The following is a 72089-nucleotide window of genomic DNA, read 5'->3' as shown; positions in this document are numbered from 1 at the left end:
AACACCAGGACTATTATAAAAAAAAAAAACCTGAATATGATGGGAAACTACTTGGGTGGAATTAATAAAATGTGTAGATGTGTGTCTACTTAAGGCTTCTGAAATTAATAATAAAATCAGGATTTGCTAAGGCTCAGTGAGAAGAAATAAAGAAGCATGGTTTTTAGTAGTTAATGCCGCATTTTGTATAAGAGTCAATGACAGAAAAGGCTTCATTTATTTATCTTTACTTGAAAAGGATCTATAAACCATTTCACTTATCCATAGAGGCAGGTTAAAAGGTCTAGAATAAAGGTAGGAAGGCCATTAAGAGCTTCAAAAGTTATCAGTAAATCTTAAAATTAATACTAAAAAAAGCTGGGAGCCAGTGTAAAGAAGGCAAAATAGGAGCGATATGCTCAGATCTCCTAGTCTGAGTTAACAGCCTGGCTGCTGAGTTTTAAACCGACTGCTGACTGTCAATATCTTTTCAGCCAATCTTTTGGTTACGATAATCTTGGCATGAGGATATAAAAGCGTGTGAAACTGTTTCTGTGTTTGTAAATCTTAAAATCAATCTTACTTTTCAAATATTTCTTAGATGATGAAAACAGGATTTCACACATTTTGTGGTATGTTTTTATCAAATGTTAAATTGCTAACAAACCACACTCCTAGATTTCTTACAACAGGCTTCATCAAAAAGGGAACCAGCAGATGGCAGCACTTTCTTTGCGACGTGCTGGGACCCAATGACAAGGACAGCTTTTTTTTCATCATTTAATACCAGAAAGTTACATGTAGGGTTGGGTATCGTTTGTTTTGTTTTTTTGTTGTTTTTTCTTCTGATACCAGTGCTAAATAGAAACTCTTTATACAGTGCTGATGCCTAAACGGTGCCTGAATCAATACTTCTGAGAGAAAAAAATGTGTGTTGACAATCAGAGAACAAAACCTGTCTGGGTGTCATAAATGATTTGTAGAAATAAGAAAAGGAAACCGATGTAACTTAAAACACATATCACACAAATTCCACAATGTATCGAAGTTCCAGTTCTTCCCAAAGGTGCTTGATGGGATTAAGGTCAAGGCTCCATTCTGTGTGAGCCAGTCATGTTGTTCCACACCAAAATCATCAAACTATGTCTTTATAGTCTCTTCTTGGTGCACTGGGGCACAGTCATGTAGGAATAGGAAAGAGCCTTCCCCAAACCGCTGCCACAAAGTTGGAAGCATAGCATTGTCCAAAATTTCTTGACATGCTGAATTATTGAGAGAACCCTTCACTGGAGATAAGGGGGCTAGCCCAAACCCTGAAAAATAGCTCCATACCATTATCCCTCCTCCACCAAACATGTAACGTTCTCCTAGCATCTGTCAAATCCAGACTCTGCCATCTGACAGCCAAACAGAGATGCATGATTCATCACTCCACAGAACACGTTTCCCCTGCTCCATAGTCCAGTGCTGGTTTGCTTTGCACCACTCCATCCAATGCTTGGCATTGGACTTGGTGATGTGAGGCTTGCATGCAGCTGCTTGGCCATGGAAACCCATTTCATGCAGCTCTCGCTGCACATTTTTTGTGCTTACATTAATGCCAGTGGAACTTCAGAACTCAGATCCCACAAGAGCCTTAGCTGTCATTGAACCCGGTCTGTGATTTCACATGGTCTTACAGTTTGTGGCTGTTGTTCCTAAATGCTTCCACTTTGTTATAATATCACTTACAGCTGACATGTCCATATAGTGCATGTAACAGGTAGTGAAGTTCAATATCTCCCTGAAAATATCGTCCTGTAAAAGTCAAACAGTTGATTTTAAAAAAGCTCAGAAAAGCACAAGTACTCAAAACACGATACATGCAAGTAGCTACTTGAGTTCGACTTTAACCCATACAATTATACATTGGCTGTTATGCATTTAAAAAGGAGACCGTGCCCAGTAGCTCTTGCTCCGTCCACCAGAGGGCACTCTAAGCTTTAAAATAAAAATCCCCCATAGCAGAGGACAGTGCACTGAGTGGGTATGAAAGGCCACTGGCAGAGCCACAGTCTCAGTGCCAGGCATTACCAGCCGGCCCTCACGACAACGAAGCTGTTGTTACAAGTAAAGAGACCCTGAAACCTTCAGTCTGTTCACGTTTAAGCCTGTTGTTCAGTGTGTTTAGCCCAGACAGGCAAAGAGATAAATGATAACTTCACTCATGTTTGATCCAGAGTTGCACAGCTTATGTGGTGATGTTTGATTTCATGTGTCCTTAAATAATCTTTCTCTTCTAAGCCGTTTCTCTGATTTATGCCTACTGCAGACCATGAAATGGAATAAAAAGCATTATCTAGATGGATGAAAGAGGAGAAAGCCTCAGAGTGTCTTCAGGGGCTTCATTTGAAATCTGCTGGATGTTTTTCTTTGCCCTGGGATCAGTGTAGTGTTCATCTGAAAGGGTTCAAAGAGTCATGAGTTTCTGAGCTGAAATGTATGAAGTCTCACTAAAAGTCATTTTCATTTCTCAAGTAAACCAGTAACAACATTATGGGTGGTGTCTCTTTGTGTCTTATCCAGTTAAGCAGTGCCGTTTCCTGTGCAGCAGTGATTTCTTTATGGTTTGTTTTCTTTTGTGCTTCGGTGCATGGTGTTTGCGTGCGACTTTGCTTTCTTCTTCTAACTGCATTTATGAGTTTTGCTCATTGAGGAGCAGATAATGCCTCAGCTAACTCCTTGCTGGGCTCCACCCAAACCAAACCTCCGGTGGGAACCAGAATAATTGCATGGCATAGAAAACGGAGCATGAAACAGCAGCTGGGAGCCTGAACATGCCCTGTGTGAGGCCGAGGAATCTGAATGCTGCTCACATTAATCCTCCAGATTCTCTGCATACAAGAATACAGACTAAATCACAGGTTTCAGGCTAAATGCTGTTTTGGGAAATGTGCTTGGTGACATAAACCAGTTATCACATTAGATGATCCATGATTTCATCTGAAGAAACAACTATTTTGTATTTTTAAGGGCTTAGATGGTGACTGTGAAAGGAATAATTAATATGTTTATTGACACACAGAGCTGGATGGCAACATGGAGACCACAAATACTAAACTAGAGTGAGCTAGACAATGGATTAAATATGCCTCTTTACTTTGTTGCAGAGACTGATATTTAACATATTTCTTTGATCCCTTCATATGCAGCCCTCACTGAAATACTTGGAAACTCACATCTACAACCCAGAGCATTATTAATGGACATTATGAGACTATTTTTATACTTTTGTCATTAAAAAAACATTTTAATCTTGCAAATCAAAGTCATTGAAGTGACCGTATATGCTTCCTTATGCGTTTATGGTTAAAAAGAAATCATAGAGTACGCATTAGCAGGTCCCACCTACCCCTTCATACCATTTACACACTGATGGCAGAGGTTGCTATGCAGAATTAGCCATCAGTATTAGGCTAATACTGCTAGCTAATACTATTACCTAATCTATGGATTTGAACATTTACACACCTCCAACAAAGCAGTGGCTTAAGTGTCTTGCTCAAGGGCACATCAACATGTGACTGCAGGAGCTGGGGACTGAACCCACAACCATCCTACTGCAAGAAAACCAACTCTACCAGCTGAGCCACAGTCGCCCAGAGGCAGACTCTTCCATGAGGCAAAAGTAGGAAATCACCTGGACTACTAGGTCCCCCATGAAGACATGACTGACTTAACCCTTTCTCCTGCACCAGCTGCTATTCAAGCCATTTAGAATTCTAAGATCTTAACACACTCATTAAATGTGTGAAATACGCCATAAACATGCTTTTTCTATTATTAAATAAAGAAGTGATATTAATATTCATACTAAAATATCAAACTGTCCTGTTTATCTCTCTATCTTTGTATTATCGCTACATCCTGCTCCTCCATACTACACACATAACATCCCATTCTTATAGGACCATTTCTGCACTAACTGCCACTTTGAAATCGTATTTCACCACCATTTATGCCCATTTGTGCAGTTTTAACCAAAATGACTAATTTTTATGCTTTTTGCCACTCTTAACTAAATTTTGCAACTCACTGTTAGACCTTTTTTTTTTGCCTCTTTTAACGCATTTTTAACCCACCACCTGTAACGCCTTCTTTTGCCACTTAAACATTTCATTTTACCACCTCTACTGCCAATCTTTGCCTTGTTTAACTAATTTTGCCACTTTTGAGCCTATTTCACTGCCTTTACAGCTGCTTCTTGCTTCATTTAATCCCTTTTGCCACTTTTAACTTATTTTACCTTTGATAGTCCCAATATTTTCTTCATTGAAGCCAATTTTGACACTTTTTAATCTATTTTAACACCTTTACTGCCCATTTTTGCCCTGCTTAACCCATATTTGCCACTTTTGAATTTTATTCTACCACCTTTACAGCTGCTTTTTGCCACTTTTAACCTATTTCACCTTTGTAAGTCCTAATATTTTCCTAATATTTTCCTCCATTAACCCTATTTTGACACTTTCTAACCTATTTTACTACCTTTACTGCCCTGTTTAAATCGTATTTGCCACTTTTGGATTTCATTTCATCACCTTTATAGCTGCTTCTTTCTTTCTTCATTTAATCCCTTTTGCCACTTTTTTTTTTTTTTACCTATTTCATCTTTGTATGTCCCAATGTTTTCTTCATTTAACCCCATTTGACACTTTCCAACATATTTTACCACCTTTACTGCCCTTTTATGCCTTGTTTAAATCGTATTTGGCACTTTAAGATTTCATTTCACCATCTTTACAGCTGCTTCTTGCTTCATTTAATCCCTTTTGCCACTTTTTAACCTATTTCCCCTCTGTATGTCCCAATATTTTCTTCATTTAACCCCATTTTGACACTTTTCAACCTATTCTAACACCTTTACTGCCCATTTTTGCCCTGCTTAACCCATATTTGCCACTTTTAGATTTCATTTCACCACTTTTACAGTTGCTTTTTGCCACTTTTTAGCCCATTTTTTCCCACCTTTGAGCCTATTTCACCAACTTTCCTGCCAATTCTTGCTTCATTTGACCTATTTTGCCACCTATCTCACCTTTGTTACCGCTAATGTTTTCCTCTTTTAACTCAATTTTGAAACTTTTTAGCCTATTTCACAGCATTTACTGCCCATTGTTGCCTTGTTTAACCCATACTAGCCACTTGTAACCTGTTTCACCACCTTTACAGCTGCTTTTTGCCTAATTTAACATTTTTTTCCACTTTTAACCTATTTCATCACCTTTCTGACCATTCCTGCCACTTTTTAATGCATTTTAATTATGTTTTTAGAAAAGCGGTTATGGTTTAGAAGGCTTTGTTAATAAAACAATATTTGTCGCTTTGATAAGAGCGAAATATTTAGGTAAAAAATAAAATATGTTTATCACAGCTTAACTTTACATTGGATCATGATTTTCCTGACCTTCATGGGCCCCCAGGAAGCTGGGCCCCAGGAAGGTCTTCCCTTTAACACCCCCCCATGGGCAGCCTTGCTGTATGTACAGGACTATTAGTTATAGGACTTTTCTTCTTAACAAATCTGATTGTGATCGGCAGCAGCAGTGAAGACAAACTTTGAGAGTGCAGCCTCAGCACATCTCACAGTCTAGTTATGTACTAGCTTTAACAGCTGTGCCTCAAGCACTGCCTTGTTTCATATCAACTTTTAAAGTAATAAAGGAAAGTAGAGCCAAGTTAGCACTCACTCTGAGAGCTCAACACTTGGCTGTGCTGGGTTTGGCAGAAATTAGTCATCAAACATCACATAGTGTCTGTTTCCTGTGCCAGACTCTCACCATCTCATTATGTCCTCTGCTGTCTGGCACAAGTGCTTTCTAAAATCAGCCCTGCTCCTCCAGGAAACCCGCCGTGTTTGGACAAGTTTACCTCTACGTCACAGGCAGGTTTAACACTGACTTTGTTCACTTCAGTTTCAAACCCACATCCCATTCTGATTATGGGCCAAAGAGCCTGAAAAGACCTCTCTGTGCATCTGTCTGTTTCCATTTCTGTTTGGTTTCACGGTTTGGCCTCCTGGCTCCACAGGAAGCAGTGGAAACAAAATAAGAAGAAAGAAGAAATTTGTTTCAGCTTGGTTCTTTTTCAGGGAAAAACCCAGCTGCTCCAGGCAAACGTGCTCCATACAGGAGCCACAAAGGTGCAGAGACTTCACGGACATGTAGACACACGTTAAGGTGTGGGTCCTGTACAGTAGGAGACATGAATGCTACATGTCTGCACCTTGCCTGCAATTCTTCACACAAAGCGATTAACGGAGGGTGACGGGGGCGCGTATGAACAGGCGATTCTGAGGCATTAAATCACTGACTTCATATTCATGTGTCCGCAGGGGCGCTCTGATAGATGTTTGTAATTCTGTTGGTCAAGTCTGACGACAATCTGACGTCACATGTGCTCTTCAGAGTCCAAACAATGTTTGAACACGTGACTGAGAAATTCAATAAGTTAAGTGTTTGCTACAATGAGCTGAGTGAATCTGTCAGGTGTGATGAGTCTGCCGTTAACAAGCGATCGAAGGGCTGCAAACATCATCATGAAATTCTCAATTAATTCTCATAAAACAATAAAGGTTAAAGCTATGGACAAGTCTATTAAAATAATAAAAGCTGTGCAATAAAAGAGGATACCTTTAAGATTTTTATACCAAAGTGTGCCAAGAAAACAACGCAGCTCAGTGGCTGGAAGGTATGTCAGCCAATCTCATCCCGGCCTCAATTCAATTAAAGAGAGTACAAAGACATATGGCTGACGGCGGGTGATATGATTAGAGTCCTGTGCAGGACAACGCTGCTGCTGCTGCTTTGATTCATACTGGCTCTTATCTGGTCGCTCATAGTGACGAGTCTGAGTCACAGAGGGCTCCCTAAGGCGAGCTGCAGTTTCCTCAAAGGCCTCCTGCATCTATCCACCAATGCACAGATCACATAGGTGTCGTCTCTCCTACTGTGAAGCCAGGCTTGAATTGTTTCCACAGAAGACTTAATTTGTTTTATTTTAAAGAATGTATTGAGAGACTTTCTGGCTTTCGGACAAGTTGATCTAAAGCAGCGGTTCTCAGCCTTTTTTATGAAAAACAACATTTTCATGGTCCATCAATGAGTGAGGGATAAATGCGCCACAATAAAATTACAAATGGAATAAAAACAAAGTGCAGAAAAAATACAACTCATCATAATGCTGAATCAGTGGGTACCTGTAACACCTGAAATTCAAGTAGGACTCCTGACATCGTCTTTTGAATGCAGCTCCCTTGGTCCTTGGCAGTTGTAGTCTCTACTTCTGTCTCCTCATTGAGCCAAAGATGCTCTCAAACAACACATTTTTGCTCATTTGAGCTAGCTTAGAGGATGGGCATCATGTGACCAAGACGTGTCAAGAAGTCAAAAGGCACAGACGGATGACAAAATGGAAGAGAATCTGATCATTTTCAAAACTGAACATCTTTCAGACTCTGATAGTTGATAAAATGGAAATAAAATATGTATTCTTTCTGTGTGGCCCAGTACCAGATGATTCACAGACCAGTACCAGTCCATTGCAAGGTGGTTGAGGACCACTGGTCAAAAGCATTAGCTCAATCAGAGCAACAGAAATGACTGAGGCAAAGTCATGCTGGGTTCAATGTGCCGTTTGCTTCCCTCACAGATTTACGAAAGTTGAAAAATCTGAACTTAAGTGAATCATCCACACTGCAATGGAAACTGAACATTAAGATCCTCCTATGACGTATTTCACATCGGAGGATCTCTGAAGGGCCAGCTTGGGGGTTCATTTAACTGGAAAATGGAGGAGAAACTTGTGGAGTCTGTCTGTGGCTACCCCAAGCTATACGACACAACGTTCCTGTTCTACCGGCACAGGAATTAAAAAGAGCTCACTTGCAGGTAGTGAGTGAGGACACTGGATTGCCTGGTGAGTTGTGAAAACAGTCAAGTCAATTCCCTATATTTGCACTTTCAGGTGTGCATGAATAGCTATTATTCGTGTCTGGTGTGGACATAAGACTGTAGCAGTCATTCTGTTTTCACATTTGTATTAAATATGACTTTGCTGAGACAAAAATTACAACACTGCTGTTCCCTAAGAGATGGTGTGGAGGCTTCTCTGACGTCTTCCAAGTAGATTCCTGAGTGAGGCAGGGGTGCATCTGAGCCATGACGCTCTTCGGTACTTTTTCGGACTGGATATTGGAGGTGGTAAAAGGTGCAGCAAGCTGTGTTGTTATTTTGTGATGTCCAAATCACTAATGATGCTGTGATCCTTGCAGAGATTGCAGATGTCCTAACAGGGATTCTTACATTGCTGAGTGAAGACGCTGAACTGTTGAGATTGCATGTCTTCTGGGTCAAAACAAAGATCCAGGTATTCAGGGACACCTTAGATGCTAATATCAAGGTGAGTCTTACCTTGGCAGCGTCATCCATCAAACACTAACAGCAAGGCTAAGAATTACTGCTGCCTCGGCCTTGCACATGGAGTGAAGGGTTCACTAGGCAAGGCGTTGACTTTGCTCATAATATCTGTGCATGCAGAGAAAAAGGTCAGTCTTTCGGTCCTTGAATCTCCCAGTCCTACTATACTGCTGTGAGTCCAGAGACACCAGCTGGACTCCTTAATGATGTCTTCCCTTCAGCGCATTTTTGGGTATTGTTGGCAAGACCATGTGTCTAATACTGGTGTGCTCAGGAGAGCGGGGATGGGAAGGATCAGCCACTGGATACTGGAGCAGCAGCTGTGCTTCTAAAGGCTTTCCCAGACCTGATCCAACTCACCGCATACTGGGTGTGCAGGACCCACTAGGTTGGACTTGGCCTCACATGCGGCATGGTGGGGTCGGCTGAGAGGATACCTGGGGAGATGGGATATGGGTCTTGTGCAGGCCTGGACGATGGGAGAAGGCCGGAGCAGTACAAGGCCAAGGTTGATGTGGCCAAATTAACAAACTAAAGCTATTCATTTTACATTTTAGTTCTATAGTTGTATTTAAAGACTGCCAATGATACAATATGTGTAGTGAAATGCTTATAGAGACATCACTTCCTGTGGAAGTCGGTAGCCTGACCCCTGTGGCTTCTGTCCTGTAAGTCATTTCCCACTCTCTCCGTCCCTGAGTTTCCAACTCTTTCCATTGTTCTATCTACAATTAAGGCATAAAAGCCAAAAATAAATCTTTACAAAGAAAAGGAAATGAAATCATCACTATTGGCAGGAAACAAGACAAAGACAAAAATCATCTTTTTCAGCATTCTGACATTTGGAGACTCATGGGATTGAGAAAATCCTCCAAACCGAAGGCCATGCTGCTATCTTAGTTTTCAATCAGAACAATGCAGAGGAGCAACTGTATCCATCCCCTCCCCCCTCATCCTTAAAGCGAGCTGCCATAAAAGACAGGTGATACGCCTCCTGGGACAGGGATGTGTCGGAGGAATGCGAGTGCAGGTATCCCGCTGCCTGTGGGGACTGTGGAGAAAGGCCCAGCGCACCAGTTGATCCTGTTTGATAAAGGCCCTGACAGGCCCAGATTATATGTCCCAGCCTGGAGGAGGTGTCTGCGTCTCATTCCTCCACTGAAGAAAGTCGATCTGGTGGGAAAGAGGCGGGGTCGTGCCTGCAGGCGTCAGGTTTTGTGTGGTCGCCAATGCACACCTTGTCGGGCAGACACCTCGACCCCCACCTCCTGCTAGCTCTACACCAACAAACACCCTCACCCATCTCATTTACCTGACCACACCCGGGTCTCCAGACGCCATAAATACTCTCCACAAATCAGGGCACTCGTATACTCAGCTGACATTGAGCAAAGTTTGTCTTCTACATGTCCCATTTTCAGCCTGTCTGTGCTATTTTTCAGACTTTAATTGGTAATGCTAAACATTACAGACCACTAATTACAGCGTTGTTTCAAACATACAGGTAAAAATACACTCTGGGTACCTCTCTGTGGTTCAAAGTAGAAAGAAGAGGAATAAAAGGGATTATGAAGCGCTGTTTAAGAGGAACTTTAAGTCTACAGCATAAACTTTCAGTTAAAAGTCAAAGCTCGCACATCATCTTTTTATACTAAAACAGAGTGAACAGTTGCTGTCTTTGTTGATTAAGTTAAAGCTTTCTTTCATAGTTTCAAGCCTTTTTTATATCTGCAGCTTAAGCCAAGATCTTAAACCCCTGCAGCTGTTACAACGTTACATTTTCATTCAGCAGTCTCTTTTTTTCAGTTACTGCAACACAACAGAGGATCTAAACAAGAGGGAGCACCACTGGTAAATGCCACAAACTGCTTCAAGTCCAATCAGACACAAGTGCTGCCATAAAATGCAACAGGAAATTCTTGAGGTATAAAGTAAAACAATAAAACAAGAGACCATCAACCATCATGAGACTGTGGTATCATCATCTTCATCATCATCAGCTTTAAGTTAGTAGGAGGAGGTTGCCAACTAGCCATGAACTGTGGGAAAGCAGTGTTGTGTATTTTACACATCCATCTAGAAAACCTCTCATACACAGCGTTTGGGAAAGGGCAGAGGCTTTGAAAAAAAGGACTCGGAGGGTGACTGGATGAACATCCTGTCACATCTTTGTGGGCCAATCAGAGCAACAAAACGTGACATAGCTGCGACCGAGGAGTAAATCCATAGAGAACTGTATAACACGAATTATGGCGACTGTAGACATGTCAGCACACGACGTTTGTCGTTTTGTCTTCTTTTAACGAAGAAATGTCGGCAAGTTCTGATGAAACTGGCACTTTAGCAGCATCCACGCTGTCTTCCACCATAACTGCACCGGCCTCTTCTTGCTGCTTGCGTACGTCACGACTCCGCAGCACCCAAAAGCACTGCCCCTAGTCACTGATTGGTCCTGTCACTTTCTAACCGGGTCCAAACTGTTCAGACAGGAGCTTTGCAAGATGGATTCTCCAGTGAGAAACACAGAAACAGGCATATCCATCTGTTTTGCAAGGTTAGTGGGTCTTATGGAAACCATGGAGCAAAGAGAAGGATGCATAATGTCTGTACTCTGTCCTCTATTGTAGACTCTACCCCACCACAGTCAGGGAGTGACAAACTTAGAGGATATCTTCACTCATGGTGCAAGTGTTCAACATCAAAAACAAAAATAGTTCACCTGAAACATGAGCAAAGGAAACCTAGCAGTGATTACTGTACAACAACAACTTCTAAACATGTATAAACATATCTAAATACATATAAATACACTTAATAATTTCACACTGTCAAATAAATCCAAAACTGAAGAAGATTTAACACTGGTTATGCTGTGTAGTGATAAGTGAAAAACCAAAGCAGGAAAATAGCACTCCCAAAACGCCTGAAGCTGAAAGTTTCCACAGAAAATGTGAATTTTTACCAAGAATGGACTGATAATTATGTGTCTAACACTAATTATAAATCCTACTAACAGCTGACAGGGGGGGTCCCTGAAAAATGGATGAATCATAAAGTCATTCCTGATGAAGCTGTTTCAGTTGTTTTTGGAGTTGTTTAATTGCTGTAGAGAGTTTATTTTTAAAAAGTATACAAGAAATCCCACGACATCATGTTTTCCTCTGCACTTCTTCTGCATTTGATCATGGTTCTGGGGGCCAGATGGGAAGATGTGGGGGGCCTGGTACAGCCCCTGGGCCACCAATTGATGATAACAGCTTTAGGGGTTAAAATCAACCCTAATATGTTCCACACTGAGATTCAACATTCCAGGTTTTGCCGTGCAGACTTTGCACTGATATCTAAGTTAAATTGATACCAAATAATCAATAAGATGCTGATGGATGTAGAAAAGAGCACACTCAGCTCCACATGTGCAGCTCACGTGAAGTAAGATGGTTAGTGGTTAATTAGCAGGAGAGTGCTGTATTTCAGGGAAAACATTACAGTTCAGTTAAAAAAAAAAAAACGGTCAAAGGTGTGGAATTTAACAGACTAGGTTTTATATTAACAGTTGAGTTCTGTATTCAAATAATGGGTTAATGCTGTAGAAATTCTGCTGTAAATTTACAGCATTTTTTTTTACAGTACTCCTCAGCCTGGGCCCAAATTATAGAATATACATACAGTAGAAATCTGGGTGCACGGTCATTTCCACCCACAGATCAGCAACAATCTGGACATGAACAGAAGATGGACTCAAATCCCACGTCAGCTCTCCACTAACGTACGTGTGTTTTCAAGTCAGTGTGGACTTGCTGTGCAGCATAAATCAGGTGGTTAGATTTGAAATGACATTTAAAATGTGTTTAACATTAAACCCAACCTCCAACATTCCCTGTTAGCAATTTTACTTTATTTGGTGTCTTTGTTGTTTGTTATATTTGATGAATGAGTCGATTTGCTTTAAAAAAAAAAAAAAAAAAAAAAAAGAGTCTGCTTTCAGTCATTATAATATTCCAGTGTTAACAGCATGTAGTGTAAGGAAGCAGAACTCTGATTTAACAAGAACCTTAGCCCTGCTGTATGTAAAATATCCTGCACTGTCTCTTTACTGTATCTCAGATACTGCAAGAAAGCCCTCTGCATCTGCACATTTGCACTCAATCTATTAACTGTAACTTAAATCACTGCTGTAAAATGCCTCATTTTAAGTATTTACACCAATTAATCTATTTACCAAACTAATTTATTCTATTCGTGTGTAACTCAAATGCAGTAAGAGGGCTCTCCGTGGTAAAATGCCTCACCTCGTATGCACATTTGCACTAATCAACTATCTTAAACTTTCTTATCTATCCCATGTAAATCTGCCCACATTATTTCTGTTTACATACATATTTATATCATATTTAGTCAGCATTCTTGCACCCAATACTATCAATCGACTTGTATATAAGAAAAAATACCTAACAAGCTTGAACATACATATTTTTAATACTTTTCAGTTTTATTAATTTTTTGTAATTAAAGTTTAATTACTGTACATTGAGACCAACGCTGACCCGAGTCAAATTCCTTTTTGCACAAGCATACTTGGCCTATAAAGCTGACTGTGATTCTGACTGCACTTTGGTAATATTGTGAGGTACTTACACAGAAAAGAGCTGTAGTTAAAAAAAAAATGGAGGAAAAAGCGTAGCTCAAGTACCTCAGCCTTACCTTATAATTTCAAAATCATCAACAGAGCTGATAAATTGTGTGCTGTCCTCACTAGTGTTAACACTGAGAGCTAACTTGGCTCAAGCACATGTTGAGACTCCTCAAACTGTAAAATTTCTTCCTCCTTTTCTGCTTGAGTGCTGCTTTGACCAACCTGACACGCCAGATGGATTGGTTTCACTCATGCATCTGGAAAAAATACACAGCGTTTGGAAAAGGACAGAGGATCTGAAAAAAAACTCTGAGTGTGATTGGATGAATGTTCTGTCTGTCACATCTTTACAGGCCAATCAGAGCAACAAAACACGTGATATAGTGGCGACCGAGGTGCGCGTGTGCTGCTACCAAGGAATAACGCGAACCACTGCGACTGTAGACATGTCAGTTTGTCATTTTTAAAAAGAAAACAAGTCACTGCTGTTCTTTGTTCTTCTTTTAACAAAGACATGTCGTCAAGTTCTGATAAAACTGATGCTTTAGCAGCAGCCACGCTAATCTCTTCCGCCATAATTGCACCGGCTTCTTGTTGCTGCTTGCACACATCACAACTCGGCCATGCCCGAAAGCACTGCCCTTCGACGCTGATTGGTCCTGTCACTTTCTAACTGGGCCCAAACTGTTCATACGGGAGCTTTGCAAGTTGGATTCACCAGTGAGAAACACGGAAACGGCCGTATCTATCGACTTTGCAGGATTAATAGAGAGCCACAGCAGAGAAGTTAGCATAGGAGTAAATTCATTGCTTTCTGTAGTTTTAGTCAGTTCATATGCTGCAGCATTTTTTAAAAAGAGAATCACAGTAATCTAACCGAGAGGAAACAAGGAAACAAAGCTCTTGTACTGAATGAAGAGATTCTTCTGCAAAAATCTGCATTCTTTCTGTATTTTTGTGATGTGGAGGAAAGAAGGAAAAGGGTAGTGAATCCAAAACAACAGTGAGACTCACAGTGAGTGATGGGCCGTGCCCCACACTCACCCCTTCTCTCATGTCTGTCCCAGAGAGCAGCAGGGGCACGGGGGACCTGTCACACAGACAGCCGTCTCACAAACAGGGCCCCCGGACCCTATGTGGAGACCGGCATCAACAACCAAAGAGCACATCAATAGATTTTTTTTCTGTCATATCTTCGCACAAGGCCAACAAAGCTTCAGCAGCGAACAGTCATAAATAAGCATTAAAAGAATTAGATATTTTGTTTCTGCTGAATACATCCTCCAGAGTGGACTACACCCTCAACCACAGTGGCCACAGTTTGAACAACACAGCCGTTCATCATCTTAGCCATTGTTAATGAGGGTGTGATGTCTGTCACAGCGAGAAGAAAACAAAATTAAAATTCCTCATCTGTTTTGAAATCAACAATGTTTGCTGCAGCAGAGCTCGGCCTGTCTGCTGCGGTTTCCACGCATAAATACGCAATACTGAAGCGTCTGAGCTCTGATTTTATGTACTCTGCTGACGGGAGCAATGCTAGGACAGAAGACATGTCTCCTTCACCTTTGAGATGGACGCTGGCCAGAATGAGATTCATGGCTTCCAGGATTACTCTCCTCTCTGCTCCCTCATGAGCATCGACAGCTCCCATCCGCTATACTCTCCTCTTTCTGTATCATAAATAATCAGCTCAGACAGGTTCCTTAAAAACAGGCTGATGTCACCACTCCTTGTTTACTGAAAAACCCACACCATCACAAGTAGCACCATCACCATCGGCGTCACCTTCAGGACCCCCTCTCCTCGTCACTGAGGCTAAGAAATGATCTCTGATTGACGATGTGTCCCCCGCTCATGTGTCCAGAGTTGAAGGGCAGGTCGTCTGTCAACGCTGACGGGAAATGCATGTGGTGGAGATTAATGCTGTGAGGCTCGGGGCTTTTCTTCAGACTTGGAGATGATAATCCTAAACTGGAATAAATCAAACCATCCCTGGTAAACAAGCAGGCACAGCAATTCATCTAACAGGCCACAGAGGAGATGAGACCGGGTCTCATCTTGCTTGTATTAGTGACTCTGAGAAAGGATGTGCAGACACTAGCTGACATGCTAGTTTGAAAGATGCATCCATGCCAGAAGAATGCAAAAAGGGAAATATTCCAAGACTTTTTTGTTTTAACCTTGATGATTACAGCTGACAGCTCACAGAAGTGCACTATCTCAAAATATTAGGATATTGTGGAAAAGTCCAATTTGCAAAGGTTTCCTGAGCTTTCATTCTCTCTCTGCTTCAGTTCACACAGCCACAATCATGAGAAAGACTGTTGGCTTAACTTCTGTCCTGAGGACAATCACTGACAGCTTTTACAAGGAGGGTAAGCCACAGAAGGTCACTGCTGAAAGGCCAGGCTGTTCTCAGAGGCTGTATTCAAGTATTTTCATGGGAAGTTGACTGGAAGACAAAAGTTTGGTAAGAAAAAGTGCACAAGCAAAGGGATGAGCTCAGCCTTCTGAGGATTTTCCCACAAAGCAGAGTCAAGTACTTAGGGCAGCTTCACAAGGAGTGGACTGAGGCTGGAGATAGTGGATCAAGAGCCACCACACACAGACAGGTCCAGGAACTGGGCTGCAAGTGTTGTGTCCCATGTGTCAAGCCAATAATGAACTACAGATACCGTCATCAGCTTCCCTTTGGACTAAGAAGAAAAAGAATTGCACTGTAGCTCAGTGGTCCAAAGTCCTGGAGTCTGAAGGACAGAATCCAAGGTTCTTAAGGTCCAGTGTTTTCAGTTTCCACAGTCAGTGATGGTTTGGGGTTCCATGTCATCTGCAGCTGTTGATCCACTGTGCTTTATCAAGTCATGAGTCAACGCTGTCAGCTTCATTTCTCAGCTATATCCTTTATCTGATTTCCTTTTCCAGCAGGACTTGGCACCTGTCCACAGTGAAGCCAAAACTACCAGAAACTGGTTTGCTGACCATGGTGTTACTGTGTTTGATAAACATCCTGCTAAAAACAGCATCCGCAGTTGAATTGCTCCACTTCCCTTGGAAACTACATGACAGAACCCCAGACCAGACGGCAAAGTGAGGCAGCGTTTGCTTAATTGTACACAAACGTTTAACCCTTTAAAGCCTGATACCTCAACTAATAGCCAGAAAATTCTATTTTTTTTTTTTTATGTGGAAATGAGATGTTCATTTAACTGATATCCAGAAAAAGAAATAAGGCCATACAATTTTACACACACATTTTTTGTACCACATTTGATACATTAGGAATTGTTTAAAACTGATAATCCACTGGAGGGCATTTTCATCATTTATATGATTGTATACAAAAGTTTTTTTTAGGAAATTGTCGATCATTTTGATTAGATAGAGGTATCAAAAAGTGCGTATTAAATATACAGTTGGCTTTAAAGGGTTGAGCACACTGTGACTTGTGCGTACGAACGTTTTGGGGGCAGGAGGAAACTTGCTACACACACAGTAACATGATGACTTAGAGGCAGTTCGTATATTGATGCATCTAAAACAGTTTCACTAAAGACAAAACTTTTTAGTCAATCCCTGTCATCATAAGCAGAGAGGTTTGTTTTTACACATGCCTAGAGAAGCCAAACTCGACTTTCTTATGATGTTAATATTTATCTTGAAAAGCACTGCATTGTGTCTGCAGTATGTAAATGTCTCATCTTCATTCACCCTGAGTGTAGCCAAACCATAACTTCATGGTTTAATATGAAAATAAAAACACCAAAAAAAAGGAAACAGAAATGGCCAATTAAGGCGACTAAAAGAATAAATGAATAAAATTAAGAGGATATACTCTTTTGTGAGGAAGAACCCCAAAATTTTAAGTTTAAAAAGCCATACTTTCACAAGGAGAAAGTAAAAATTCCTTTTTTGCTTTCAAAATAAAAGCAGGCTTGTATGCAAATAAGAAGTGATTTAGCCTCAGGTTAAGAAGTCTAAAATGCAAAATAGTGGAGTTTCAAAATGAGGAGATTGGTCATAATTAACCAAAAATACTTCAAGTGATCACAGTTTAAATTTGTTTTCATTTGATAACCATTAAATCAACACATACCAGGAATAAAACTTATCATGGGACTACTTCTGATTTCAATGTAGATTATTTGTGAGGTTTTCCTCATGTTTCTATGTTTTTTTTAGATCTCTAAATAATTTGAGGTCCACTGCTGCTTTATTATTCTGCATGTCAAACCCCTTGTTTTAAAAGTGCTATACAAATACAGTTGTTATTATTACTTTGAATGAAGAAAGGGGCCTCATGTGGCCCATGGGCTGCCAGTTGCCCAGCCCTTACTTAACCTGTTACCTGCCAACACAAAGCAAAAAGGGGGGTTTGACAGGGTTTATTTACACAATAACATTCTGTTTAGATGTTGATTGTTAAATAATGAATTGGTATAATTTAACTGATGATGTTTAAAATAATCTGACAGTTCAGACCTAAAACTTTAAATGACAGAAATGTTTGTATGTACCGATACCCATGACTGACTTTTTAAGCCAGTATCTGCTGATGCCAGTAATGTTGTGCATTCCTGGTAGTTTTACTGGACACTTGCTGATGAACTTTGCTCTGCTTAACTCTTGCCATCCCATCTGTCAGAAGTGATAACAACCCTTCACCTAATAGCTCCTCTGCTCCTCGCTCTGCTCCATTAGCAGGTTATAAAGCGAGGCCTCTCCTGTCCTTTCTATCCTTAAATAGAGCTCTTCATCATCACCTCAACCACCGCACAGACATTTCTTTTATTTTTTTATTACTGCCCGTTTCCAGGAGTGGATAATATTTCACAAAAACGATGTGCTCATTTGTTTACTGGAAACCTAGTGAAGGCTGACATGTTGGCGTTCGTTTCCAAATCCCTGCAGCTTTAATGAACATAACTGTTAGGATAAAAGTAACGAGGATCTCGTCTTTATTAACATATAAACCGTTCTCTTCCTCTGCTGTAATACGGTACGCACACAAGGTTAACTGCATTGACCGGAGCTGTTAGAGTTAGGCTTTTAAAAAAGGTCGAGAGCCAGTGGCGGCTCGTTTTAGCCTGTTGCGTAGAGACTGCAATCCAGGTGACGCATCAGCCGGTGGCAGGAAGCCAGAGTCAGACACCAAGGTTGGTGCTGCTGATGGATGGAGTGTATCACCAGCACTTGCCAAGCTATTCCCACGACCATAAATCACATGTTTACTGCCGCCAGTGGCTCTCAGCGCTCGCCAACAATTCTTCTGATGTCAGCAGCACATTATCATATCTAATCAGCCCCCAGCAACCTGTGTTTAACAGAGGGGAGACTGAAGTAACCATCGCTCCATCTCTTTAAACATGATTCACATCACTAACATGAAAATCTGGATATTTATAGAGTCGGTTATGGAGTTAAGTTCGAACTCATGTTTGTTTTTCAATAGCATTTTATTTTAATGTAATCCTTTTTACGATGACATACGAGTTCTGTAACCCCTCATCAGAAGTTGTATGGCAGTGAATGTAACTCCTGTTAAAGCATTTACAGTAGAAGATAAAGTTCATCACATGAAAGGCATGCACACAGGAAGTGCATGATGTGTACTGAAGATAATGACTCTGGATGATAACCAGCATGGCGTACAAACTGAGTATTTACAGCTGTGACCATCATTGAAATGACCGATCCTGAATGACATGATAGAGCTTTTCCACACACATACATCAGCCACACGCACACACAAACATACAGTCAACACATAATTTCATAAATCCATTTCTTCTGCAGGAGAGAATCCCCAAACATGGAGTCGTACTGTATTGCAGGTTGTGTCATGAGGAGCACGTACGGTTAAAAAATAGAAAACCATATATATATACTTTTCCATCGATGATTATGTCGTAAATTTAGGGGAAGCAAAAACAAACTGGCCGTTTAATCCTCAGCACTTTTAAGATATTCTCATGTAATGACTGCCCCTACAGACTATATTAAAAATAGATCAAACAAAAGCATCCTTGTACAAAAGAAATAAATCAATTATGGTAATAAAAATAAGAGTACAATGTAAATATATATTCATATTTATAATTTTCTAACTGTATTTACAAGAAAAGGGTGAACGGAGAAGTGGAGCAGGGTGCTGCATGTCCCTTTGTAGTATTTTCTCTGGATTTGGTCTGAAAAGCAGAACACTGTCCGTCTCTACAGATGAGGGAAAAAACATCAAAACATAAAACTGACACAGTCAGTCCTTTTCCTTCTCCTGACCCGAGGGATGCCCAAAGTGGAGAGTCAAGGGAGTTTTCCTGACACCGTGACAAACTGCCACTCTCGTTAATACAAAGTGCCCCATAAAAACATCGTCACCACCAAGAACCGGGAAGCTGCTGCTTTTTTTTTTCAGTCCACTTGATCCGACAAGTTCTCCAAGGTGTCCTCCGGGCTCTTTTTTTCTCACAGAGCACCAGTGTTTTTTTTTCTTTTTTTTAGCTTCATCTCTGGGAATGTGGGGAAGAGTCCGACCCCGTGAGGCAGGGAGCTGAGGAGGAGGAAGTGTCAATGTTTGTCTGCATGGAGATGAGGTATCAGCGTTTCTTTATGGCCGCCCCGTTCGAGTGGGGAGGGAACTTTGGCAGGCAGGGCTCCTCCGCTCCGGCGTCGTGGGAGAAGACAGAGTCCTCACCGGAGGAGCAGGTGGAGCTGCGGGTGTCCGGGTAGCTGGGGGAGTACTGGTCCAGAGGCACTGACAGCTCCAAATACTCCTGTAAAGGACAAATGGAGAGGAGAATATAGTGACATTTCATTCTAACCATCTAACCATCTCCAGTGTTAAATGGAGCTAATGTGGAAGTGCAAAGACAGAAAAACAAGACTGTTTATGGCTGGCCAGAACCTCAATGGTTTTAAATTCAGATTTTAGGGCAGATTTACAGCCCAAAACGATCATGGGGCTTGTTTAAATGATACTCCAGTGTGTGATGTCAATACGATTATTTTACAGCTCCCAACTGAGTCAAAGCCTCCCTAAAATCATAAATATAAAACATGTTTACAATTTCCAATGAAAGCAAGCAGTGTCACCAATCCGATATTGTTTACAATTACCTTTAAATCTGGTGTATAAGTCACTTTAAACACAGAATGTGCTGGAATGCATAACAACAGATCAGACTGGCAGGATTTGACACCACTTTTTAACCGCTTTTCTTCCTCGTGAGGTCAGAAGTATGCGTTTAAAGAAAATTGGAAGTGTACCGTTGGTGTTACCTTTTACATGAGCACCGTTTTGACAGGAAACAGGAGCTCAGCTACCGTATTGTAACTGTTAGATGTGCACACTCTAGACAGTGAAAACAGATGGTACTAAAAGGGTGACACAGCTGCACTGAAGCTTTGACTTTGCTGAATAAAATGGAAATCGGCAGGAAGGAAAACAGTTTAAACCCTTTTCCTGTTGGGGGATTCCAAAAAAACGGACCACTGCTTATAGACTTATAATCAGGATTTTACGGATATGCTTTTATCTCCACGAGGACTTCACCCACATTCTTTACTTTATTTTTTTGTTTTTGCTGCACCTATACCATACGTCAGGACAGCCAGCAGAGGATATTGATTGTTCTCCATATTTGTTGTTTTTCCAGAGTCCAGATCCCCGCTGTAAAATCGCTACTAAGGATGACAGGTGTGTGGTCTCGCCCTCTAGTGTGGGTGTTCAGATGATAATGCTAAAAATCAGTTAAAACTGTGTTCATGTCTGGGGTCATCCAGATGAGGGCAGGGCAAGTTATTAAAATTTAGATCAACTTGCAATGTAGCCTGAAATGTGTCTCAAAATACCAGTTTAAAACTTTTTTGCAGCAGAAATATTATGCCCTATAAATCATGCAAACATCCAAATGTCTTTATTTAGAATATTTTTCCAAAAAATTCATACTTTCTTCTTTTTATATACATTTCTTAGAAAACATACAAATGATAACTCCCTTTAATACAACAATTCATATTGAATTTGCAGTTTCTAAATAAAAGGGCTTTAGTTAAATCGATCCGATATCGAGTTGGTTATTATATAGAATAATTTGTTTGTTGAAAAATGCTTAAGATGAGGAACTTAACTGCATGTAAAATTGCAATGTTAGGGGAAAAAACTTCCACTAAGATTATTTCCCTAAATCATTTAGCCCCATTCCCAATTTAATCTAATACCAGGACCTTCTCTATTCACTTTAAGACTCTATTACATCTTTAATGTCTAACTTGTACCATTAGTGAGACAGTTACTGTGTCACACTAATCCTCTGGCAGCCTGGCAGACAAAGAGACAGAGCGAGGTTGGCCCCAAGCCTCCTGGCAAACAGCTACAATGTTCCCACCTGTTAAACCACTCCTCTTATTATGCTTTAGCTCACCATACTTGACTTTGGTGTTTATAATTCGTGCATTTATTTAGTCTTGTCAAAGGAGTCAGGATCGTTACTGTTTTCTTTCCTTTGTTAACCAGGGGGGAGAATAAATTGGATGGTAGGAATGAGAAGACCACTTCATTTGAGTTACATTACAGGTGTAGGGGTGAATCCAGAAACCATCTCTTTGTTTTTTTGTTTTTTTTTGTTTTCGCTCTCAAATAGTTCCACGTTCAGATGGAAACATTTTGAAAACAATCTCCATTCATATGGGACTGCAGGAAACACTTAAAATGCTGTAATGAAGTGATTTACTGCACAATAAATCTGTCTCTACAACAAAGACAATCCTGCACATTGACTGTTTTTCATGTGTTTTTGCTGTCATGATGATGTCTAACATTTATCATACACTAATCATGAGAGTAACTCATCACTAAATCCTCCTCGTCATCACCATCGTAGTGCAGCTGTGAAATTTCACGGCACATATAAACACAGAAAAGCTTTGCTAGAGCAGTCTTGTTATAATGAAGATACCCACTGAGAATAGATTCTTTTCCACAAATAAATTCAGCTCCTACGGACTTCAATTTCCCATGTATTTTCTCATAAAGTGCAGCGCTTCCTGGTTATGAGCACAACTGGAAAAAGGAGAGCCTTTTCAGAATGATATTTCTATTTCCCCATTTTTAATATAACTGCTTCTTGGGAGTGATTACAACCTTTTTCAACCTTAACATGGAAGCCTTAATCCTGTCTCCTCCATCAGTTCAAACTGATGTGCAGTCAATGGAGACAGCAGTCTACTGGCTGAGGTTTCCATGTTAAAATTCTGAGAGGAAAGATAAATGCTAAATAATTTCAAAGAGGCAAATAAATCTTAAAAAAGGGAAACAGAGATATCATTCTGAAAAGGTTCTTCTTTTTTTCAGTTGTGCAAATAAGCAGGATGCACTGCACTTTATGAGAAAATACATGCAAAATTAAAGGATATAGGAGATAAATTTGCCCATGGCAAATCAATTATTCTCAGCGGTTATCTATGTTAAAATAGGACTGATCCAGCAAAGCATTTTTGTGTTTATATAAGTCACAGTGATTATCATGATGATCGATGAATAAAGATAGATGGAATCATTTCTAAAATTAATAGCATGACTTTATCTAAAGAAATTTGCATTTGTAGCTCTCCAAATGAAAATTATATTACCCCTTTTCACATTCATCTGTTTGCAGTGTTCATAATCCAGTTGTCTGTGATTGGACAAGCTGAATCAGAGACAACGACACCAGACAGCTTGAGTCGAGCTGCAAACGGCTCGGTTCAGACTACTGTGGCACTCGCACATGGCAATTGACGGCAAGCATAGTACGCCTGTGCACCACTTTTTTGCCTTTCTACACAAAGACTTTTCACTGTGGAGCCCGTTTTCAAATTGTTCCATTTGCAGGCACTGGAAATGCCATTCTCATGTAAACAGACAGCCAAAACATTTGCTGTGTAAACAGGACCTAAGAAATAAACTCCAGCCAGCTATGAGATTCTAGTTCTGTGGGAGAATCAAGTTTATTTAGCAGCTAAGGATTTAGCCTACTGGCTGATGAATTACGTGAGGGTGTTGACAGTTTAGCTTTCATAACTTATGTTTTTCATAACTCCAGACTTCACCAAATAAGACTGATTTGGTTCAAGAAAACAAACACAGCACTGGACAAACATCAAACTAGGTTCTTCATTATTGCAGCTGAGAAATGGGCAAGAGCACCACATCATGCCCATGATTAAAGGTAGTTGCTTCGTCTAAGTTTTCTACTGCCCATGCTTTTATCAGACACTTCCTGAGTGATGAGAAGAGGACTAACCTGGTTGGATGTCATGGCCAGGCAGCGATCCAAGTCCTCTACCAGCTGTTTGAATGTTGGTCTCTGAGAGGGCACAGCATGCCAGCAGTCCCTCATCATCATGTACCTGCACAAAGCAAGAGATTGAAAACAGAAAGTCAAAATTATCATACCTTAAAATTCCTAAAAACAAATGTTAACTCAGAGATTGTTAAATTTTTGTGACTCATCTGTTCCTGGAAGGGACAGAGAAAAAAAATCTGAACATAGTGTGCCATGTGGAGCTGAGCCTTTTGTTTTATTGGCTGTCACACAAACACTGGTGGGCATCATTATTGCGTTGCTAAGCACCCTTTGCTTCTAATATACAACAACATTAGTAATATAAATATTAATGCACTCCTTAGGCCAGGCATGAGACTCAGCGGTGACTGAGAATCGTTAAACGTCTCATATATCATCTTTTCACCTTCAAACCATTTTCTAAAGTGACAAATACATTTATGGTGGTGACTTTTGGTATTTTCCCCCACCAATAACAGTTCAAAGAACTGTTTTAAGCTCAAAACACTCCACACACTCTTTAAAGGCTTTGCTATTGAAGTCGGCAACGTCTGGATCTGATTGTGACTAGGCAACTTCTAAACAAAAAACCACAGACTTTTCTTTTATTCAGAAAATGTGCCAGAGTTTCTGCATCAAAGTGGGACAAACATTTGGATTCAGTCTCAGCTGTAAATCTGCAACACAGTGAGCTCCACATGCTGAAAAAATCATTTTTATGACTTCTCCAGTGTCTCACAACCACCATTTATGAAGCTGTGTCAGAATATTAGGGTTATGTAAACCATGACGTGACCCAAAGACCCATTTTTCCCTCCTTATGTTCATCTTTACAAAATAAGACTGTATAAAAAGCAGCAAATGTTTAAAGCAAAAGTCATGAAGCAAAAGATTTAAGGAGTACAGGATTTCCTTACAGTTCATGAGTACATGTTGAGGGTTTGTCCATGCGGTGCCCTTCCTTCAGCAGCTTGAACAGCTCCTCCACTGGGACGCCAGGATACGGAGAGCCTCCCAGGGTGAAGATCTCCCAAAGCAGCACCCCAAATGACCAACTACAGATGGAGACAAAGCAGAACTCTTTGATTTTCTGCACAACTACGAGTTCTCCTTACGTTCAGTCAAGACCGAAATGGTAAAATAATGAAAGTCGATACTCACACATCACTTTGATGCGTGTATATTCGGTCAAACAGAGCCTCGGGAGCCATCCACTTGACTGGTAAACGACCCTGTGGAGAAAGACAAGCATATTAGGGCGATTCACAGTATTAGAGTGTTTATATCACCCATGTTTACTTTACAGAAGTTACAGTAAAGGTAGCAATGTCATTGATATAGATTGTCTCTGCTTTTTACGGAGGTTCTATTAAAAATCCTTCAGAGGAAAAAATGCTAAAGAAATAGCCCAGGCAAGATGAGAAGCTCTTTCTGTGTCCTAAGACTATAGTATCTGTCAGTAATGATGGGAATACTCACATTAGTCGTCTTCTTGTAGTAATCAATGTGGTGGATGTCTCTTGCCAGGCCAAAGTCAGCTATTTTCATCACGTTGTCCTCAGTTACCAAAACATTACGAGCAGCCAGATCTCTGTGGATGCACTACAAATAAAAACAAATAATTCATAATGATTACCAGGTTTCTCTGTGCGTATTTTAACCTTTTGCACTGATGCCGTGGCCAGATTCAAGCGGTTCCCTGCCAGAGAATGGTTGCATCAGTGTCATCTGAGGAGACAGAGTCAGTAAGGCATGGTGTAGTTGGTCACAAGCCTGTAAACAATGGTAGTAGGTGAAGGGATCAGCACGGATGCTGTTAGAGTGGCAGTTTTAAGCTGTTTTTTCTCTGTTACAATGGTTGCTATGTAGGATTAGGTAACCCAAGTAGGAATGGGCGGTAATGTGAAAACACTGTATTGCAAGTTATTTAAAAAAAAAAAAAACACAGTACTGCTTTAATTACTATCATGAAGACAGCACCACTGCTGGTTTGTGTGAAGACGCTTTTAACATGACAAATGAAATCCTTCAAAAGGATCTAATCAGTGTTTTAATTATTGATAATTTATGAACTGTGATTTTATCTATCTGTTGTTGTTTTTGTATTGTATGTTTTTTTATGTATACTGATATGGACCTATGGGTCTGAGATAAAGTATGAAGTAAAGTAATGATTTCAGGCCAATTTGGCAAACAACAAACGTGCACATTTAGCTATACTTGCACATATACACTCGCCAAAGTGCACCATGACCTGGCACTTAAAGTCAAACTGTTACACATGCTCCATTGATTTTGATGTGATCCACTGCAATGTGAGTTTAAAAACATTTTAATTCGTCTTTCTGCATGTAGCTCAGTGATGTAATGTGATGAAGTGCTGCAGCAGCAAAATCAAGCATGATTAAACATCAGCAGTTTCAAAAAACAAGTCAGCTTATCTAAGCCTTGTTTATATGTGAAAAATAGAAGAAGACAAAAGGTTCCTGTTAGTTATTTAAGGCTCTAAAGTAGTCTCTCAATTTTTATAAACTTCCTGTAAAGTCAACTCACAGAAAAGCCTAAATAAAATATAATGAAGGCCCACATTTATGTTTAGAAGCATATGGAAAAATATTTCCTCCTAAAAATGTCCTTGGGGGGTGGGTCATATGAGCTATTACGCACAGCTATATGCAGAGAAAAAGAGGAAAAAGGGGACCAAGGATTATTTGATCCTTTTGTAAGTCAGTTTACCTGTAACTGAAACAATGCTTCACTATAAATCCCTTCCAGTGCCCCTGTAATCAACGTTTTCTTGAAACTCAAAGCATTTTGTTAAAGGATTAAATGAAGCAAAGGCAGAGGTGTGCACTGTGCTTGTTGGTTTTTTGCTTGCACACGGGCGATTGCTTTTATAATGTGGGTTTTTAATACCTGGCGGTAATACCATAATACCACAGTCAAATCTGGGGAAGGTTTGTCGGCATTAATAGATGGATACTGCCCAATCCTAAATCCAAAAACCATAAATTCAAGCCATGTTTTGACTGACAGACATGACAGACTACATGGATGTAAAGATCCATTTTTGCCACTGATGTAATAGCATTGGAAGAAAGGGGGTACTGGCTAGACTATACCTGGAAAGAAGACTGCAAATAAACATACCATATTTACAAACATTACAATGTATGCTACGCTATCTACATGTTAGTGCTAACGGCAGTGACTCGCTGGGCTGCTGAAATGCGTGCACCATTTCTTGTTAACATTTCTCTTTTATCCGCCCTATGTTCGTTTCTCAGTGATGCATCATAAAGGCAGGGATGATGTTACAAGAGCTTGAAAAACCTTTCCTCTGTCTCAAAGTTTGATCTCACCACAACAGCTCTTTCACTTGGCAATTTAGTTTGTCAACATTTGTGATTGCTGTGCCTGCAGAGCGCTCTGTGCTCTTATTGGTCAACATCACTGATATCATGGAACAATATTCAGAGAAGGCAGAACAAAACAAAACATGCTAGACTTTCTGTCAGGCAGTTGTAAGGGGTCTCAGACCTGTTCTTGTTCTTTATCGTTCACTATGACTCACTGCATGAGATGAAACAACAGAAGGGCCAACAGGTCCTGAATCCCTCTGACTATCAGGTCAGGTTATGATCGCGCTAAAAACATGCAGTCTGATCTCATCTTCAGTACTGGACAACGTTTCTTTGTCAAAGGAAGAGAAAAGAGCCACTCTGAAAGCTTTCTTGATGGGAAGAACATTTCTGCTCTCGTGTCAACTGGCTTTGGCAAGAATCTGATCTACCTACTGGCTCCACTGACAGTGAACAGTGATAACAGCTGCCTGTCAAGCTTTCAATTACTCCACACATGCCATGTTTTGTTGCTGAGAGCTGTTGCTTATACGTTGCATGTACCTTTTTGGAGGCTAAATACTCCATGCCTCGGGCCACTTGGTAAGCACAGGACACCAGATCTTTGATGGACATGTTCTCCACAGGAACCTGGTCTGGGTTGTAGCAGTACTCCATGCCTGGCGGACGCCGAGCTCGCAAGTACTCCCGCAAGTTTCCTTTGGATGCGTACTCCACTATCACATACAGAGGACCTGGAGATAAATTGACGAAACACAAACATCATTCATTATTATTAGAAACAGCAGCACCATAAAATAGGGCAAAGTTAAATACGCTTTTTTTCTTTTATTCGTACTAATCATGCAATCTTCTGGGTTAAAGAATAATACCCTTCTTTATTAGCAGACGTTTTAAGATACTACAAAATCTTAGCTATAATCAATGACTGAAGTTAGATGAAAAACTGTTGGTGAGTAAGTTGGAGTTAACAAAAGGTTTGTGTTTGAGTGTGGAGGCAGCAGAGCGATGTGCACAGCGGGTTAAAGGGGGGAGTTTCTTCAGTTTTGTGCCGGGATGATTGGACAGAAATGGCAGCAGCTGTGGTCGATTCAAACTGCGAGCTCGGAAGCTGGTGTCAGAAATGTTTAATCATGCGCTTCTACCCTTTTCCTCAAAGTACGGGTCATGCTTGTCTGAGGGACTACAGCGTGTAAATGTCTGTGTGAGGCCTTGGCTGTCTGGTAGCAGAGTTCTGTTTGTCTGGTCTTACCGTCCTGTGTGCAAGCTCCCAGCAGATTAATGATGTTCTTGTGCTTCCCGATGATCTTCATCATCTCCATCTCTGAAATCAGGTCTGACAGGTCTTTCTCTGTGGCGTCAGCTGGAGAGGAAAGAATGAAAGAATATCAAGGTAATTAGTGGATGTTCTGTTGTTAAAAAGGCACGAAGAGGTCTCACAATAATGACCTCAGAAACCAACTTTGTTGCAGTTCGTTTGGCGTTTCTCTAGGAGAATGCTCCATGGATAAAGGCACTTAAAGTACTGGACAATAACTGCTACACTCCTCTATGCACTTTAATGAACACTGTTTTATATGGGACGTCAAGGGTTCTCATAAATTTTTACTCTAAGCTCCCATTTGCACAGTGGCTGGGATCCAATGGCAGATGTCTCTTAGTATTTCTTCATTACGGCCGTGGTGTTACAAGTTTTTTGGTCTCTCGAGTCTAGACTTCAGGCTTCTGTAAAATCTATTACCTCACACTGAATAACAGCTTCTCTGCAAATCCCTGAGTTACTTCCGCAGATCTACGTCTAAGGTAACTTTTCTGGATTGACACTTGACTTACATTTCAACATTTTGACAGCAACCTTGGTCACACGGTTTGGCTTCTCTTTGTCGAGACCCAGCGCCTCTCCCATCACGACCTGACCGAAACAGCCTTCACCCAGCGGCTTCCCAAGAACAAGTCTGAGGAGGAGACGAAGACAAGAGAGGTTGACAGTTAGTTTAACACCATGCCTGTGTTATTTAGCATGTATTAAAGTCAAAACTTTAATTTACATGGTCAAAGTTTGTTACAAATTCATGCCATCTCAGTTTTAGATGTTTGAGGTTTGTGTTTTAACAGTTTTTCCACAATCTGTTCAGTCATGATATTGTAGGGCAGCTTTAGGGTCCAGTGAGAAGGTACTTTAAAAACAGTATGGAAATAGGTCACCAGACATGGTACATGCTAGAAAAAAGTAGCTGTAAACACATGAATACATTAAAAACTAGGGTCAAGAACGAAAGGCATATGAGATTTCTCGGTACACTGGTCCTGAGCTGAACTTCAGGATTTAATTTACTGTTTATGAAATGTTGAATGGTACAGGGCAGAGACATTTTTGGGTCATGAATGCCCACATTTGATTTTTTCTGGCAAATTAAATGCTAAATAATTTAGGGAAAACCTGTCAAAATAAGAGTGGGCTGCATTAATTTTTAAGTGGGCAACCTGGTAGCCCAGTTATTAAAGAACTGGACAAGTGTTTTACAATAGTATACTGTGTTTTAATAAAAGTGAACCAGATCAAATCAGAGAGGGATCTGGAGGTCCTGCCCCAGGAAATTTACAACATCCAACACTAAACTCCCTGAACGCTGGAGAATATTTCTGCACCAATTTGAGTTAGGATGATGTTTTGTATCATATAAGGCTGGATAATAACTTGTCTTTCTCAAAATGCCTTCTAAAATTTAAGATTTCTAACTGGTTAAAGTCAGAAATTTCAAGGCCTTAAATTTTACAATTTCACATTTAAGACTATTTAAGAGGATTTGTAGGAACCCTGTATAAAAGCATTTAGCCCTTCAGCATCTAAACTGATAGTGACAGAAAGTTTCAACATCAGTGCTCCCACACATAGATGAAACTTGGGCAGACCACCCAGGTGTATTTGCAGCCACCCAGGTATATTTGCTGAACATTTCCCCCTTTTTACATCCATACATAACATTATCTATGGAAAAGAGAGAGACACCTCTTCGTTTAGTGTCCTTCCACAGAATGCATCATTCATTCATACATGCATTCATACATGCAACAATGAGAGCAGAATATAGAGTGAAGCATTTGAAAAGGTGAGTGATGTTATTTGAACATCTTAATACACGTACTGCTGATGAATTAAAAAAAAAAAAGAGGCTCACACAAAAAATAAATGTATGAAATGAGGCAGGGTGGGATAACCCACTCTTCCACCCCTATCACCCTAGTACAGGATCATTCTGTACTGTATAACCTTAGAGCAGTGGTTCCCACCCTTTTTCCCCATGGCCCCCTCTATTCTTACCTAAGAAAAGCCGAGCACCCCCAGGACTCACTTGGAAAAAGGGCACATCAGTGTTAATTGTTGTCATTGACAGAATCCCAGGATAGTAGGCCTACATTCACTTGTTTTGACAAAAGATCTATGAATAAACTATACATTATTACAACAGTGTATTTGGGCAATTCTAGAAAATAAATAGTAAACTTAAAATTCTCAAGTTTAAAAAGTTAACTTAAGAGAAAAAAATATAAATGTTGACTTTAGAAGCCATGAATCTACATGGACCAAGACTAAGAATTTTTGAGATCATCAAGTCCAGAATCATCCAGTTTTCACTTCCTTTTCTTACAATTCTTTTCTTTACACTGTTGTAAATTTACAATTTTAAAAACTTGACTTTTTTGAGTTTCTAATGTCAACTTTTAAAACTCGAAATTTCCGGTTTTCTATTTTACCATCATTTTAACTTTTTTGCTCAAAATGGACAGATCATCAATCAAATCATGATTTAAAATATATATAGAGCATACATGTGAATCTAATCTTGACAGTGTCAGAGCAGACAGGGTCCAGCTGATCTTTTTACACCCCTCCCAGGGGTGCCCTGACTCTCGGTTAGGAATCAAATATTTGTAGGTTGAATGAAGCACATCTTTCCTGCACTTGAGTAAGGTTTTGGCATGTCCATGGACACATCCAAACAGCAGACATGACTGCTTCCTTTTTCATGATTTTGAAACTTAATTTCACATACTTAATGATTTTTTTGGTCTGATGGTTGATAACAAAGTCTTCTGCGGTATAAAAAAAAGTCAAAATCTATTTTATTATCGCTTCACACAGACTTTACCATCAGCTTTCTTTGAGCAGATGTCTTTTGTCACAATATTTTAAACTACTATCTTTTTCTTTCAGAAGAGTATTTATCTAGCGCCAAGGCTCCTGTTTAGATTTTGTCTGAGGCGTACCTGTCTCGTGGAAGTTCCCAGCGTGGATCCTGTGGCAGTTCATACTCAGACACCCCTGACAGCATCGGGGAACCGCTGGAGGAGAGGCGGGAGGGACGAACCAGCATCACTCCAGAGTGGATGGAGGAGCTAGAGTCCACAGACACCTGAGGCAAAGAACACTGACATTACTCTCCTCATAGTGGAACAGACACCAGCAACAAAAGCTTATATAGACTGAAGTGAACAGAAAAAGGGGAAGATGAAGCTGAATTTGCTGTTATGCAATATAGAACATAAAGGACCAATGGAGTAAAATATGCACTCCACATATCCACATACTTACCTAATGCACAAGGCCTCAAAGAGCTAAAAATAACCTGAAAACTTTTGATTTGCATGCTTTATAATTTCTAAAATAGCTCAAACACGCTGTAAAGCTTTAGTAATGTAATAAAAATATTCAAAAATAGCATCCAAGGAGAGAGAGATGAAAAGGTGTAAATAATCCGAACCCCCTATCTACTTTCTGTTACCTGTCTGCGCAGTGGGATGCTTTTGGCCAGCTTGTGGACGGCCAGCTGACTGTTGAAGTCGCTCTTCTTGGAGGAGGTGCGAATTTTGACGATGATTACGATGGCGATCATGACGGCGATGAAAAAGAAGCCCACGCAGTAGATGACCACCTCCAGGTAGGTGTGGTTGGCTGGGGTAAGTTGAGGGCCAGCTAGATGGAGGGAGGAGGGGGTGCAGGGGGCAGGGAGGGTTGAGGTCAGCGGTCATCAATGAAATTACACAAAAATCTGATTTTAAACCCAATCACATCAAACAAACCCATGCATTTAAGACACAAAGCAACGCAAAAACACACTCAACACCCAAACTCACACAGAAACACACAGCTAGTCTGTCTAAAAATCAGAGACCCTGACACCATCACAAACAGGAAAATACTTTTACTGTAATGCAGCTATCTTTTTAAAACAAACGGTTTAAGTATAGGTTTTTTAATTAACAGAACTATAAATATTTTTTTCATGGACATTTAAGAGTCCAGCGATGCTCAAAGGATCTGATTTTAAGGCAGAGTATCAAAACTTCACACAACACATCATTTCCACTCTGTCAAACAACTTAGACACAATGAAGGTCTAAAAGCAACATAAAACAATGCATAAGCGTAACATAGCTTTGACTTAAACAATGTTTTTGCCTTTTTTTCCTTTGTTAATGAAGTTTAAATAAAACATGTGGTGGTGCTGGTAAACAATGTTTTTAAGGATATGTATTCAATTTTTGTGCTAAGTTGGGAAAAAAGCTAAAACCACAAACAGTCTAATTCAGATCTTGTTTTTTTCCTCCCTTTAGAGAAAACACCAATGTTTATTCATACCAATTCTAGGGATGTAATGGAGACTGTTTTTATGAAAAACAGAGTTTGGTGCATACCTTGGCTTGGGATGAGGATTTCTGAATGGGAGCTGCATTTTACAAATCTATTCTGAGTACTTTAAAACTAAGGTTTTCAACGTTTCCTCGCTTCAATACTTTGGTACCTTTTTCAACAATGCATTTCTGGTATTTTAACCCATTTAGACTACACGAATGTGTGCATGCATAAACCTTAGTGACCAAGTAAGACTGGTGTGCTTCTACCTTCAAGACCTGATATGATTTCAGCAGGTTTTGAATGATTTTATTGTTTTTAAGACACATGAACAGCAAACTGACAGATGAGATTTGCTGACGTACAAGCTGGAAGGCAGATGCGATAACAAATATTTTTGTTTTAGCCTCTTAAGCCTCCATGTTGAAAAGCTGATGGATGAAGGTGTTTTAAAGTTGGGCAGCGAGTGACACAGGCGAAACCTGATGACCTAAATGAGGGGAGCTTCATAGAGGCAGAACAACAATGAGTGCACGAAAAACCAGATTATGACATGACTGCGGACGTGCATGAGGGACATGATTGAAGAGGATATTGACAATTGTAATTTCAGAAAGATTTTTAAAATGGCGATGAACCTTAGGACAAAGGTAGTTAATTACAGTTAAAAGCAGGAATTTAAGCTTTTAAATGATTTTTTATTTCACATCTCTGTACGCTACCATGGCTGCAAAATAACAGTTTTAGTAAAAAATCACATTCTGTGCAATTTTTCAGATATCCCTCAGGTTTTTAGAGTTTGTTTCTAAACAAAACTTAGGTTTAAGAGGGTGTTTCTCAAGATGGTCTCAGGTGTTAACGGGTTGCTGATTGATAGTGTTAAAAAGCGCTCCAAGAAAAATAAAAAATAACAAAATGAATTTTGCTGCAGACAGCACTCACTTCCTCAGCCATAACGGGTGGAGTGTTTTTATCCGTGAACATCTCATACGGAGGTTTTATATATATAGTACAGATAAAGACGTAGATGTAGTCAGGAAAACTAAGGGGAGAGATCAGTCCTGCAGTAGCGTCTGTCTGAAATATATCCACACAGCAGAGAGAGGAGAGGAAATCCTTTTTCCCTCAGCCGCGAAACTTTAAGCCACGTCTGCTACTTGTTAGCTTGCAGCTAAGTTGCTGAGGACGCTGCCTGGGGTGGAAACTGTCAACGGGCGTGCAGGGGGGAAATTAAAATAAAAGCGTAGCTTGAAGCATCCATTTAGATCGATGTTTTGACTTTCCATCGATCTGATTGGATCATCAATCAACCAATCGATATATCGATATACATCGATGAATCGTTACACCCCTAGTGGACAGCAGAGTTCATTTTGACAGCTATTCTAATTTTAGTCTGAGTCTTTTGATCCCGTATTTTAGTTTTAGTTACATTTCAGTCATTTCCACCCCATTTTGTTTTAGTCTAGTTTTAGTTGTCAAAAACTCCAAAACATTTTAGTCTAGTTTTAGTCCACACAAAGTCCTAACATTTCAGTCTTCACTTTTAGTCCAAGCATTTATGTGGTACCAAGTCATGGTACTGTGTTCTATTCACCCTGCAAAACCTGGGAACCCTGCTTTCTACAGCTGAGAGGCAGAATGGAAACAGCTGGATTGTTTTTTTAAACATATATTTATTGAAGTTTTGCATAGATATAAAGTAAACATGGACGTACAATATGTAGTAAAGTAACCCCAGTCCCAACCCACCTACCCCAGTTCTCATCCACCAGAATTTACAGAAAGGAAAAAATAAGTTGATAAATAAATACAAAAAATAAAAAAAGCAAAGGAAGAGAGACATAGATACACAAAATTACAATATTAAATGCATAGTGCAATACCAATAGAGTGTATACAGGCAACAGAGCGACACTACTTAAGGGACTGTGAAGCCAGAGTAGAGCATAGCATATAGGTATCATTGCAATACATCTAAGCAGATATATATATATACAAATTAACATTGAGTCTCCTTAAGGATGAGTTAGGAAGTAGTTACAGGGTCAAGGGTATATTGCAGATCTGCATTTTCAAGAAACTTCAAAAAAGGCCCCAGATGTGATAAAATTCATCAAGCTTATGCTTGAGACTATAAGTCAGCTTCTCTAATGCCAGGCATGAAGACAATTATTTGAGTCAGTGACTAATAGGGGGACATGATATATTCTTCCAGTACATGGCAATGAGGCGTTTTGAATGGACAAGGCAAAGATCTACCAGTTTGATTTCATGTGACTTTAGGGGAAGATTTTCAGGGTAGAGACCTAGGATACAAAATTTGGAAGAGATAGGGATGGGTATGGAGATTATTTGAGAGATTATATGTATTATTTCTTTCCAAAATTTTGTATCTTCTCACATTCCCAGATACAATGGAAGAGGGTGCCTTTATGAGTCTGACACTTCACACAAGTGTCTGGAATGTCTGGATTAAATTTATTCAGTTTTACTGGGGTAACATAGGTTCTCATTATCCAATTATATTGTATCAACTTGAGTCTAGAGTTAATTGAAAGGCTCTGGGCTTTTGAGCATATTTGACTCCATTCACCGTCCAGCACACATTCCTGCAAGTCCTCAACCCACGACCTCCTAATTGAGTCAGATGACTCTTTGGAATGAGAAGAGAATATATTTTAAAGTGTAGAAATCTGGCCTTTCCTTTGATGATGTTGGGTTGCAAACCGTTCTAACACTGTTAAAGGGGGACAATTAGATGAATAATTTAACTTGGTGTAAATAAAACTATGCAGCTGTAGGTATTTAAAAAAGTGAGATTGTGGAATGTTGAATTTATCTTTGATTTCGTTAAATGACATCAGTGTACCATCATTATGGATGTGGATGTGATAAGAACCACATACGGCAGCCCTAAGCTGGGCTGCCCAATAGTACCACAGTAGATTTGGCACCTTCAAGCCTCCTCTGTCAAATGGGAGATATAGCAGTATGAGTCTAAGTCTTGAGCGTCTATAATTCCAAATGAATTTAGTAAGAGTTGTTTTCATATCTTGGAAAAATTTAGGAGGAGGCAGAAGTGGGATTGATTGGAACAGAAAGAGGAATTTAGGTAGGACATTCATCTTGACAACATTTATACGTCCAATCACAGACAAGGGGAATGAGACCTATCTGCTTAGAGATTCCTTCACTTTTAAAATGACTGGGTCATAATTAGCAGGGACTAATGAGTTTAGGTTGGGAGTAATAAAGATACCAAGATATCTAAATCCTTCAGGTGCATTCAAAAATGGGTGCTGGACCGTAGGATGGAGTCTCTCTCACTCATTGAGAAAAAGACCGGATGATTTAGTTTTGTTAACTTTGTATCCTGAGAACTTCCCAAACCTATTGATCAGCCTGAGAAAGACTTTTTCAGAATTGTCAGAATAAGGCTATGCGGTGCTCTACATCAGCAATTTGAATTCCTTTAATAATAGGGTGATTTCTAATAGAGATGACAAAGGGTTCCAGTGCTAAGATAAAAAGCAGGGGGGACAAGGGGCACCCTTGTCGGGTCCCACGATGAATATTGAATGGTTTGGAAATAGTGTTATTGGTCATGATCTCTGCACATGGATCTGAGTACAAAAGACTGATCCACTTTCTAAAGTAAACACCAAAGCCAAAGCGGGAGAGTACTGCAAATAGATGTGGCCATTCGATTCTGTCGAATGCTTTTTCAGTGTCAAGCGATAGAGTACATGAATCTTTGGTATCTTTTTTTCATAAATTATATTTAATAATCTTCTAATATTATAGTATGCCTGTCGGTTTTTAATAAATCCATTCTGATCATTATCTATAAGAGATGGGAGGCATTTCTCTAGCCTTAAAGCCAAAACTTTAGCAATTAGTTTTGTATCCGAGTTCAACAGAGAAATAGGTGTATAGGATTCACATTAAATAGGAAGTTTATCTGGTTTTAATATCAAGGTAATAAGTGCGTTTCTAAGAGAAGGGGGGAAAGTACCATTTTGAAAAGATTCTTCATACATATCCTTCGACGGGCTCATCAGTTTATCTTTAAATAATTTATAGACATCAATTGGGAGTGCATCAGGACCTGCCATTTTCCCTCCTTTCATATGGTTTATAGCTTCTTGAATTTCCTGACTTTCAAGTACACAGTCCATCCAGGATCTATCGTCTTCAGATATGGTGGGGACTGGGAGTTGGTTGAGAAAGAGAGTTTGGTCCTCCCCTATTTCTAATAATTCTGAGTCATATAGAGTCTGATAGTACGCGGCAAAGGTATCATTTACTTTTAGAGGATCAATGACTATGTCACCATCTGGAATTTGATACTATTAATGGCTCTTTCTGTATCTAACTTTTTTATTTGCCAAGCTAAAAGCTTTCCACTTTTCTCCCCTTGTTCATAACATGCTTGTTTTAATCTTATTAAGCAATTTTCTGCCTTTGCAGCAGAGTGCATTATATTTAGCCCTGAGGGTTACCAATTCTTGTGTATGAGAGTTAATCATGTCTGCCTCCCTCTCAAGTTGTTTAATTTCCCTATCTAAAGTTGACAGTTCTAGATTTGTTTTATTGGTTATTGAACTGGTATAACTAATCATTTGACCACAAATATAGGCCTTAAATGCCTCCCATCTCACAGAGGGTGAAGTTTCATCCTTATTAATGTCAAAAAAGTAGTCTATATGTGTTCCCACAAATTTGAGGAAGTTGGGATCATTTAGCCATTTAGGGTGGAGCCGCCATCTTCAAGACCCCCACACAAGTTTTTGGTTATTATATATGAGAGATGCTGGACCATGATCTGAAATTATGATGGAGTCATAAACACAATCTGTTATTCTTGGAAAGAGATCATTGGACACCAAAAAGTAATCAATTCTTGAGTGGCCTTTGGATACATTTGAACAACAGGAACCTTTTCTTTTAGTAGGGAACATTCTCCTCCAAGGGTCACATAAATTTAGTTCTTTTATAAAATGGAGCAATGTTTTTCTACTCTGTATATGAGATGAGTCAGTGCCCGAAGAGCGATCAAGGGGACGAGAGATTGTGCAATTAAAGTCTCCACCAGTTAGTAACTTTCCTGGTAGTGAGGCTAATAATAGAAAAAGATTTTCAAAAAATTTGGGACAGTCATCATTGGTACCATATATGTTAAGCAGATATATTCCTTAAAGAGTGAACCTTGCAAAATCAGATATCTCCCAGCAGGGTCTGGTATTGTTTTCACAACTTGAAAAGGAAGAGACTTGTGAATTAGTATAATGACTCCCCTAGCATTGGAAGAGAAGGAAGCAGAGTAAACTTGGCCTGACCACTGTCTCCTAACCTTTAACATATTACTTGGCATTAAGTGGGATTCTTGTAAAAAAATTACTGTTGAGTTAAGATGTTTAAGCCTTGTCATAACCTGCTTTAACTTAGATAATTTTCCTAAGCCTCTCACGTTCCAAGGAGTTATATCTGTATGTGAATCACCATCCATTGTTTGTCAGAAGTAATATTGTGTATTAAGTACCGCACTGAGTGTCGTCCACACAGTCAAAAATCGTATAATATAGATGAAGTAAGGCCATTAAATGAACTGATTGCACTATCACATTAAATTGAAACCCAATGAAAGATGAGAAAAACCCTCCCCTGCTGTCACCTAAAACTTGACAGCTGTCCTCACCAACCCAATCAGATGAAAACACAACATGATGCTGGTCTGATCCTACAAAGAGAAGCAGAGTAACGATACTCAAACACACGTCCATAATCAGTCACCCCCCGCCAAACGGTGTAATAAAAAAAAAGAATCAGAGAATACTTAGTGACAAAATAGAGAGAGAACAAGTGCAGGTTACCTCTAGTTGTCTCATTATTTCCAGAAGATTTGAGTAAAGAGAGGAAAATAATCCAGAAAGGTTCACTATAGTCTACGAACCCAGGAGTTATGATTATCATGTTGTTATTCCCTACAGAGTCCGTTAGTCTGTCGTTAGTCCCGACAGAGGAAAAAAACAAAAAATAAAAGACAAGGAAAGATAGTCAAATGCATCGATCATTATCTTCACCTCCAGGATTTATGCCGGTGACGATGATCCGTTGTTCCGGTTAACAGAGAGACTTTGGGCGAACGCCGCAGCATCCACCGGGTTGTCAAAAATCTGTGATCGGCCTGCGTGTGTCACCCGGAGCAGGACTTGGTGAAGGATTCTGTACTGGACGTTCAGGGCTTTAAGCTGCTTCTTCACTTTGTCAAAGCGCTTCCTTTTGATGTGTGTCTCCCTGGCAACATCCTGGAAGAATTTCGCCTCCTGCTCTTTGAACATCACTTTTCCTTTGGCCCTGGCTGCCCAGATTACTCTTTCCTTATCTTTAAAGTTGAGGAAGCGCATTATTAGTGCTCTGGGGACGTTGCGCTCCAGGCGGTGGGCTCGTTCAATGACGACTGGGTAAGGGAAGGAGTCAGCTCCAAGTACCTCGGGAAGCCATCTCTCCAGAAAAGCTGTGGCGTCGTGTCCCTCCGCTCCCTCCGGCAGGTTGACAGGGCGGAGGTTCTCCTGGTACTCAGTCTTAGTGGTGAGAGAAATTACCTGCTTCTGGAGTGCCGCAACTGTCTTTTGCAAAGTAGTAACGTTGTCCTCCGTGTCTCCAATGCACTGTTCGGCCTCCTCGAGTCGGTTAGAGAACTTGTTGAAGTCATGTTTAATACTTTGAATGGCTGTTAGGACCCCCGCAAAGTTTGCCGAGAACTCATCTCTCATGTCAGTTATAGCTTTCATGATCATGTGTCCCCCATCAGTCTCCACGCTGTTTGCTGCACTGCACGCTGTTAGCATGTCTGTAGGACCAGAGGTAAATAAGCCCACGTTAGAGGGATTAGCAGGGTGGTTCGTCTCCTTTTTCTGCTTTCTGGTTTCCATTTCGAGTACAGGAGTTTCAGCGAAACAAATGAGCTATTTTTTAGTATTCTTCAGGATATTAGCTGCAGGATTAGCCGCTAGTTCAGGGAGCGTCCGCCGGTGCGTGCACATAGCTTGCCGCCATGTTTGTTTGTCCAGCTGGATTGTTTTTTGACAGATTTCCCCACAGTGGAGAAATATATCATGAGTTCTGAACGTCTAATGAAAACTAAATTATATTTATTCTAGTTTTAGTCATCCTGACCAAAACTAAAATTACTTTTAGTCAGTTTTAGTCGTCACAGATCTATTTTTGTTGGTCATAGTCTAGTTTCTGTCATGAAAAAAGGCTGCCAACAAAACATTTTTAGTCATAGTTTTAGTTGACGAAATTAACACGGGTGGACAGTCACAAAAACAGACTAAAGCAGCCAAAAGTGTGGCTTCAATTCTCTAAAATAAATGCAAACAGTGCAATGTGCAACTGCTGTCAAACAGTGATTACATGCAAGGCATGCATCTTTTTGCACAAAAACTGTTGATTTTGTACAATACATTAAAATATGTATTTTTATACGTCCAGAGAGCTTGGGTCCAGAGACTAGTTTCATATTTATTTTAGGGTTTTTCTTTTAACAAAGAGCAGTAGTAATTTTTTTCTAATTCAAGTTCAGAGATTGTTTTAACTGAGATATTTCCAACAAAAAAGACAATTTTTGTATATTTCAGCATGTTCTCCTCCCAAACTCTTGATGTTTAATATTTTTAGTAATCAAAACTGTTTATTATAGCCACTAATTGATGTGTGCTTGCCATTGACTCTCCCTGAGGATGGTATACATCTTGTTCAGTGTTCAAAGAGAAAGAGACTCAATAAACTTTGAATTTTTAAAAGTAAAAATCTACATTGTCTACTTTTTCAAAAAAGAAAATTCACAGGAAGGAATCGATAATTGAATCAGTCAGAAGAATTGATATGGCATCAATATTAATAAGATCGTATCAATTCCCTTCCCTAGAAATAATAAAGTTTGGCCATTTACCTTGCAGAATAGTATTTGTACTCATGATTTTCCTGTGTAGGCCCTGACAAAATTAAACTTTAAATTTAGTTAAATGAGGTCTGTGGGAGAACTGTGGGAATCCGACTCCTTTGTACTGAAAAGTCAAACATGTGTATCCCAAACCAAGGCTGCTGTACCAGCTGCAGTGCACCATTACACCCCTAACCAACACCAGCAGCACAAGTGAGCTGCACTTGTGTGAAGAGGCTGACTGACAAGCTGCTTGATAATTGGACAAATGCCCATTCCAGCCCTCAGGAATGAGACACGTCCACCACAGAGAGCCAATTATCAGAGCTGGCCGCTGTGTTCACAGCAGGAAATGACATCAGGGATACATGTCATTTGCAGCGCTTGTCAAAGAAAATCAGCTTTACACCGAATCAAATGCAAACACCAGTTAAAGAGCAGAACAGTAGAGACAGTTTAAAGTGAAATCTGATCAGAGCGGCAAAACAACCCAACTATAAAGGAGAAGCATCCTCACTGAAACCATTAAGTATGTTTATTTTTAAGCCACTTCTGGTCTGTTTTCTGTTTCGATTTTTGCCGTCACAGTTTAACAGGTAGCAGACAACTCCTGGGTTGTTTGGCATTTTCTGATTTCCTTTGAGAAACATCAGAGCATGACCCAAACGCTCCCATCTAAAGGGTTTAGATGGAGCAGGAGCCATGCTGAGGACAGACAGAGGAGGAGTTTAGTACTTTGTAACTTGCCCTGGCTTCCTCTCACATTTTTCAACAGAAATAGAGTCTTAAAAACAAGACGCTCTTCTGGAAAATGTGACTATGGAGAGCCAGGCTGGAGTTAGTAAATGAAAAAATGGAAACATAGGAGACAGACAGAACCACTGATACCTTCAAAAACGGTCAACCATGCAGAGTGATGAGAGAACCCGATAGAATTGCCCGCCAAGCAGGTATACTCCCCAGCGTCATCAAAAGACACATTTCTCAGTTGGAGGACTTCCATTTCCTTGTCCGTGGTGTTAAGGCCAGCGGTCTAGAAAATAACAAAGGAAGCAGACCCGACAAGAGGCCCAAGAGGGGGGAAAGGGAACCATGAGTAAAGGATTCTGAAAGAGAAAAAGGGATGGAGGAGCGTTCTCCTCCGCCATCCAACACCACTGAGAGCCCCCTGCAGAGGACTCTGTCAGAGAGAGCCCCCTCCCAGTATCTGTTAGTGGAGGAGCTGGTTAGGTTGAGTCTGCGCTGCTGGACCCAAAACTGGGCCAAACCCATCACCATATCAAAATACCTCAGTCTCATCTCTACATGCAAGAGATGGGCAACATGGAAAACTCCACAGCAGAACAGAACACACACGCTCACAATCACACTTCTGCAAACTATGTGAGCATTAGAGAAACAACAGGAGGTCTGGGATAGGTGTGCATAGGAGGACAGCTGGAAAAAAACAAAAGGGGGGAGAGGGAGGCCATGAGGCGTGTGAGGAGGACTTTGAAGGGCAAGGGAGCGAAAGTAATAGACGAAGATGGCAAGAGAGGCCCTTATTAGGAGGGCAGAGCACAGGCATGGGGCAGGAATGAGAGCGAGTCCAACGTAAACCTGAGACTAAACACTTTCAACTGTTCTGCTGGGAATTTTCCATAGCGTCATTTACAGTCAGGAGCACTGAGGCAGGAGAGAGGGAGGGAGAAACGGAGCGAGGGAGGGAGGAGAGAAACAGCTGAGGTTGTCTTGAGTTATATGGCCCTAGATTTTTCCAGGTGGAGCTGGAAGCGTCTCCGCTGTGTCGTCCCTGTGCGGCTGCGTGTCGGTTACCTGTGGGCTCATATCTGGTGACAATCAGCCAGGCCGACTGATTGGCCTCTCCTATATAATTGGACACTTTACATATATACTCTCCGCTCTCCTCCTCAGTCACATTGTAGAGGGTCAGCACCTGAGCATCCGAGCTATTGACCCCAGAATGCTGGAAATAAAAACATGGCATATACATCACAGGGAAAAATGAAGCAAAGGGTGAAAACAGAGATCAAAAAAATAAGTTTACGATTCATGTAGGATACGCTCAGAGCGATATTAACATCTAGTTTGTAGTTTTCAAAGGATGCACTTTACACCTCTTTTATAGATGGTATTGAATATCTATTGCAGGAAGAAGTACAACCCTTATCTCTAAAAAGTTGGGATGTTGTGTAAAATGTTATTAAAAATAATGACCTTATTTACTGTAAATGATAGAAAACCCAGATACTTTTATGTTGGGAAACTTTTGTCTTGAATCATTGAATTTTCCAGGGTAGTCTTTCCCAGAGAAGTGAACCCCACCCAGTCCTTGGATTGACTCAGTCTCTCTGAGATGCTCCTTTTTAAACCCAATCATGGCACTAACCTGTTCATTAACTGTGAGCTATTCTATCAGGTATTCAGTCTTTTGTTGCTAGTGTTTCAACTTTTTTGAACCATTTTGCTGGCATGAAATTATTATTATTATTATTTTTTTCAAATCCAGGTCAATTAAAAGGATTTTTTGAATCTTAATGTTTTATTTAACTTATAATGAATTTCTGGATTATAAAGCGCACATTTAAGATGCAGTCTATTTTTGGGAGTCTCCCAAAGGGAAAAAAGGTTTTAACGTTGATTTCATGATTTTGATTTCATTCAAAGTCAAAAATATTCACTTCTGAGCAGTGAAACAGCAACTTCAAATACGAAATAGGGCTGAACAAGATATTATTTTACAACAGCAATATGCACAACTGCCATCCCAGAACATGGGATGTTAATCACTGGATCTGATGCCTGTGATGTTGCCCCTTCTGTGCTGTTTTAAGAGAACAAAGATATATGTTTGTCACTTTTATGACTGATATTTTTCAAAATCCTTTCTGATATCACCACTAGGAATGTTCCTTTGCCGAGAATGTCTCTGATTACTGCAAATTATAACTGCATTTACAAGTCAAACCACAACTAGTCTAAAGAAACAACATTTAGTAAACTAACTTTACATTGCAATGGTGCAAAGCTGGTTTTCAGAATGTAGCTAACATTAGCAGTACTAGCACCACTGGCCTTCAGTTATATTTACAGTTTCCACACTCCTGTTCTGAATATCGTCACTCAAAGCTTTGGTTATATGTGAGCATAACCTGGCAGCCTCTGAACAACTTTATCCCGGTTTTCTAGAACCAAGATCAAAATAGTGCTGAACAACCCTGTTGCTATGAATTACAGAGCACTGTACAGTGCTCTATAACCCAGTACTCAGTAAAAGCAGTAACAGTGGCTATTAGTGGTGGGAGGCTGTGCAAGGGATTTGAATTTAACCTTATAGCCCGCTAATTGCACACATTCTAATCAACACCAGTATGCAAAGAACTGAACACCATGCAGGCAGTCTTTGTGTCTACTGCATGTAGGTTCTGGCTACTGACGTCACAGATACACCAGCATGGGGCAGATGCTCAGATATGCAGAGTTGGTAAGTGAGAGTATTCCCACTATAAGCAGCACCTTGCCCTTGTTTACACTGATATAAAACCCGACAATGTACATTACACTACAATACATTAGTCAGTGTTAAAGCTCCAGCTGTGTGCGGGAACATCTGTGAGCTAAAATGGAGGGGTTCCATTTAATTAGGAGTTAAACAATGGGGCTGGTTATGACAACTAAACATACATTGACCATTGTTAGTTTGGGATGATCTGAAAATGACTTAAGACCCAATTAAGAAAAATATATATCAGAAATTGTAATTAATGTAAATAAAAGCACTGCATTTATTAGGGCTTATTTCCTTTTCTCCTTTAAAAATGAAAACAGAATATAGCTCATTGTAAGGAGCAAAAAATATCACAATGGAAGTCATTTTTAAATATTATATTAAAAGTGTCAAGGTTGCATGAAAGTGGTTTTTGCTGTAATTATGGTAAAGAGTGCATATTAACCACAGCAGAATGTAGGATTCAGCAAACTCTTGACATGAAAAATAGGCAACAAAATGTGTCTGTTTCTCCAGATTTTGCTGTACATATCAAACAACATCCCAACTTTTTTGGAAACTGAATTTTAGCTTTGAAAGAAACATCTGCTGTAACCCAGACTCCTCTGTTTTCCTTTTCAGCATTAAAAAAACATCCATGTTCCATCCATGTTATCTTGAGCAGAACTAGACAAGCTCCTACCTTGAGTACACGGACGTACGGCAACCCATCAGGACCAACTCTGCTCCCGTTCACCTCGATGTGCTTCAGCCACTGGATATGAGGCTGAGGGTCACTGAATACTTTGCACTCGAACTCCACGTCACTTCCGACCACTGCGGTGCGATTAGCAGGGAGACCGGCCTGCAGGATTGGCCTGTGAGGAGAGCGCTCTGCAGCACAAACGAAACACACATGAAGGTTAGTGTTGGTGCAGATTTTCGAGACATGTGAAACCAAAGATAAACATGTGCATTGATTCAAAAGTTAACACAGATGACTGACTTTTGTACAGGGGCCAAAAAAAAAACCCCTCAGTCACGTCAACAGCTTTGGAAACAGCTGGGTTGGATGATAAACAAGATCGGCTGTGTAATGTTTCAGACTGCAATTTTGCATAAGCAGAGTTAAGTATCTATGTTCCTGATAACTACTGTGCAATCGTTTAGAGTTTGCACAATAGATGGCTGAGAAAGTTAAAGAGTCTAATCTGGAGCTGTTAGAGTGAAATGAAAAGTTCTCAAGGCTCCATTTAGAAGACTGATAAGTCCCCAGAGGAAACTTGCAGTCCAAGGATCTGGCAAAAAGTCAACTGTCCAGGATTTTCTGACCAAGATGTCTCTGTGGGGATGGTGCACTTGGAAACTAAGTGAGGCTACTCTCAACTTATCATTGTCTAGGCTTCTGTGGAGGTCGGAGGAAGCCCATGGGACAACAGGGACAGAGGAAACAGGACTGTGGTTTAAAGAACTGATGGTATATGAGTGAGTGACAAAACCGCTCCCAGAGGAATAATCACTTCTTTCCTCTACATGGATCTATCACTCAAACATGAGGAACCAGGTCTAATCTATCAAATGTCTGACAAAAAGTGCAACTTTGTGTACTTACTTTAAAGAGAGAGGGCTTTTAGAATTAAGTCGCATTAGATTGGTTGATTAGATGTAATCTGGGGGGATTTTTGTGAAATAGGAGCCGTATGAGTGTTCAACAGGGGATTAAACAAAAAATCAAATGCAATACTCAAACTCTCTTGAAATCACACTTTAGAATTCAAGGATTAAACGCTCTGTCCTTAGAGAACACTTTCAAATTTAATTTTAGCTTGTGGCCCCTTTTCTTGCATGTCATTCCCCACTCTTTGTCCCTAATTTCTGACACAGTCCTCTCTAAACAAGATCAAAAAAGCCCCAAAAGCAATCTTAGAGTTTAAACCACACACACCTCAGGCTGATTTAGAGTCACAAATTAACCTAACAGGAATGTTTTTGGCCTGTAGTTAAGCTGGAGTACCTGGAGAGAACCCATCATGCATGGGGAGAACATACAAACTGCAAAGAAAGACCCTGACCAGGATTCAAACCAAGAACCTTCTTGCTGTGAGGCAACAGCACTAACCCCTGCCCCTGCCATTCTCTGCGGTACATCTTCAAAAATTCTCAATAAACTTCAGTATATCCAAAACTCTGCTGCACGCCTCCTCACTCATACCAGATCCCCTGATCACATCACCCCCATTCTTCAGAATCTTCACTGGCTCCCTGTCCCCTACCGAATTCAATTCAAAATCCTACTCCTTGCTTTTAAAGCCCTAAACGCACTGGCCCCTCCCTATCTCACCGACCTCCTCCACCATCACAGTCCCACCTGTAGCCTCTGTTCTTCCACTGCCAACCAACCAGGTTTTAAGAAAAGTGCTTTATTGGCAGATTTGTTTATATCTGCTGACTGATAGGTAACTTCCTAAGCTAATATCTGCTGATACTGACATCACGCCCATAACTGCTTTGGTTGGACTGACTGATTAATATGACCTTTGCCAATTTTTGTTGTCTTTTCTGTGCTATGTCATCACCAAAAGGGAGAAAACATTACCCTAAGATCAAGATATCTTGATCAACCTTATACATACAGTATTTATCACCATCATAATGAATGTCAACACTCACCGACTACATCAAGCTGGTAGGTGTGATTGATGCTGCCGTACTGGTTTTCCACCACACAGGTATAGTTTCCCTTGTCTGAGGGGACTACTGACTCCATGATGATGGTCCACACGTGGTCCCGCACCTAAAGATTTGAGAACAACAGCAACAAAGTTAACTTACATAAACATAAACAGCAGAAGCATGTCTTCTAGTACAAGAATTACAGTAGAATTATTAGTTATAAGGGTCAAAAGTAAAATGCTTCTTAGGATTTACACTAAAGTAAAAGCTAAAATGTTATCAGTAGAACTTTATCAACACAAATGGACACAGTAGGGAGCCAGAGCAGCATTAAAGCCTCCAAATTTACATTTAACAGCTGGCCCTTAAAAGAGTCATTGTTCTCCATCTGCTTTCTTCCAGTTTAAATTGCTGTAAATCAAATTTTAAAGTCAAGCCTAACAAAGTCAATGATGTATTGATAACAAGATAACTCACTACTCCCTCTTCCTGTGACACCACCCCGTGTTTTAAACAGTTGATCTTTGTCCCACCACACAAAGGCCAGAGGAAAAATGTGTACATGTTTTATATAAATCTGCCCCAACCTGTCTTATTAGCACCGACTGATGTCTGGCTCTTTTTTCTCAGACATCTTATAGTTTTCTTCCATAAATCTGCCAGGACCGGCAGTGTGTGATTAACCGACAGACCTCTAAGGCAATGGCAACATCAAACATGCATATACAGAGACCGAGCTGTACGGTTTCCCTCATTTAGCTAAAAACGTGATGAAGGAGTCCAGCTGCCTGCTGCCAGATGTGTTGTGCTTGGCTTCATATACATGTGGTCTACATTATTCTCTCCCTCCTGCACGTCTCCATGCAGGCCATATGAACAATAGAAGCTCGGCTATAAAAGCTAAAGTGTGGGAGGGATGAGAGACGTCCACGGCCGCTGATGCAGACCTCTGCACCTTGACTGAAAAAACAGCAGCCAGATGGTGAAGTGTGCTGCCTGGCTGGCTGGGTGGGTGGGGGGCTTGGCTGGGGGGGTAAAGGGAGCAGGCAGCTGAGAGGAAACTCCTAAATGTGTCCCAGCTGGAGAGAAAGATGGGGAAGCACGAGATGAGACCGGACTTGACTACACCTTGATGGGAAGAGCAGATGTGGGGAAGGAGGAGGGCAGTAAAGATCCACACACGCTGCACACCTGTGAGGCGACTTCACTGATGTAGATATCCACAGAGATGTCAGTGTTACGGTAGTTTAAGGAGAACGTTTAGAGAAGTATATGAACCGCCTGTAACATATACATACTTCTATTGTTGCTTTATTTGGTGGAGTTTCTTTGTATTTATCTCTTATTATCTAATATCCTATGCTCTGTTGCGTAATTTCTGTTTACTGTACAGTATAGTGTTCTCATAATGCCAGAATTTTGATACCTGACCTAACTTTGATACCACCAATACCAAGAATCATGTCACTTGATACTGGAACAATGCTGGCTGTCTACTCTACCTCACTGGTCAGAAAAAGTGATCAATGCAAGGGCTGGACAGTTTGAAATTCACAGTTTTAAACAACCAAAAGAGTACAAAATATACATTTTCAATTAACTTTTAATTATCTTATCTTTCTTTTACACTTACCAGGGCAAACTGCAGCATTATATTTCTAAATACATAGTTTCTCTATGTTAATATGGTAAAATTTAGTGAGTTTTATGCAAATTTAAGAGACAACTAAGTATCAAAATGGCATTGTACAGTACAGGTGCATCTCAAAGATTAGAATATCATGAAAAAGTTCAATATTTTTTGTCACTCTTATATAGACTTGTTACCTATAGAGTGAAATATTTCAGGCCTTTATTTCTTGAAATGTTGATGATTATGACTTACAGATACTTACAGATACCCCATAGACAATGTATGGGGTATTGTCAAGAGGAAGATGAGAGACACCAGACCCAACAATGCAGATGACCTGAATGCCGCTATCAAAGCAACCTGGGCTTCCATTACACCTGAGCAGTGCCACAGGCTGATCGCCTCCATGCCACGCTGCATTGATGCAGTAATTCATGCAAAAGGAGGCCCAACCAAGTATTGAAGGCATAGAAATCAACATACTTTTCAGAAGCCTGCCATTTCTGTTTAAAACCTCCTTTTTTAATTGATCCTTAGTAATATTCTTATTTTTGAGACACTGGATTTTGTCTGGTGTTCTTATCTGTAAGTCATAATCATCAACATTTCAAGAAATAAAGGCCTGAAAAATTTCACTCTATGTGTAACAAGTCTATGTAATATATGGATTTCACTTTCAGAAAAGAGTGACAAAAATACTGAACTTTTTCATGATATTCTAACTTTTTCATGATATACATGTATATAGTACAGTACAGTTATATCTATGCAACCTTGCAGTAAAATGTTTTTAAGGATCTATTAGAGCTGGGTGTTATAAACCAAAAGGTATCACAGCATTTTTTGGGTTTTGCTGTACAAGTTTAATATCAGTATAAAACCAAAAGGTATTATGCATATGAACAGACAGGCTTTTTCGTTAAACTAAGCAGCTTGGCTCTACTTGGCTTGATTCGGCACGACAGCCCAGCATAGCAGGCGATTTGCTTTTCCACCACAGCTGAGCCACCTTTTTGGTTCCACCAGAAGAAGAGGCACCTATTGCTTCTACTTCAAAGTTTCTTCTTCTTCCATTGGTAACCCAGAAGGTATTTTAAAGTTTTGTGCAATTGTTGCCACTTTTAGCACATCTGCAAGGCACCTCTGACTGATGACAAACCACTGTGGCAACACTGTGCCACGCTTAGATGTGGGGCAGGGGCGCTTAGGCCCTGCTCTAGCACAGGACCATTCTGGGCGGAGTTTGGCGTAGCCTGGCGCGGCCAAACTGGTGACAGAAAAGTAAATCAGCTGGGCTTGGTTTAGATCAGTGTGGCCAAAAGTCATAGTGGAAAAGCCTTATATCAACCCTCTTCTCTTCCTCAAACATACCTTTTGTGATACTCAGCTAATGTGTGTGAATGAGAGCGGGAAGAGATGTTTTACAGTCACTTTGTTATTGCAGCTTGTGACTGAATCTAATCTAATTTCTCTCCTGGTGGGTTGTGGAAAGCTTCTATTAGTTGTGGGGCTGTAATCTGGTATCAATACATTAAACCAAATAATTTCTGCCACGGGATGGATTTTTGCAACCGGTTCAAACACAAGCAGTGTACACACAAGGCATAACCAATGTCGCCGTTAGCAGAGTTGGCAGAGTAATATGTGACAACAGCTCAGTCTTAGTCCAGTCATCTGTATGTCTGACAATGGCACCAAAGAGCAACCAGGTAACAAGATGAACATCAACTATTTGTGTCAGCGTAAATAACATGAAGCACAGTGATCCAGTAAAAGATGTATTTGCTCTTCTCCATAATTAATGTACATAAAAACAGCAGCATACAGTGAGTGTCCTCACTTTCCAGAGCGTCTCTGTTGGCCTATCTGGGACTTTAATTGGAGCTGCAATGGGTCAACTCAGTTCATCTAGAGCCCAGTGCTACAGCAATTGATATAGTAACTAAACAGCTATCTAAAGTAGGGATTTAACCCTTTAAAACCTGAGTTTCTGGACTCTTTTCTTATTTTAATAATAAAAGGCCCAGAAAATGTCCTGTGAGTACGTGCTTTTGCTCATTTTTCCACAATACTTAGAACTTTTAATATATGGCAGTTATTTACATTTTACTGCATGTTGGGACTTCCGGTTTGTAGATGAGACTGTAGACAGCTAAAACGAAGAGCTCCCGGCCGAATAAGTTTTAAAAAATGGAGAAAAACCTTATAATCACTCGACGACAGAAAAATAATTAACATGGATAAAACACATTTTACTGCATGTTAAGAGTGTTTTAACAGTTCAAAATGAATAAAACACAAAAAACAAGGGAACTTTATGCGAGAATCTTAGTGAGAAAAGGGGAAATTACAGTAATTACCGAATGCTGGTTGTGAAGCACAGTTTCTCAGCTTTCAGAAACTGTTTGAATTTTTCCGATAACACAAATAGTCATGCAATTATGGTTATGCAAAGTGTGCTTCAACAGTGCGTCGGCCGCGACGCACTAGGATTTAAAGGGTTAACTCCAAGATGACTCAAAGAAGCAAGCTGTGGCATTAAACGAGGTCAGCAAAGCAGTGGTCAACACAGTTTGATGTTAATTCACTGATGCTGCTAAAGCCAAGTTAAATCACTGATAAAAATGATGTTTCTGGCAAGTTATTCACAACAAAAGTCATAGTTTTTATTTTGCTTGAGTGCTTTTATTGTGACACATCAGGAAATGTGGTGGTGTTAGTAGCAGATTGAAACTCCTCAGCAGGAGAGAAATTAAGCTTTAAACTACATGTGTTACACACTGACATTTTAGCATAACAATGTGCAACAAAGGGCAACAAAAATGCAGTGATAGAAATTTAAGGCCTGAGCTTCGTTTGAAAACACCAGATTTCCTGATGAGGCTGCTTCATGATAAAAGTATTTTACCAACTTATAAAAAAGGACTTTTAATTGTAAATACTGTGGGAGATAAAATATTTATCAGCAAATTACAGAGATATGATTAAATGTTAAGACCAGAAGAATTATTGCAATGAACTTATAATAGAATTTTCAGAGCCCTAGATCTGATTTGATGTTCATTATCGTTGCAGATTATTGCCAATCGATCCTTGATAACTTCCTTGTCTCTTAATTAATTTGTCTTATTAAAATTACGTTCATCAGTAAATGTGCCACAGTGTCATTTACAGTAAATGTTGACCATTGAAACTGGTTTATAATAGATCCGGTCCACACCTTTGTTAAGTAAATCCAGAGAGTGCAATAAACTGTCTTATCAACTGCAACAACCGCACAGTTTATCAGCATTATGGCCATATTTAAAAACCGCCTGCATGGAAACAGGAAGACATTTACAAATAGTTATCACACATTATGTATCAGATATAGAAGATATCACAGGAGATGGAGATATAATTTCAGACAAGACGATGCACCGATACCCAGAATGAGGACAGTCACCATACAGATGGCTAAGGTTGCCCACCTGGAGGGATCATTTTTATGGCACAGCCATCCTTTTTGAGGCTTTGGGTTTCATCTTGTATTGTTTTTAAGGTTAAACATGAAACTTTCTCTGCTTCTCACTTGCAGGAAATGTTTCTTACTCCAGGGGAGGGGGAGAAAGAGAAAGGGGGGGGGGGTGATCTAATGTGGGGATGAGATCACTGACACATCTCCACTCTTTGTGAATGAGTTGGTAGTGATTCAATGAGAAATGCTAAAGAGGTTGTCCTCTCACAAAGAAGAAGGTGACAGGGAGAAAAAGTGCTAAATATTTGTATCCCATACCTTGAAGCCTCCGATTCGATGGTCTCTCTTGAACTCTTTGCCGTTCTTGAACCATTTCAGAGTGGGAGTTGGGTTGCCGCTGGCCTGGCACCGAAACTTTACAGTCTTACTGGCTGGAACAGCGTGAAGCTTTTTCTCCATTTTTTCTGGATGGGCCCATTGTGGGGCCATGGCTAAACAGAACACAGAAAAAACTAATGAGCAATGAAGGAAGACAGAGAAAATATCCTTTGTACAGATGTTTAAACCATTGTATTTTCTAAAGATAATTCTAAAAGTCAAGATACAAACTCATATGAGTACTTATTTACACATGATTTTTTCCCCAAAAGGAAATGAGGAAATTCAGGAAGATACTATAGTATGAGAGAGGGGAAGCTATGCTGTGGAGGACAGTAGCTCATGGTTGAGTCTCAGGTGTACAGCCTGACTGATCATCGGTAAAATTACATGCACAGGAAAGTGAAGCTACAGTTATAGCTCATTTAGGCCTTTAAATTCTTTAACTGCCCTTGTCCTAGTATACAAGTATTGGGGAGAAATCAATTCATTGATGGAAGTATGTCAGACGCTGTTACAACAAGAGGCTTTACGCCCCTTTTCAGCTTGTTCCTATAAGCCTGTCATTTAGTTAACATGTTACATCATATACCAAAGCATCTACAAGCTGCATTTTCAAAATCACTCGCCAGTTGTCTTGTTTCAACCCTGCTTTCTTTCCAGGTCAAAGTCTGGCACAGGAACTGTGGGACATGTCCAGAACACCTATGCAAATTTGTCCCCCATTGGCATCATCAAGTTGTTTTTATCTTACTAGAACTTTGATATAGAATTATTTCAAGGGACTAACATGTTGACATGTATTCTTAAAGTGAAATTTTAGTCAGACTTAAACAATAAACTAAACTCACATTTAGAAAACTGCAAGCATACTGACCGGGGGGGGGGGCAAATGTTGGTTTCTTTGAGCAATGTTAAGCAAATTTTTTCAAGTTATCATCCACCAGGCAAGGTAAATAGAGGTAGCCCCTTAAGACTGACTTTGTTACAGTAACCAACATAAAATTACTACTCGTCCTGACTCATTTTATGAGCTAAGCCGAGAGGACCTGACATGCTCACTGACCAAACAAATAAATTAATTCTAGCAAGTCTTCCACTCATAATGCAGGATAATGTCTATCAATTAACAGTGCCCCCAGGAAGCACAGCAAATGTTTGATTGTCAAATAAAGGAAAAATCTGTAAAAAAAATAAAACTAGGTTTAAAATGAGCAAATTTGGATAATTTCTGCACCAACTCTCTCTTATTAAATAACCTGTATTTTAAATATTATAAGCCTTGATTATTATATTATACCTCATTATATAATGCATAAAGAAAAAAAAAACTTAAATTCCATTCCTAGTACTGACTGAGAGCAGACTGCACATAAACCAGCAAAGAAGATGCTGCAGCACCCTTTTAAAAATACAGGACCTGGGACCTTCTTCTGGGGTATGGCTTTGGAGAAGCATAGGAGACCCCTAAATTAGAACCAAAATATATATTATATTATATATATATTCAGTTTGTCTAAGGGGACAAGGAGATCACTAAGAGTAAACTGTAAAGACTGCATGGTCTGGTGTGAAGACCTTGCTTAGACTGTTGCCATATTAGACATTTTTCAGCTAAGCAGCTGAAAATGGATGGATTACATAATACATGTTTAATTTATAGTCCTCAGATTCTTATCTATACAGAACAGCCTACTCGTTTTTTTTTTCCATTAAAAGAAAACCCTTTTTGAGATGCCTTGGCTACAAAACTTACAAAAAGAAAGGATGGGAAATTAAACTCAGGGTGCTTTGAGTTCAAGATGAATGTGTGCTGGATTTTTGTGGGCAGAGTGGGCAGCAGTAGCTGGATGATGAAGCCTGAGTGTCTTAATTGCTCGATAGACAAATTGGAAGACATCTAAGGTTAACCACGGCGAGTCACCGCAGGGACATTCCTCATGTAGAAACTGTCACCGAGGTAGTGAAAAAGCCTCTGATTCAGAGTGAAATCATTCACCCAAATGTGACCCGCACACACACGGCAGACCCATAATTGAATCATAAAGCTCTCAAATCACTGAGCGTGACGATTACTCATAACCCTGTAACACTGGGCGCACGGGTAATGACCATTTGTTACAGTAGCATTAGTAACGTGAGGAGATCGGCACACTTACGCAGCAGCTTCTGACTACCCAACAGCTTGGCTTCTTCTGATGAGGACTCTTCATCTTCATCATCATCCTCGCTGGAGGCCAGGGCATCAACTAAGGAAAGAGGAAGTTATTGTGAGTGCACCATTATGTTTTAAAAGATCCACAATGTATTTTGTCAGAGATGCAACATGTAGGATATGTACTATATGAAAACATATTACTAGAAAACTACCAACATGAAAATTTCCTACTTGGACTATAAACACCGACTGGGTTATCACCGACACAAACCATAACCAAAATAAGACAATTAAGGCAGTTAAAACTGAAAATCTGCTCCGTTTGGTTCTCTTGGTTCCCTTTACCTGTTACATTGAAGTAGACACTGTGGTTGCCAAAGGTGGTGCAGGCATACAGTCCAGAGTCAGTCAGCTCAACAGTTTCGATCTCCAGCTGTCCTTTGCGGATGCGTGTGTGTTCTCCATCCACGACTGCCACATGGTCTTTGGTCCAGTTGACAGCATGGGATTCCTTGGCAGTACAGCTCAGTTCAAGACGATTCCCGGGGTAGAGCGTGAACAGCTCTGGCTGCGTTTCCACCGATACTGCCAAGGAAAATAACAGAACAGGGTTGAACTTAAGCAGCTCTGCACTTTTTTAAACTACAAGTACAATAAGGGTTCTGTGAACATCTAAAAAAAAATCAAACGTCTGACTTATTTTATTATACAGATCAAGACAGTCATAATCAGATAAAATAAAAACAGGATTGTTGCAACTCAAGAAAGCTTTGCTGGCTCTCTGATTAACAAATAAATGACAGAAACAGAGTGTCTTAAATGCTCAGATGCAAAACAAGCTGTATCTGTACTACAGAAAAATCAAAAAGAACTACTATCATCAAATCTGGCAGAGAAGTCCTTCCTCGATTTCCTCTCAGCAAACAGCCCGCCTTACCTCTCCCACAAATTAAATAATATCCCAAATTAGTTAAGGCCCTATCGTCAGGCAGGCAGGGAGCTACTTTGGAGAGGAAGGTGAAATTCAATTAGAAGATTGAAGGAAAAGGAGGTGTCGCAGAGCCAGACACCTGAGCCCCCTTGTTCTAAATGACTATAGAGTCTGCGAGGGGGAGGGGGTAACCCGATTATTCTGACACGTTGTCCATCACAATGGTGTTGTTTGTCAAGTTACCAAGGTAGGTATCGTCACTGGACAACTTACTCAACATACTTGCTTTAGGATCACACGGCCACACCAAGAAGCAAAACAGTACACCCGCTATGCGACTGGCAACCAGAGTTTGCGGATTTTACAGCTGCATCCATGACCAGTCATCAGATGGTGATTCAAACTCTGATGACAACTTTCAACACTTAAAGCAGTTAAAGGATAATATTTTTTCTTCTTGATGCTTCCTTTTCCATGCACTCTTTATTGTAGCATTCTAGAGTACTTTTTAAAACATTTTAGGTCCAGTGATTTAATGATCCATAATGTTATGAGTTTTTTTCTGATTTTTGAAGTTTCATTCACATTCTTTAAACGATTTCTTTTCCTATTGGCTTGTCCATCAGCTAATCGTGTTTTGTTACATCTTGGTAAAACACAAGTGTAACACAAGTTTAAAAAAAGTACTTTACAAATGAAGATATATCATGATATAATTATGTGAGCTCATATAGTTTGATATGAGTGAAAGAAAGCTTTGAAGAGGATTTTCTAAAAAATCAGCAAATTATAGCTCCTACTTTGCATGACTGACAGTTTCCTGCAAACATTGAAAGTCCAGTCAAAAACCAACAATAAATAGTGCTTACTCTTCAAAAAAAAAGAGAGGAGTACTTGCAATATCAAAACATCTTACGCTTCCAGCAGATTCTGCATCTATGTTCAGATATTTGTTTTGAAAAAGGGCTGCAACTAGAGGTAAGCTTCTGTATATTCTCATTTTTAATTATTTTCTTTATTTAACATTTAAAACCTTAGAAAATTAGATCAAGATGCTTGAAAATTCAATTGGATGTCATAAAAAATGATGCTAGTATCTGTGTGAACTACTGTTCACTCCTTTAAGAAAAACAGCTATAAGAAAATGATTCAAACCCGTGCATTGCAACCTCAGAGAATGGAGAGAAAAGATTACTTAAAAGTGTAATCTTAGCCAAAAAGTGGAAGAAATGGACCAACTATGTTGCAGAGAAGGACAACGTATCTTCCCCATAACCCTTTTGGACCATTACAGGCCCTGGACAGTTTTCGCATTCAATTAAATTTACGGTAATGCCTCCACTGGGATAGGAGTTACTTTTGTAGTGTGTAAATTAAACTTTTGTTGAAGGATTTTGAGAACTGACAGAGAAAAAAGAACCAGATAAAACCATAAGGTAGCCGAATGAAAGATCTTGTTTTTTTTAAATCAAGATACCTAAAAGATACTATACTAAAATCTGGAAGCATCTACTTTCAAGCACCGCCTTTAAAACTAGAAAAAAAAAAGCCCACAATAAGGTCATAAGGAGAGAAGCAAGGTATAGCCAGTTTCAGGATACTTTGAAACACTAGTTCTGATTTTAAAGCATTGATATGTCAGGGGGCAGTTGCAGCTGATCAGCCATAGCTCACAATAGTCGAGTTGTAATCATTTAAAAAATGTATTTCAGTAAGTCTGGGAAGAATTCAGGTCAGATCAGGCAGATTCTAAAAAAATTTCACGTGATTAAATCTAAACATAAAAAAATAAAAGCAGACAAGTCAGCCTAAAACCTCTTTAGATGAACAGGCTTTTTAAAATAAAATAAAAACCAACAAAATGTAAGACCTCAAAGTCTTGCATTTGAGACTTTTTGTTATCTTTTAACCCTTAATTTTGGCAGCATATGTTTATCAACTTTTAATACTTTTTAAGACCCAGTGGACACCCTGAGTTTGAAATTAAATGTAGTTCAGACCTAAAACTTCAGTCCTTAAAACACACTTTAAAGTGTAAGGAATGATGATAAATAGAGAAAAGATTTCAGCTGGCATAGGCCTGCTGGTCCAGCCTACAACTCCACTTATTTGTTTGTAGACAGTTTCATTCCAATACCGATAAATCCCTTTTTAAGCTAATATTTGCACATTTTTGTCCTGTGGCATCACAAAGTTACCACCTGATGCAGAAGTGTAGCATGTACTGCACTTATCCTACTTTCTAAAAAATTCCCACAACAAAATTTGAATTAGATAATCAAACCCCTGGCTGTAAGCGATCCTTCAGATGAGATTATTCTGACCTGTATTCAAAGCACACACGGTGTGAGTTTGTACACGCACTTCCTCACAACAGGAAGCATATCTACACTGAATAACCCTCAGGACAACATCAGCAGACCTGACTAATCCCTCCCTCCATCACAACAAAGGCCTCCTAACAATAAAGGGGAAGAGGGAGCAGTGAGCATGTGCAGAGGAGCGAGAGCCGGCCAGGGCCTGCAGCGGCAGGTTCTAGTGCCAGTTGCTATGGTGACCCCACTTGGGCCTAGTAAAGGTATTTCCTGGATCACATATGTCTGACAGGCCCTTAATCCCAGCAGGAAAAGGGGCCAGGGGGTAGGATCAACTTTCTCCTCAAAAACAAAACCAAAGGGGGGAAAGCAGAGGAGGCACGTAGAGATGGGCTGCAGATATCAAACCTGCACACGGCCTTAAACACGAGGCCCTGCTCTGCTCTCTGTGTGCGTCTGGGGGGGCTGACAGAGTGTGTTTCTGTCCCTGCCCTCTAAATGGAGATGCTACTGATAAGACTGTGTCAACATCCCAGCTGTTAATCTGGCTGCAGACATCATAAAACGCCCATAAAAGCTGTTAAATTTGCTTGGTGCTTTATTGCGAACCACAGTTGGGACCATTTGTGCTTCTGTGAGAACCTACTTTAAACTAAAAACACAATTTAATCAAAACAACATGACTAATGTGTGAAAAACAACAAAGGCACTACTAACAAACATGAACCGCTTAAATCAAACTTCTCATGCCGAGGTAAGTGCTACATTTCAAGCATTTCCTTTAAATCTGAGGATGTTTCATGTTAATTAATCCTCCTGCCGCTATGATTGGATTAAAATGGATTAAGGGGCATATTTTCAGAGAGCAGCCCATCTGGAACGGCCTTTCGTGTGTTCTTCTGTCCACTTGGAAAAATTGACTGACGTAGCTCAAAATCAGCCTAATTACATAAATCGTGAAAGGAATTTAGTGCAGAAGAAAGCACTGAGAGGTAAAAACACTGGGAGTAAAGCTCACTAGTCTGTAAACTCAGGACCAACAAAAAGGAAAAGTTGGCGCCGGTCTCAGGAACCTTCTCTGGGTACAAGATAGGAAGCAATATGCCGCGTGAATGACTTCTGGGATTTCCTGCGCTCTCTGCGGTGATGGTTGAATGCAGTGAAGTCCGGCTCTGCTGTGGCACAAACGGGGGAAAATGGCTGTGGCTAGTTCCCTACACTGATTTCAACACAGCAAAAGTGAGGGGTGGGCGATGTGTAGGAGGGGTTTGGTAGGAGACAAAAGACAGGACTAGCAGGAAGAATGGGACAATGCCTATTAGCAAGCCCAAAAACATCCACTGAGCGAGTGCCCCTTCCATGAAAGCTCTCCAGTGGAGGAGCTTTTCAATCCTAAATGAGCCGCTGACAATCAGCATGGATTAACACTCAGGAGCTACGAGGATTACTGCGGACAGCAAGGATCGCCCAGTGTCATTCAAATGAGTTCAGATACATTTAGCTTCATGTTACAGCTCTAATGGACAAACAGGAAAACTAGGACCTCCTAAAACTATTAATCTAGAAATGTTTCAAACCAGATTCTTCGAAGATGAAATCATAGGATAAAAAAGCTTTCTGTTTTGTTTCGGGATCATAGAGGGTTTGCTATTAAGAACTGCAAACTTAACAAATGTATTTATTTGCTCTTCATTAAAAAATTAATGGACTTTGATTGTTTTTTCTATCAATGTGTCATCATACATAATAGATTTGGTGGGGAAATACTCAATGTGTCTGTCTTTTTATTTTCTAAACTAAGTCACATCTTTTTGTGTTTGTTTAAACCTTAATAAAAGTTGATCTACATTTGAGGGAATACAGAATTAGTAAAAGGAAAACTAACATCCAGAACTTAAGATTTACAGTTTCTAGAATCCCATAAACAAAATAAAATCATGTCTTTCATGCTTAAACTGTACTGTATACTCAGGAATTGCTGGACAGTGATTGCTGCTCCTGGCTGATCGTTATTTGCATATCCATTTCATTATTGGAGACCTTCTGATTTTTCTTTTAAATCTACAAGTGTTTTCAAGCTTTAAATTATTAGAGATGCACAGATTGTATAAACCAAGGCTCAAGCAAATGCCACTGTTTTAAAATACAGTTTGGCTATCTTCTTATGTCCTAACGCTCCTCTAATGCCAGCATTTCCTCTCATCTTTGACCACAAAAACAGATCAATGTTCATCCATCAGGTCAGATTTTCTGCCTAATAATAAATCAGCCATTGGGTGTGCTAAATGCATGTGTCAGTGCTTGTCTAAAGGCCGATACCAATGTTAAACAGATGCACTGGTGCAAACCTATTGTCACTATTTATAATTTAACATAAAGTGTCCTCATAATACCATGGGATTCTTGTATTGCAAATCAGTAAAATGACAATGTTGTTACATAATTGTATTTCTCCCTAACACAGATGTTTGGGTCAAGAAGACCATGATAAAAGCCAACTTAAACAATAAACTGAATTTAATTTCTACTCGGGGTGTAAAGGTTCACAAAGGTCACGATTAGGTTTGTACCTTGGTTTGGGGGTCATGGCCCCATACTAGTTTGGTTCATCAGGAAAAATAAGCATGAAAACAAATACTTTTACACCCCTAGAGTCTACAATTGCTTGCGTTAGGCTTACAAATCCTACCGAACAAAAGCATTGTTCCTTAGCCTGGCTTGATATTTGTCAAGTAAAACTTCCACCAAAAGGTATATCACTTTATCTTTCATATGAAACTTAGCACAAAATGTATGGGTTCAAATCCTGTGTAATGTTATGTTGGTGTTATGGTAAAGCACTAATGCAGGAGTCCTCAACTTCATCTATACACTGGCCACATTTGGTTCGGACAGACACTGCAGAGGGCCAGACTTTCAAATGAACAAAAATTTGATTTATGTTTTGTTCTAATTAACATATTATCATACTAGTATTCGTCTCTCCTTCAATTTTATGGCATCAAAAATGAGACCGACCCCTATCCTGCTGCCAGCCACAAGGAAAAGATTGAGTTATCTCATCACTACATTTCTGGGGCTGCCATGTTGCCCATCAGTGGGTTTGACACCACTTTGCTGTGTCCTGATTGGTGAGAAACACTTGCAGGGATCAGCTCTTTTCTTTAAAATCTCAGGCATGGAAAATAGCACCCTCTAAGAGCCTGAAGTGGAAAGTTGACAAAAAAATCTTAAATTTAAATGAGGATTTGAATGACAAGTATGTGTTCATCATACATCATATTTATTTATGATGGCTGGCAGGTGAACTTCTGTAAAAATAAGTCAAACAGAAGTCATTCCCAATAAAAACTATTTCAATATTCATTGTTTTTAGGGTTGCTTTAATAGCTATAGGGATATAAAGACAAAAGACAACTTAAAAACCATATGTTTTCTGAATCTGATAGTCTTTTGGGGGCTGGATGGGAAGCTTTAGGGCCTCATATGGACCCTGGGCTGTAGGTTGATGAGCACTGCACTAATGAATAGATAATACAAAGGTCTTTTGGTACAGCGTAGGACAATTTTGTTGGATTTTATTGATAAAAAGAATTAAAAATGATGTTCTTTTTGACGGCAATGTAACCCTTTTTATGTTGGGTTCTTGGGAGGGAGCCTAAGTTTTCTTCAGCACAAGTCGGGGGCTCTTTGGTGAATTAGCAGTCATCAAAGAATATTTTTTGTCTCTTATTATTATCTTTCTTGCTCAACAAGAAAGTATGGTAGCTGATCTCTGTAACTATATCCATATAAGGACACAAGCACACAAGAAACGAACCAAATGCTATTGGTTATCTATAACCTGAAATTAAGATAAGGGTGTTTAAACTTAAGTTAATCTGTTGATATATCCAGAGTCAGATCAATACTTTTGTGCTTTGAAAGCATCAACATGTCGGCTCCTCTGGGCCCCCTTCACTGTCTGAAAGGAGTCTTTCTCAGGACCGGAGGCAGCATTACTGAAAGGTCAGAGGCTCGTCTACTTTGACTGACAGCAGAGCATCGAGTCACACGAATCCTGTGAGAGCAACATAAAAAAAACTTCCTTACTTTTCATTGGCAAAACCAAAAATAAATAAATTAGCACTTAAATGTTAAAGAAACAGTTAAGTGTCTCTTAATTATCATACTGATTAATCAAATTAAAGGCTGTAGTCATTATAATGTAAGTGGGCAGACCCCTGAAGACATTCAATGAAATGAATTTGTCCAGTGAATGTTCTTTTCTTATGTGAACAACACGAAACAAAAAAAGCCAAAGGACAAACAAAAAAGCTTGCATAAAACATGACCACTTCCATACAAGCATTTTGTTTCCCTAACCAAGACAAAAGGAATGCAACCAAATGCTTCTGCTGTGATTGTTTGTCGACAGCTGAAGCCATCCGTCACCCAGCAGGGGAGCGGGGGGAAAGTGAAGCATTTCCAAGCAGAAGTTGGTGGGGGAGCGGAGCGAGGGAAAAAAGCACACAGGCGCATAGATAGTACCTGGCCATTTGGTGATTAAGAACAGGGTGGAGTGTAACTGCATCAGACTTCCCCCACCCTGGTGAAAATTTATGGCTCACCTTAGAAGACAAACATTCCCTTCAGAAACCCAATCCCCCAGGATAAGGGAGGGCTTAGAGTAGCATCTTCTTTCCTTTTTTCAAAATACAGGCTAATTTATAGTTTCCCTGGCAGTTAACTCCCCTCTCAGTGACAACAAATACCTTTTCATTACAAAGGAGGAGAGGAGCAGTGACTCCTAGGTAGTGGGGCTGCCCTTGGGCTACAGATGGGAGTCATTTACTCCTCCCTGCTCCACTGTCGGCTTAAACACAACCGCACAAAGTTTATTTTAGGGCTTACAGGCCAAGAGAGACCCTTTTGCTTAATTACCCTAATTATAATGCTGTGCTTTATCATATTCTTTTCTGCTCTCCACTTCCGACTGTACAGTGTAAACATCCAAACCCATCTACCCACAAGTCCAGGCAGCTATTACGCTCCTGGACTCTTTCCAAGAGACACATTTTTAAGGATTCGATTTCAGTCCCTCTTTCCCCCTTTTCAGAACTTCGCTTGTGCAACAGCCAAACTTGGATAGATTCTTCAGAGAAAACCTTAAAGTTACATTGCATAGTTTAAGAGCAAATAAAAAATCATTAGACCGAACAGCTAGCGAGTTAAAAAGCTCACTGTATGACTCTGTTTAGTACGCCAGGGAAAACAGAAAAAGGTGTTGAAGCAGAGTTGTTCTCCATCTGACGCTTTAAAAAGCACCCAGAGAACATCAGACTGAAATGGGGGTGGTGGAGGAAACACTGACGCTACAAAGGACTTCACCAAAGCCTGGACTGTGTTAGAGTACATTCCTTTACAGAGAACAAAGCTCTGATTATCAGCACAGGAGTCGAGATAAGTCAGACTTAATAAGTTTATGGGTTCAAACAGTTAGGTGAAATCTAATAATACAGCAGCTAGAATAAGGAGAAAAAAGCAGATTAAAAATAAAGCATAAGTAGCTTAAAGTTAAGAGACCATCTTACCGTCATCAGCGCTGACAGGCCGGCACTGCGTACGTAAAACTTGGGCGAATAAAGCCAGAAACAGAAGTAAAGTTGGCCTCATCAGCATCCTGCTGAGGGAGCTACAACCGCTGGTGTTTCTGCGACTTGAACTCCATTCAGAGCGGTGGGGCATCAGCAGCGGGGCATTCACAGGGCTCGACTAGAAATAAACAAAAACAAGGGAAAAGAAAATAAATTCAAGACAAAAGGGAAACTCTCATGACTTAAATAAGATCTTTGCTGGGTAAAGCTTTCATGATGCTAGGATCTTGTACTTTTGTTATGATACTGGTAAAAAAAAAACAATATACAGTACCTCTTACAATATCATGGCAACAGAAATATTATTAACACCCAATATTGTGAGCTTCACCGTATTAATTCATCAGCTACTGTAACAAGCAAACTCCTATGCATGCACTGTCTAAATTGTAACTTGATATGAGGGATGCACGATATTATCAGCATGACATTGGTGGCTGCAGATATTACATTAAAAACTTAAACATCGGCCAGTATTTACAACCGACTGACTGGCGGTAAATATCGTCCTATATTGTCTGTTAATATCAGCTTTATGTGCACATAAGTAGGGCTGAAGGATGTGGGAAAAAAATGGTATTAAAACAGCAGACAATGCATCATTTAAAAACTTGCAGGGTATTAATAAGTTTCAAAAAATTATGCAAATATCAAGCTTTTATAGGTAACATTAATTTTCTGTAATACTAGAGAAAAATAAATTTCCATGGACACCAGGCCAATTAAAACCTTCAAACAGCTTTTCTGTGGCTCTTAAAAGCACAAACCAGATGGATAAACTTTCTTTAAAAATGCCAATCTGTGCTTTGGTTGACAAGGAAATTCCTCGCTCTTCAAAGAAGGACAAGAATATTCTGTCCGTCCACAAGGTTCAAGGTGGGAACTTCTGCTTTCAGGCCGTCTTGTACAAAAACACAGATAAGAAACTTCAGAGCAGCAGGAAAGCTCTGATTGCTCGAGCAAACAAACAGTGAGACGTCCTGCTCCCTTGAGGAATTACATGTTTAGTTTTAGATACTTCAAAGTACCGACTGAAGTCTGAACTCATGAAGAGTCAACGGAAATGTTAAAAATGCCTCACAAAGTTTTAAAAAAAATTACTCTTAAGGTCAAAAGGGGGGACAATAACTCTAAAAACCGGGCAGAGTGCAGTACCAGTTTGACCCTCTCATGCACATCTGCTCGCATCATCACCTCTGCAGCATCTGGCCATAGAGATTAACACTTGGCCCAAACCCCCATAACCCCCCTTGAGGAATTTGTTTAAGACCAAAAAACTACAGCTGGTTATGTGACACCCTTGTAGAGGGAGACCGCCAGGCCATCATTTCCACGCTGAGAGATCTATCACCTAACAGTTGGTTTTTTTGGAGCCCAGAATGACCCCCCTGCAACCATTTGCTCCCACAAGTTGTCAAAAGGGACCCAACAGTGACTGGTTTTCTTTATTCAGGTCAATGTTGACTCTAGAAATCAACAACAACAACAGCAAAAACCGTCACACATCTGGGGCTGTAGAAACCTCATCATGGTTATGTTTGCACACAAAGTCATGTTCAGATGCAGCTGCGGTTTCCTTCAAGAGGTAATCGCTTGTGTGAGTGTTCGTCACAGAAACAGTCATTGTGTTCTCCTCAAAACCAATTCAATTTCACTTTCCAAGAATGGTCCAGTGTTCCAGCAGCTGAGCCGGGGTCAGGGGGGTCCGAGGGGGGATAAAGAAGCTTGGTCATCGCCGCTCTGTAAGCAGTGAGTCAGTGTTTGGGACCAGTCCAAGAAAGTGCTTCTGCTGCCAGACAGAAGGAGCCGAAGAGAGCGGACCAGCGCGTTCCCTCGACCCTCGTCACAGCGACAAGCGTCAATAATTGAAAGAGGAGGAAGTAGCTTTTTCAAAGTATGACACAACGCTTTGTCATCTTCTCCCATGGGAGCAGGAGTTAAACATACAGTATGTCTTACTATCCTCAAACCACATGTTGAAGTCATGAGTGGGTCTGAGCACAGGCTGACTGATATTATTAGCAGGTTGATACTGTTGGCTGATATTTTGCCATTGTACATATCTGAATAAGCGAACAAATATGCAGTAAATGTGTGGACTGCTTGTCTGATTCATTTGCTTTTTTTCTGACTCAAAGGTTAATATTTGTTGAGACTAGACTGCTAAACTACAAGTGCAGGAGTTCTGCAGACAACCTTAAATCAAATTGATTGATATCAGCCAATAGGTATGCAGAAACTACGCAGCACAGAAATACCAATGTGTAGTTTTTAAACCAGTTTAAAACTTTGTTTTCTTCAGCATGCACCCAAGACTAATTCTGACTTAAAACAGGTTCAAGTATCAAAACATTCATGCAGTATGTTTGCACGCCACAAGTTTTTCAAAGCATGGTGAATGTCTCACAGAGACATGATTATCATAGTGTACAGTTCTACAAAACTATGAATGCTTCTTATCATTTTGGGCTTTGAATGAGTGAAAACTGAGGGATTTCTTTGCTGAACAAACTTTCTTAGAATCTGTTCAAACTCTAAAACAGTAGACTTTAACAATTATTTATTACGACTTAGCTTGAATTCAGTGACTTAGTAAGCCTTTGGGGAACTGTATCCATCAGTTGTTATACCCTTGCATGTAGCTGCCTCCCTGTTGATGATATAGCTCCAGCATATTCATTCAAACTCCCATGAATTTAGCTACAAAACTGCAGTGCATGTCAGGCTGAAGTTGGCAAATTAGTTTGATTTGCACTTTTATTTCGTGATTAGAAATTACTTTTACTTAGTACCCAGTCTTGTTTTATGGTTGATAGTTTGACATCAAAATATACTGCCTGAAGACACACTGTTTGGCACTGATCCTTCATTAATTTCATAATTGAGTTATTCAAACTATAAATGTCAACACTACAGCAGATGATAAACTTTAACGAGAAGTACTGTAACACTCGCATTATTCTGACACTTGAGTTATGAAATAAGGACAGCAGTTAACTTGGAGCTTGATAAATCACTGACAAACAACAGATAGAAATACCTCAAAGGGTCTAAACCTTATTTATGTACACCGATTAGGCCCAAGACTAATGTTTAAATACCAGTTCAATACTGTCAATACTGACGTTTATTTCATCACTTACTTTTGGAGTTAAGGCTGGTCACAGTTTTTCAAACATGTGACTTCTTCTACTTAATAAACTCTTCTTCGAGTCAGCAGCTAGCTGTACAAGATGCCAGCATTAAACTGTTTGGACTAAACGGATAAAAACTGGCTCTTGGTATGTGGTCATGCCACAGTATTTTGCATAAGCGCATCCCTACCAAATAACATACACAAAGTTTACACTAAGCAGAAATACTACAGCTGAAGGCTTAGTTGGACTCTACATTGGGACAAGACATGTTCTGTAACACAGCGAAGTCATCAGAAATTAAAACAGCAATGACAAAGAGGCAAAATAAAGACTACGGGTAAACACAACCTACAGGCATACACCACAGCCTCCCATTAAGGATGCGATGTAATTTGTCCACCTGAACTGGTAGATAAATTTAGCGATGCACGATATTATCCGCCAAATATCGGTATCGGCAGATATCAAAATCTTTGCCGATATGTACATCCTATATTTTGGCCATGCATATCAGCACATATCCACAGTAAAATCTGGACATATATACTAATAAATTAGAGGAGCTTTAGGCTGAACCAACAGACCAATGTAAGTTGAGATCTTTTTCTTTATTCATTATCATTCTTTAAACTTTAACCCCTTAGAGTGTGTTGTATCATATTTGATACATACTTTTATGACACCTCTATCTAATCAATATGATCATAAATTACTAAAAAAAACCTTCTGAATAAATAAAAATGATAAAAATGCCCTCAAGTGGATTATCAGTTACCAAAAACACCTAATGTATTAAATGAGATGTAAAAAAAAGATACGCTAAACTCTATGGAAATTTGGAATTTTTTGGATTTCAGTAGAAAGATAAATAAACATTTCAATTCCAAAAAAAATAAAATTTTCTGGCTATAATTTGTGTTTTCAGCCTTTACTGGGTTAATGTGTGTTTTAAAAATAAAAGTTTGTTTCTTTTCTCATCCTCAAACCTAAAATTGTGTTACGTACAGAATTTTTAGTTATGTAAAACGTCTAAATATCGGCATCGATATCGGCTAAAATGAACCTATAAATATCGGCATATTGGATATCAGCAAAAATCCAATAGCGTGCATCCTTAGATGTATTAGTTATTATTGGGGGGCACACAACATATTTTTACCAATACCCAATATGCTGACATTTCCAAATTCATTTTAGGCTATGCCAATATATAAATGTAGTTCACAGCTACACTTCAACCCTTAAAACACAATTTAAAGTTTAAAGAATGAGGACAAACACAGAGAGACCAGCTGACATAGGTCTGTTAGTCCTGTCTATAACTTCACAAACTTATCAGCATATACAGCTGATATCTACTGACTATACAGGCTGATACATCAGCTGTATATATGCAGAAATGTTCCAATCTGCCAGTAATGATATTTATCTTTTTAAACTAATACCTGCTGATAATTTTCAAAGTTCAAACTCAACCAGACTTGAGTCTCCTCTTACTGCCTGCAATGCGAGTTAAGTGACTGACTCAAACTGACATATTGAGACAAAGAGAAGACAAGATTTGCTGTTTTGTTTCTTTCTTTGTGGAGAGATGTCTTATTTGAAATAAGTGTTTGTTTGGCATAAAAATACATGGAGTTTTCACTTTAAGATGTCAATCTTGCACAGAAAAGACTTTCCTTAAACTAACAGGTAGAGCTTTAAGTATAAAAAAGAAACCAAATTTGAAAGAATAAAACTTGTATTTACAGAAATTTGAGGTTTGGAAGAATCCTACTGATTTCTGCAAGTTCTTACGACTCGTTAACACTTGAGTGAAATCAGACAAATAAAAGAGGTTAAACTAAACAGATTAGAACACACAAGACACATTTAGCTTCTCTCATTATACAAAAACAAAGGTTACAGGCCTAACCCATAACATTGCCTGCACCATAATTACTGTTCACTGCCATCCATGCATAAAATTCCTCAGCTCCCAAATTCTGCTGCCCCCCTCCCCGTTTCACTCCGCACTCCCAGCCAGCAACAGGCCGGTCTGCACAAGGCTGCAGTTCAGCGGACACAAGAGCATCAGACCATTCCCCTAAGGCTACTGTTTTCACAATAACACACTTTTTTTTCTGTGCAGCCTCACAATCCGGGTTCATGGTTTGCCACCAGCACTCCACAGAAGGCTCAGGTGTCAAGAGATTACACCAAAATGTAAAGACAATTAACACAGAGCCATCTGACACTTTGCCATTTGGTTCACACTCTCAAGGTTCTTTTTCTGACTTTGTAGGATTAATATGAAGGCGCTCCCAAAAATTCTGTGTGGATGAAACAAGGAAAAATACACCCAAGAGTAGGTTTCCCCTTAATTCAACCTCACACAGTGCTCAAAGAAAACATTTAGCCCAACAACACATTTCTTTATGGATTTATAAAGGTAAAAACAACATTTTTCTGTGTGCCACAGCAGCAGTCGAGTAAATTAATAGGCAGCTCTGTCTCTCACTTCCCATTATACGTTTCAGGAAAACTTTTTTCCCCCTTCCTGGTGAACTCCCAGTGGAAACACAGCCTTCCGAAACCATCCATCTTCTCCCTCTTCCTTTATATCATAACATTTAGAGCTTTACATAACATCAGGCTGGCCTCTCCAGACCTAGACGTCATGACAGATGCATTTATAATGGCGGTCCTCTGAGAATTTTAAGATGCGGTTTAACCTCAGCGCGGTCCTGAATATGCAATTTCGGCCATTGTTTTAGAGAAGGAGAGGAGGAGGAATTGTTGTGGAGGGACATTTACTTTTTATGTTTAGTCTGTCTGTGAGATAGGCAACACAGGAGGGAAAACAGAACTTTAAAGGGATGAAAAAGGTGATAAAAATAGGACTTTGGTGCAGGGATGAGTACTTTGAAGCATCAATGTAGGGCTGTCAGTTTCCATACTTCAATACTTTAAATATCATGCATTTTAAAATGATGCAAACTTCATTTTTTAATAATCTATAGTACTGAAAAGTTCCAAAGCTTTGAAAAAACTTAATATATTCAGGCCAATAGTTGACCAAAAGTTGTGTAGTCTAAAATGTGCATATATGTTGCCAATATCTGTGCAAGTCAGACATAGTGCAGGAGTTTGTCTGGACTTTTTGGTAGTTAAAAACAATAAATAACCCATTCTTGGATGCCTGGGACTAGTGCCCTTTTACCGTGGTATTGAAACTGTTGAAGTCTGTTGTATAGATGTTTAATAATCTGGTGAAGTAGCAACCTGAAACCAATCTACAGCAAAAATGGCACCAAAATACAACGGTTCAGTTTAGAAAAAGCGCCACATATTCATAAAAACAAGCTCCACTACTTCAAAAACAGTTGGTTGCCAGGCTTCAGCCCTGCTTTTTCAAGTCTAATCTGATTTCTGGTACCTGCTGTGACTTCAGATAGAAACCAGGGTCGTTTCAAACACCATTTGGGCACAGTGCTTTAAGATTAGTGTTTGTACCCTTTCATTTACAAGCATGGAGTAGACTGAAGTGTTAATACCCAAGCGTCCCAGGAAAGCAATATAACATCGTAGACACACCTTTAGAATGAGCGTAATACTATTTTCTTAAAGACACAAGGGACAGAGCTTAAATTAAGAAAATGTAAGTCAATTTTAACCCAACAGTTCTTTAAGATACTCAAATGTAAGCCAAAAGTTGCGTCCATTAAATAAAGCTATTACGTTAGGTAAGCCCTCTAGCACGTAATCTTACGTTAAAGTGAAGCTAAATCAAAGAGTTCAGGCTCAAACTCACCTTACAGGCTGGGGGCTGACAAACAGCCAGTGTTGTTCAGATAAGAAGACTCCGAAGCTGAGATTGGATGTAGAAAAACTTCCCCAAAAAACGGTAAATCCAAGTAAAACCGTGTATCCCGTCACCGAGGCTCGCTTACTCCAAGCTTTTGCTAACAAGTTTGCGCATTTTTAGCCAAACTTGTGCGACAGAAGAAAAGAATGCGAGTCTCCCCAACTCCGAAAAAACCCAAATAATCACCGGAGCGTAAAAAAAAAACTTCCCACGATACGTGTGGAGTTAGCTTTTGAAGACATACGCGTAAAGGTATTGCTTCTCTATTCAACAAGTTTCCTTTATCTCACCTAGCTAACCTGAACAGCACCGAAGAATCACCGCGAGTGAAGCCAGTGCTCTGGTTTTTGTAGTCCCTTTATCCCAAGCGTTTCACTCGCGATGAAAACGAAGTCTCCTCACCTCCTAAAACTGTGCCCTAAAGTTGTTCACCTCTTACAGACAAGATATCCGGACACAACCCGCCGTTTGTCGGAATGTTCTTACGAAAATGTCGTGGGTTAATAGAATCCTTGAACGTGTTTGGATCATTCCTGGTGGAGATTTGCTGTTAAACAACGAGAGTCCGGGCTGCTACAAACCTCCCCCCTTAAATCTGAGAGTATGCGCATCCTCAGGACAACTGTCAGCCTAACGGCAGTGACATGGACAACTTCCGGTCTCTGATTATAAAATAAAAGTCGAAATACAACAAAGTTTTGTAGTTGAATTTCACTTAATTCAAATGTTAAAATGGATTGAAATGATTTAAATATTATTGCTGTAGTTTGTAAAAGCTTAAGTAGAAGATAAATATATAGTAGAAATATTTACATCAGTCTGTTAGCTCTTTAAAAGCGTTAAAGGCTGTTGATACTAATCTATCGTAGTTCTTTTACTTATAAAGGTTACTTTTTGCCATGTTTAAAATCTTATTTGTACTCCCTTTTCCGTCTTAATTTTATTAAAATGTATGTAATGGTTTGTTACAGTTTTTGTCTATTCTAAATCTTTTTTGTTGCTCTTTTTGTTCTTCATGTTTACTCTCTGGAGCACTTAAATAGCTCATTGTAACTACTAATGGATCTTTAGCAACTTATTTGTGTACAAAATGACAAAGGCCGTGGGCTATAATAAAAAAGGAGAGAGAAAAAATAGAATTTATGTGACATGAACATATGCCACATTAAAAGTCAGCATTCACTTAAAATTTAATTCTGTTCTATTTTTTTATTTTTTATTAGACCACTCTCCTTATCAAGGTTATAACTGAGTTTTTAGTTTTATCTAGTTCTTAACTTTTGTTTTAAGTTTCAGTTTAGTTTTTCTACGTTTTAACTGCCTGTTTGCTAGTGTAGTTTTATTTGGCAAAAGTGCTGTTTTAGTGTAGTTTTTATTAGTTTAAGTTTTCATTTTAGTTTTTCTCTGCAATATAGGACATCTATCAGGGCCAAAACCCAAAAAGACTCTTCACTTTTTTTTTTTTTTTTTTTTTGTTAAATTTGGATGCTTGTACACAAACTTAAGACCTAAAATTACCATTATGTGAAGTCTTCTTCAGTCAAATAAAGCAACTTTACTCCCTCCAGGCTTGGATGTACAAGTCAGTCAGTAATAGACTAAAAACTAAGGAGAGTTTGTCTCTAATTTTATTTAATTTTAATTAGTTTTTTCAACACATAATTAAGTTTCTGTTACTTTTTGTTGTTTTGTAAAGCTTAGTTTTTTTCATTTAACTGAAATATTTTTACATTTTAGGTTTAGTTATTATTAACTGTGATAACCTTACTGCTTATACAGTTGTGCTTTCCCTGAAAGCATTGTTTATCACTATTTTAAGTATTTTGCAAATTCACATGGGCTGTTTTTTCCAACTATTGTCTTTAATTTGCTGTGCTTGTCGAGCTCCCCAAAATTTTTTACATTTTATGGATGAAAGTAGGACTTTTATTTTTAATGTCGAACTTCCGGAATTCCGACATGATCCAGGATGTTCAGTTCCAACTTGTCGCAGGTCCGTCGGCGCTGATAAAAACCCGGCTCCCCCTGCCATCCATAGCACCGTGTTAAAACAGACTTCCACCAGCTCCCCACATCGATCTCTTGGCATTGTGGGA

The 72089-nt window shown here is 39.7% G+C and overlaps 1 protein-coding gene across 3 annotated transcripts; it reads right to left on the bottom strand.

Moving 5' to 3' along the window:
- Window positions 1-18511: 18511 nt before the first annotated feature.
- fgfr1a (fibroblast growth factor receptor 1a) lies at window positions 18512-70587 on the bottom strand. 3 transcript variants are annotated; one of them, XM_041786826.1, is made up of 18 exons: window positions 69940-70587; window positions 62947-63127; window positions 54473-54712; window positions 54129-54218; window positions 51910-52082; window positions 46499-46622; window positions 44532-44722; window positions 42157-42307; window positions 31540-31730; window positions 31025-31170; window positions 28589-28710; window positions 28008-28118; window positions 27299-27489; window positions 24873-24995; window positions 24555-24625; window positions 24311-24448; window positions 23352-23457; window positions 18512-19841 (listed from the first exon to the last, which is right to left on the bottom strand). In XM_041786826.1, exons 2-18 carry the CDS (start codon window positions 63098-63100, stop codon window positions 19665-19667), a joined length of 2499 nt encoding a protein of 832 aa, XP_041642760.1. In that variant the 5' UTR covers window positions 63101-63127; window positions 69940-70587; the 3' UTR covers window positions 18512-19664. The 3 variants fall into 3 exon arrangements, with proteins under 3 accessions (XP_041642760.1, XP_041642757.1, XP_041642758.1); XM_041786823.1 differs by lacking the exon at window positions 42157-42307 and adding an exon at window positions 41230-41374 and having other exon boundaries at window positions 31534-31730; XM_041786824.1 differs by lacking the exon at window positions 42157-42307 and adding an exon at window positions 41230-41374.
- Between the last annotated feature and the right edge of the window lie 1502 nt (window positions 70588-72089).

This window comes from Cheilinus undulatus, linkage group 5 (assembly GCF_018320785.1).
Source record: "Cheilinus undulatus linkage group 5, ASM1832078v1, whole genome shotgun sequence".
Taxonomy (NCBI): domain Eukaryota; kingdom Metazoa; phylum Chordata; class Actinopteri; order Labriformes; family Labridae; genus Cheilinus; species Cheilinus undulatus.
Note: the sequence above shows the minus strand (reverse complement) of the source record. Positions and strands in the feature narration are given on the sequence as shown.

Bases quoted from the DNA above. Each gene is read 5' to 3' on its own strand.
- fgfr1a (XM_041786826.1), bottom strand. From the start codon at position 63,100: ATGCCCCACCGCTCTGAATGGAGTTCAAGTCGCAGAAACACCAGCGGT. The intron at 54,713-62,946 runs GTAAGATGGTCT...TTTCCTTGGCAG, and splicing joins GCCTGTCAGCGCTGATGACG to TATCGGTGGAAACGCAGCCA. The intron at 24,996-27,298 runs GTACATGCAACG...TTTTATTTGTAG, and splicing joins AGTATTTAGCCTCCAAAAAG to TGCATCCACAGAGATCTGGC.